We start from the raw sequence: 72,089 nt of genomic DNA, 5'->3' as shown, positions 1-72,089 counted from the left end.
TAACCATTGGAATATTATTCTGCAAAGTATAAAGTATTGGAAGGCAATATTGAACTATACAATGGATTAACTTAATTAATTTTATTACCTTTCAAATCAAATGAGTTATAATTATTTATGTTATTTCAATATAAGATCAAGTGGATCAGAAATTATAAATTCATGTTCATCAATTGTCACAAAAAAGTGCTTAGTTGGAGATCTAACAATAATTAATTTATTAACTAGAATTGGTCGAAATTTACTTAATGAGTGCAATGATACAGAGTCTAAGGATTGAGAAGGAATATCAACAAATCTATTATTTTAATTACTTGTCAATAAATTATAAATTGAATTCATATTTTTTACTCTTTTTACACCAAAATTACAATTTATGATTTTAGGTGTTGATTCTGAACATAACAAGAGATATTTATCAATCAACATTAGATCTGCATGTTAAGACTGAAAAAGAAGGTAATGAGTTCATATTTCACACTAACTTTTATCAAATATGAAGTATTGCAAATAATGAAATTTTTTGGAATATTACAAATGCAAATACTTTAGATGTTTCATGTAACATTGTTATTTTATTCAAAATAATAAGAAAATAATTTTGTAGTAAAAAAGGAATAATTAGTTTAAATCTATTTGCTAGTTGAGTATAAGAGGTAGAATTATAAAACATTTAATTTATTTTACTGAAACTTATAAAAATTTAGAGAACAAATCCATGGAAGTTAAACAAATTAAAAAAGAAACGTGAAATAACATTCATAGATATATTGTTGTAAGAAGTTACAATAGGTTGACCTTCATAAAATATACATCAAAATACATTAGGACCCTTATACAACATTTACAAAATACAAAATATAACAAGTTCTAATGAGCAGCCTATCCACCAAAAGACCGAAGAGATACTATCATCCCCATGTCATCTCTCTATTTCTACAATGACTTGCGTGCCAATAATCTGCTCAAAAATCCATCTGCATGGTCTTCCAAGATGGTCGTGGTCGTGATAGGTAAACAAATAGGTCACGGCTGCTGAAGTTCTCACGGTACCAGGGAATATTTATACACAGAGGGTATGATGTATTCTACTTATAAGGAAATCAAAAGGGACACCATAGTATAGTTCCATCTTTATCATAATGATATTCCTAGGCACATCATCAACATGCACAGTAATTCTAAAGTAGCATAATCGTTGATATTCATTAAATAAATAGTAAAGTCTATTATATACAGAACTATCTACGAGCCTAAGTCTCTCTATTTTGCTATGGTTCTTTATTTCATCATACATCAATCAATCAATCATTGCCGAAGGTTGGTCACCCTCGGGCTCAGTCCACAACATACATGCATATACATTCAAATCAAAAATCATATACATCAGTAAACATGCTTCAATCATAACAAAAACATGTTCTCATCCAATATATATACAAAATCATGCATTTCATCAAAGCATTTTCATGGACCCAAATATACTACTTTCTTAGTAACAATATAGAACTCTCTTTACCTTAAAAGACAAGTTTGGTGAAGAAAAAGTGAGAAAAGGATAGTTCACGGCCCAAGGTAGTTCTACACCTTACAGAAAGAGTACTCTTTGAGTAAAGAGGAAATAGAAAAGATAGAAGTGAAAACAAGGAGTTCAAGCTCTAAGATACTCACCAATGATTCTGTGGAGTCAAAGTTTGAGCTCAAATTTGGTGTAGTTTCTGAGTTTCTAAAGCTTTTCTCTGGAATAGGGAAGAAAGAGTTTAGAGAAAATGATAGAGGAACGTAAGTTTTGAAATGAAATAAAATTTTCATGCTGAAAATCTCTTAAATACCCCTCAGCTTCGCACGCTCTCGCTTGAGTGACAAAATGCTCGCTCACTACTAAAAAGTCTGTTTATACAGACGGATTTACAGACGGATTTTTAGAGCATTACAGACGGTTTTTCCTATTACAGACAGATTTACAGACGGATATAAACCGTCTGTAATATCCTCGTCGGTAAATAATTATAGACGGATTTTCAAATCCGTCTGTAAGTTACAGACGGTCGAATCCGTCTATAAGTTATAGACGGTAAAATCCGTCTGTAAATTACAGACGGGAAAATCCGTCTGTAATTCACAGACGGAAAAATTCGTCTATAAATTACAGACGGAAAAATCCGTCTGTAATTCACAGACGGAAAAATCCGTCTGTAATCCGTCGGTGATATATTTTACTATAATTGATATTTTTTTATTTGTATAGATAGTTATTTCCTGCTGTTCTTGATTATCACAATTTATAAACAAAATAGAAACTATAGATTCGGCATCTAAACATTCCAAAATGATTTATAAAATATAAAATTTAAATGTTGTTACAAAGGAAGAAAAAAAAGCATCTAAATAAATACATTTAAAAATAAAATACAAGTCTTCATCAGGAATAATCTATATGGTCAGAATCCGAAGGAGCATCATTATCAATAGAAGAGGAGTCAGTAGAGGAATGATGGATGGAGGTGAAAACCGGTAGTGCTGGAGCTGGTGGAGGAGGAGGAAGAGGTGTGGAGCTGCTTGCTCTTATGAGCTCAAAATAAGCATGCATCTGCTGCATTTGCATATGCTGCTGCGTCATCTGCTGCTGGACCTCCCTTTGCATTCTCGACCCCACCTTCTTCTCTATCTTCTTCTCTATTTTCTTTGCCCACTTCTTCTTCCATGCACTTTCTTTGCTCTTCCACATCTCCTCATTCTGCTTTTGGAGTTCTTCATTGAGGGCATGGACCTGAGTGCGGACCATGTCCTCCACATCCTCAGGTGCAAGAGAAGGGGCATTTCCAGTGACAGATGCAGGGGACATGGAGTCTGCAAAGCGGCCCCCCATGCCATAAATGCGACCTTTATAAAGGCCACCCACTGTCTGTGACCACATAGCATCCTCATCTACTGACTCTGGATTCTGAGAAGATGCTTCCTCAAGCCTTTGAATATAGTCATCCTACAGTTCAGTTCAGATAATTAGATATTAGTTTGGAGAACTATTTAATAAGTCGCTAATAATAACATATATTATCAATAACTATGACTTACATATGTGGCCTTAGATCGTGTATCAACCCACAGGTTTTTGTCCTGCTTGCGAGTGTGTGTCTCTTTAAACAACTCTCCAGTAGTAGGTGGCCTATTCAACGACTTCTCCTGTAATTAGAAATAAATCACAATCTCAAATATGAAATTATAGATAGATTAAACTGAATTTTAAAATCACATACCAAGTTTGCCTTACTGCCAGCCAAAGTTGTAGACCCACCAGTATGCAGTGACCCCCCTTTATTAGATGCCCTGTTTGTCTTGTTCTTTACAGAGAGATTTTTAAACTCATCTGTACCCCAATACTCCTGCAAGGCATGAAGAAAGTTGGGTGCTATCCAATCAGCAGTAGAAGGGTCCTGGCGAGCCTCAGTGTACATCTGTCTTAGTCGCTTTGCAGTACGACTCTTCCAGGCCTTGAAAATCATCTTTTTGTCCTGGGGGGGAATGGAGAAGTTGCTCTACAGAAACACAATTTCTTTGAGAATGGGTACAAACAGTCATATGTAATTACACTTAGTTAAAATTAATACACTATTATTACCTTCCAATCTTTGAACCATTCTATCTTTGTATCATTTGGCACCTTTGCAAAACTTCTGTAAGGCGCATCAAACATCTTCTTAATCGTATCTGTGACCTGATGGAGACCTTTCTGTGGTGGTATCCAACTGATAACACAATAAAATAAAACATAACTACTAACATTCATATAAAATACGCAATGTTAGGCATATTTGATTGAATTACTTACCAAGTGGACCCATCCCATCTCAAAGTTTTTAACGATCTCGATGATGCCTGGGTCTGTGATGACTGCTGCCCGCTTACAGATGGGACAGCAAAGGATCCATCTCCTGTGCCCTGTGTAGCAGGTGACTGTGTGGCCTGTGTAGTAGGGGGTGCAGAGTGTGAAACTCGCTGTACTGGAGGGGGAGGAGCAATATACCCAGGATTCGGCACCATGATAAATTGCTCCTGTCCCCTAACCTGGGAGGTCTGCACTGTTGCTGGTGTGGACGTCGAAGTCGGAGCGGTAGGTGAAGAAGTGTTGCCACGATCAGTTTGCTGAGTAATACCCTTCTTACCTTTACCTTTACCTGCCATATCTGAATCAAACCATATATATATTTAGAGACAAATACTATAATTTGTTTAAAATATGAATAATATTGGTGATAACTCAAATTAAATAATCATGGCAACCTATCATACATCCACTGACGATTTTTGAGAAACATCTTCCTCAAGAACTATATAAACCTAATACAAATATACAATGTGGTATCAACCTTCTAAAATACATAACAGAAAATTTTAATATAAATTTTGGCAGAATCTCCCCTAATACATGTTAATTTCCTTACATTTGTTTACTATTTTTTTACAAAAATGAAAATTTCACCTAAAATCAACTAATAAATTTTATAACAATAAATTATTCGATACATCAAACACAAACACATCACAATCCTAAACCGTTCTAGAGCACATCCCCTTGTAACTCCACAACATGCATATTCTACAAACTCCACAAACACAAATAATCCCACAGCACACAATAATCAGGTTCGGAGAAGGACCTCTACGCCTTTCCCCCCAGTCATACAATCTCCAATCCTACAACTCTATCTTAGAAATTTTAAGTCTCTAAAAAACATAAAAAATTAAAAAACTAAACCGATTAAAAGTTAGAATATCGTACCAGGAATACAATGATGCAAAAAAACTTTCAAATGGTTGCTCCAACAACTCGCAATGGCCAAAACACTGAGCTCTTAGAGAGAGAGAAGGGGGAGCGAGAGAGAGAGAGGGTTCTGATAATGGGGGAGGGGAAGAGGAGACGCGATTTTAATGGGTTTCAGTCATTACAGACGGGAAAATCTGTCTGTAATGGGTTTAATGAAACGGTGCGTTTCAGGAGGCACATTACAGACGGATTTTTTCGTCTGTAAATGCGTCAATCCCATTTACAGACGGAAAAATCCGTCTGTAATGTGCCACCTGAAAAGTCAGCTAAAACCGCCATATTTACAGACGGTAAAATCCGTCTGTAATTTCCCGCCATAATATTTCATCCTATTTTCAAATTACAGACGGAAAAATCCGTCTATAATTGCTGTCTATAACGTTTGGCGCCAAAAGGCGGGCTAAATACAGACGGATTTTACAGACGGGATAAAATCCGTCTGTATTACAGACAGATTTTTCAGAAAAAAAAAAAAAATTTAGTTCACAAATCCGTCTGTAAAGCCGTCTGTAATACAGACGGATTTTATCCCGTCTGTAAAATCTGTCTGTATTAAGTGTTTTTCTAGTAGTGGCTGGGCGAGATCCATCTTACCTAAGCGAGATAACATCTAGAGAGCAGGATGTTTTTCCTGTTAGTCCTCACTTGAGTAACTTATCTTGCCTAAGCGAGATTTTAGCTCGCCTAGGCAAGATCACTCTTGCTTGGGCGAGAGGACATTGAGCTGAATTTATCCAATCTCACTTGAGCAAGATAGCCCTGAAATAAGGTGTTTCTAGACGCTTAGCCTCGCTTGAGCGAGATTTGTCTCACCTGAGCGAGATCCCCTGCACCAAACTTCTTCTAAAAATCTTCATATTCACTCCTAAACACATCTTAATACTATTTAATTTAACGTCCTAATTCTCAGTAACTCTAGTTTGCTGAATTTTGACAGAACATTTGTCAAAATTTTAAAAAATATAAATTATTAGGAATTAGTTAATGTGACTTTAGAGTTTTATATTCATTAGATAATTTGTAATTTTCTAGAATTTTTCTAGAATTTTTAGGAAATACTCAAAATTGACCTATTAGTGAGAATCATAGCAAAAATAAATAAATTTTCAAACTAAATATGATAATATAGCAAACAAAGCTGTAAAATTTTAAAAAATTTACGAGAGCGTAATAATATTAGAAAGATCTTGGAAAGTAAATTTATACAATGAAATTTGATAAATTTTAAAATTCTATTTTTTAGTACGTCTAACAAGCAGACAAGAAACGAACCGATCCGAGAGCAATTTGAGTGAATTAATATTTTAGTGACCATTCCAGTATTATTCAAAATATTCTACTATTTTTTTTAAAAAATTTTCTCTACCTGTTAAACTGAAAAAAAAAATTACATTTGCAAAAGTGAAATTTTTAAGTAAAAAAAAAGATAAATTAATTAAATTTTGACTTTTAAAAGTGATTGAGAGAGAGAATGCATCTTTTTCTTCTACAAGCTTCTGTAAGATTTTTCTATATTTTCTCTCAAATACTCTCACTTTCAAGCTTGATTTTGAGGGCCAAACTTTGATTTTCTTGAGAAGTTTCAAGAGGTAAATTTGTTACCCTTATTCTTCTCTACACTTGTATGGTTTTATATTTTTAAAATGGTGTTATTTAATTTTCTCTTCTTACTTGGATGATCTTGAATATGAATGGGAAGGGTGTTATCTTGCTTTTATTGTTGTGGTTTTACATCTAGGATACTAGAATCATGCTTGAAATGGAGGATTAGAAGTGGTTGAGCTAAAAACCTAAGAACCCAAATTTACAGGTCACTGTTCACTAAATTATGGGACTTGTATGGACTGAATTGGGAGTTTATGTCTCATGAAAGTTGTATCCCTTTTAATACTTGAAATTTAGCCACTAGTTTCACCTCAAACAGATATTTGTAACTCAAGTTATGTCCATTTTACTAACAGGTGTTCTAGTTGTCATCTTAGGAGGTTGCCCTGTTACAATAGCCACAGATTTTGATTTACTAAGACTTATGAGTGTAAAATTAGGACTCGACTCTTTCATAAAAGTTGTAGAAAATTGTATGGCTAAAATTTAGAAATTGGTTTCATGTCAATATCTTATGTGTAGCATGAGATATGGCCAAATTACTAAGTTATGTTCAGAGTATTAGTGTAGTTGAGCCCTGTCAGAAACAACCACTGTAACCTGAAAACTGGCACTATTCTATAGGGTATTTGAACTTAATTCCTACCATTAAAGTTGTAGATAAATGAATCCTTGAAATTTAGAAGCTGGTCTCATGTTAAAATATTAAGTATATCTTGAGTTATGGCAAAAACACTGAACCTTGTGCAATCTGCTCAAAAATTTTCCTGTCATGACTTTGACCAACTTTATTGTACAATCTATCTCGAATTAGACTTTGACCTCTCTATCCATATTGTAGATAATTACGTTATTGAAATTTGAGCTTTGACCTCATGGCAAAACAGTCTATATAACTCTAGAAAATTCCAAAATACTCAACCTTGTTCATGTTCACCATTAGAATTCTTCCTACTCTAAGTGTGTACCAACTAGGATGATTTTTTTAAGTTAAGTGTAAGGTGAATGTAAGCTTAACATAATACCAAAAATGGATTAACAAAACAAAATGAGTTAAAATTCCTACGAGATAAAATCAAAGAACTATAAGGTTCTAACTAGCGTTTCATTATGTGTATAGATTTCGTTGAAAATTAACTTCAAGCGTTGGAGAGAACAAACGTGGACATAACAGGTAAGAGGTGGGATATATAGTAAGGATTACATCATAAACGTGTTTACCCTTATTTATTGAAATTATCTAAATTTTGTTATGATTGATGATTGTGATTTCCTTATATGCTTAATTTTGATAATGGTTTGCTTATGTGTTTGGTGGTGAAAATATATGTTTGATACTTCATTAAGACATAAATTGTGTTATATGATATGAATTATCTTTGAGTGAGCATTTATGTACATGGTGGTTTTTCACGGGAAAGTTTAATGAAAATAAATTGAAATGATTGAATGATGGATTGAGAACCCTTATAAATTGTATTGGAAAGTTTTCTGATTGTAACAGGTATTTGGAAAATTTTGGGAAGTCTATATTACAAGGAAAACTCTGTTAAAATTTTGAAAAATATTCAGACTTAGAAAATTTTTAATCATTCTTAAACAAATTTAAGAATTTAAGAATATAGGACTTTTCTAAGAAAAACCACTTAGGAACTCATACATTACTCATCCGAAAATAGTATTTTGTGCAAAATGGGGAATCAGATACTATGGACTCTCGAAATACGATAGGGAGGCCCTGAAGGAGGACTTGGGGATAGGAAGGGTAGTGTTTGGAAGCCCTAAAAGGCTCAGGCTCGCTACCTGTCGTCAAGGATCCCACTATACAAACTCTCTTGTACCTGATTGTGCTCTTGCCGTATATCATGGTCAGTGAGCTACTAGGTTCATATTTGAGCGTGAGTCTCAACAATTCTGTGGGTGGATTTCCATACTTAGTAGTGTCAACTCCTGGCTACCCCAGAACTGATTTAAGAAACGATTTGGGCTCGCATGCATGGACATTTTAGAAAAACAAACTAGGATCATGCACCATCATCATCATTCATTTGGAATGCAATGATCTGTGAATGTTTAGGATGTTTGATTTTAACGTGATGTATGAATTGTGGCTCACCTTATCGTTTTTCTATTTTCTTTATTTCTCTGTACCTGCGGTATTCATTAGACCTGATCGGTTACCACCTGTAGCAGAGAGAGATGGCCCAGATTCCACACCAGATGAATATGACGATCAGGCTCATTAGCCCGGAGCCACATCAATGGCAGCACGATTGGGATAGACACACCTATACTTTTGCGGGCATACTTACTATATTTTTTAGGAGAGAGGCAAAACCTGGAGGTGATGTCCCTATTACCATGAGGACTAGACTAACCCTTGACTTAGATAATAATAATCCTTTTTAGCCCATACCACCACCAATTCCCCCTCCAGCTGAGGAGGAGGAAATAGATATTGATATTCCAGAGGATTATGATCTTTTAAACACCGATAAGTCTGAAGATATGAATTCGGAGTAGGACTGATACTAGTTTGTTTTGTTTTTTGTATAGTGGCAAAAGTTAGTCATAGGTATTATTTTGTTGTACATAGGCCTTTATGGTACCGGGTAGAAATCACTCTTTTTGTTTAGTTACGCTGCTCTGTAGGAAGTCATCTCCAGTGTTGCCTTTATTATTTTGAAGAATTGTAACTAATGTTTTATCTGAATGTAATTATGTTGCTAGGTGAAATGGTACTTGAGTCTCCAGTAAACAGTGTTGTGTAATGCGGGAAACTTATTGACCATTTTTTCCTTTGTATTACTGTGAAAGGATATCTAAATACTTATGAAAGTTTATTTTAAGTATTTTATGCAACGACAAAATTCTGAAATGTTTTATTGAAAATTTGCTTGTTAAAGTTTATTTTTGTGATTAATGGTTTAATACATTGATATTATGTATGAGGGGAAGATTATTAATATATATATATATATATATATAATCACTAATTCTCTAATTGAAGGTTTATAAAGTAGGGTGTTACATTTAACATCAAATAAAACTCCATTTTCTGAATAATAAAAAAGAGGGTGTTACATTAGAGATGATACATACATATGTTCTTCATGTAAAGCATTGATCTAGTATAATGAACATTGTGACAAATAAAAAACTCCAGGGGACAGACCAAAGTGACCACTTTTAGAGTGATAGTGGACATTATAACAAGCTAGATCCAGAGGGCAGACCAAAGTGATCACTCTGATTCTATAGTAGACACTATAGAGACCCCAGTTTGAAGCAATGTTGTGCGTAGCTACTTTGAACTCATAGTTGATACTCCAGAGAAGGCTAAATTCACCCAAACATGCACGTAGCTACTATGAAACCATAGTAGCTACTATGGACGACGACCACTTCACTATAAATAGATTTTTACCATTTAGGGTAGAGGAACTTTTGCAGAACTTTTTTCTTTAGATATTTTAGGGTTTTTAGATACTTTTAGAGAGCCTAGGTTAGCTTTAGGTGACAGCCAAGAGTCCAACCTAGGGTTTGATTTCCATTTTCTTCTTACTTCTCTTTGATTTTTCACATTGATGTTGTTGATTTCTCTTTATTTTCATCTTGTAATGGTGAGACCCATCCTTATGGAGGGGTAATTTTCTTGTAATCTCTAGTGAGTTCATATGGATTCTTGAATTCCTAGGTTTTGAATGTTAATATAATTCCTTTTCTTTCATGAATTTCTTCTTGCTAATCTCTTGAATTGAATTAATGGTTGAATGAGGGGGACATTACTTAATTAACCCTAATTCGTTTTAATGAGATTCTAAACTTGAATTATTTAATTTTGGGTTTATTTCTAAGGTTGCGTAATCTTGTGTTGAGAGATTAGAGTCCATTGAATTGCTTAATTCGTATGGAAACATAAGGTTAATTTTTTCTTGTTAAATTAACTCAATTCTGGGAGGAGGGGAAGAGTATTAAATCTTGAGAGAAATAGGGATAGAGTCTACATGAATGAATTAGGAGTTACTACATTTTATTGATTGAACTATGCAATTTAATTTTTTGCTTAAGTAGATTGAACTTGAAATCACAAACCCCCCTTTTTACTTGCTTTCTAAATACATTGCACACTACATGTTTGATATTTGGTTACTCATCCAATGATTCATGGGAGACGACCTAGGTTAGCACCCTAGTATTACATTAATTTCTGTTTATATTTTGATGAGAATTCGCAACAAATCTTTCGTTCATCAATGATAGATTGACTGCTACTCAATTTGTTTTGCATGGTCAAAATTTTTAAAGAATCGGTAGCTTACTTCTATCTCATTTGTAATTTGATGTGAGGAAAATATCCAAGGAGCAAGAGTTATAAAGAGAATATAAAATATTATAATAGAATGTTTTCATTTACGTCTATTGGTGGAAAAGTTAAAACATCTATGAATGATAGATTGACTGCTCCTCAATTTGTTTTGCATGGTCAAAAATTTTAAAGAATTGGTAGCTTACTTCTATCTGGAGGAAAAATGTCAAAGTATGCTCAATTGTACATTTTTTTTATACACATGATGAAGTTGTAAACAAAATGACATGTTTTATGTCTAAATCAAGACTATTGCTCAAATAATAAGACTGTACAAAAAATCTTCACAAACAAAGTTATTCATATTAAATTTATTAATGTATATTTACAAGAAGAATAATTCAAATTTCAATTAGAAGATACTTTGGTCATAAACTTGACTAAAATGATTGATAATCATAATGTATTGGCTCAAAGCTTCAAAAGAGTTAGAGATATCATAGTAAAGAAAAATTTTGAAGATTTAATGAGAATATGTAAAACTCACATCTTTTATATCATTACAATATCCTTTATTATTTCTATACGGTGAAGATGGATATCAAGAAAAAAAATGTTGAAAATAGGAAAAGATTGAAAATTACTTTGAGAGAATTTATAGCATTTATAATTCAACAAAGAAATGTTGAATTTGGAACTATAGTGAATGGAGGAAAATTATATCAACAATTTTTAGTTAACACATATACTATGATAGAGTCTCAAAGATTGTCATTTATAAGAAATAATCAATCTTCTATTAGGTTTGATATCTTAAATGACATTGAAGATGTTGTACATATAGGTGAAACATATTCATCTTCTGCTGGAAAATGTGTTATTTTAATTGCTTCTTTCATTAAAAGTATGAGATATTTGTTCAATAACAACTAAGATACAATGACTATCTGTAAAATAATATTTAGATATCCTGATCTTTTCATTACATTCACTTGCAATTCAAGTTTGACAGAAATAACAAGTTTCGATGCTTCAAAAGGAATAAAAGCTAAAAACAGACCAAATATTTCATGTAGATTATTTAAAATGAAGTTAGATATGATAATTTTAGATTTTAAGAAAGGAAAAAAATTTGAAAAAGTTGATGATATATTTATGTTTTGAAACTCAATAGGTCATGAAATTATATAATTTTTAACAAAACTTAAATATAATGTATTCATACGTATGTATACTGTAGTATTTAAAGAAATTTTTAACAAGATATTTAAATATTACTTAATTTTATTTAGATTTTATTTACTAAATTTTTTATATATTTTATTGTTATAAAATGTAAAAATAACATTTATTTTAAGATATTTTTTACACAAGAATTAACGAGATTTCATTCATTAAGCAATCATATTTTGAAGTTATTCATGTCCTATCCAAATTATATTTATTAAAATAATAAGAAATAGTATGTATATTTACTTTATTAAATTATTTTTTTACATAAATAAGGAAAGAACAAAGCTTATCTTAATAATTTAAATAATTTTATAATAATTCTAAAATAATACGATCAAAATATATTTTATTTAAATAATAAAAAATATTTGATATATTTATATTATTAAATTACTTTTTTTAATTAGAAAAAAAATAACTACATTTATATTAATAATGATAAATATAAATTTATATCAAATAACCATCAATTTTGTATGATAAATCTGTTATATGTTTAAGTCACAAACTATTTGCTATATAAAATTATTACATCATATGTTAAATTTATTTGGTTTATAATATTAAAAAATTATAACTGATTTAAAAATAATTGTTATATTTATATTATTAGTATATTTTTTTATAATAAAATAAAATAAATTATAATAATATTATCTTTTAAATATTAATGATATTAATATAGTTTTCTTTAAATTTAATATACTCTAAAATAGTTTGTTAATTTAAAAATTGAATAGCTTAAATTTATTTTATATTTTTTTATAAATAATATTTTAAAATTTAATATTATAAATTATTCCGTGACTAAACACTAATATGATGTACATTTACAACAAGTAGAGTTTGCATCAATTACTAATTAAGAAATTAGAAATATAATAAAATTTCACTTAATTATTATGTTAACAAATTTAAAATAAATTTCTTTAATTTTATACTTAATTATAATTACTATATATTAAAATTAAAATTGATTTAATAGTTAAACAAATAAATATATTTTATTTTTATTTATTTAGTACTGAATTTTTAATATAAAACCTAATGAAAAATTATGCCAACAGTAATTAAAATATTATGTATTTAATGAAAAATTTTCTATTTATCACTAAATTTTAGTCACTAAAAATTATAATTTTTTTGTTGTATAAGTAGAAATGATTTATAAGCTAGTATCTTATGGTTTTGAATTGAACTTAATATTCAATATGCTTCTGTAATTTGTTATTACTTATTGATAGAAATCACTCGTTACGTTAACCTGTAATATTTTCTAATACTTTATAACAGTTGAGAGAAAACGTCTCGTTCAAAGCACTAAAAATAATATATATAATTTATTTGTTAATGATATGAATTAATACTCCTCATCTTTCTATAGAAAAGAAATAACTATTTATTAAAATTAATATAAATTAATTAAATGTCATAAAATTATAATTTCATTTTAAAAATATCAAGGTCAAAGTGATGAGTTATATATTAAATAAATAAATAAATATACTGAGGGTGTGTTGTTGACGCAAATATCACTTATAAGATATAATTAAGTTGAATTTTAATAAAAAAATAAAAATACTCTAAGCTCTCTAAATATGCAATAACAGATACAGATTAGTTCACTTATTCCAAACAATTAGGAGCCTATGGAAGTTGTCAAAGAATATAAGAATATATGTAAATTTTTAGCCGAATCGTATGTTTAAGAGGAATCTCACTGCCACGTTAAACTTTTGACTAATTTGGCATATCATCGGTTACCCTTAATTTGAATATGTCAATCATTTTTATTGGGTATCCTTGTTTCTTTTATGTTGCATAAAGGAAAGGAGATTCAATGTAATAGTATATAATGTATTTTTTAGTTTCTTATTTTGCGATTCAAAATTATGGATACATTCTTTTTATATTATTCTATCAAATATGTAGTGGGCTGCATAGGATAAAGAATTTTTTCTCCTTCCATTTTAACCCATTATTTTCATAATTTTAATTAAGGGTCTAAATATAATGAAGTAAATAATAAATTATTTAAGTTCATCCCGTTAGAAATTTTGTTTATTTAACCAATTAAACATGTTTAAACTTAAATTAGATAATTATTTTAATAAGTCAAGACCAATTTTTGTGAGATCAAATGATATTGTGTTTACTCAAATCGATACGATTAATAATTTTTATTAAACATAAATTTTATTAATTTAATAATTTAATTTAAATATATATACAAAATATATCAATTTAAAAAAATTACACATTTTTTTTAAAAATACTTTATCACTTTATTTTATTTTAATACATGATAAGTTATTTAATTTATAAGTAAATAATTATTTTTAAATTATATATTTATAAATATTTAAATTATATAAATTTTTACATTTACATGATTACAATGATAATATAACATGAATTGATAAAATTTATATATTTTTTTAAATTATTGGTTTCTTTTATCCATCTTTTAGATTTTATAATTTATTGACTTCTCAAAAATATTTTTCATTATAGATTGTCTTATAAAATAAAAAATTATAAATTGATTAAATTTATAATAAATTTACTTAAAAATTATAATTATTTAATAACTTTAAATAAAAACACACTTTAACTTAATTTATATTTTTAATAATATTTTAAATTAAATTTAATAAATTAATCTCAAAATAATATTAAAATAAAGTAAAATATAAGCTTAAAAATTATTTTTATCACTTAGCCTCAATTATAATTGATTAATCTTTTGAGTGCTTGCTGAATTTGTTTCTTCCTTTATTATGTTTATTTAAATTTTTTAATACTATTTATTTTAAACTACAATAACATGTTTTCTTTTTTGTTGGTATAATAATCACACATTTAGCATATTTAATGCTTATCGAAATACTCTCTATAGAACATACCAGAGTCTCAGATATTTCTGTTTACAATGTCCATTAAACTTATCTAAAGGATAAAATTCACGACAATAATTAAGTACATCTAAATTGTTACTTTTGCAAACAGCATCATTCTAATTCTATTATGGATTTTCCACAACAAGTAATTATTAAAATTCATTCTCAACCCAATCCAAATTCATTAGTATACTCCGTACTTTTTAAATTTCATAATGAAAATAATGTCTCCTTTCAAAGTTCACAAATTAAACAAAAATCTATTCATGCAACTTACGTGCTATGGATAGTTTAAGATATGAAGTGAAAGTGTGGATGTTTTACTCGCTTGTTTATGTGTACTTTTCCTTTATTATAATATACTTTTCTAATGAAGTTACTATATTTGTACTACTTACAAATTATAATTGGCTTCATAAGTACAAGAAACAAATCATGAAGTTAAAACTTGGATGAGAGCCGTCAAATGGCCATATACATGGTAGAACACAAGATAGGTTAAAAGGTGGTGATTCTTCTAAAAATTAAAACATTTAGAATATGTCAAATTGATGATGAAATTCAAACAATAACAACAGCACTTATTTTTCTTTTAAAGACCACTACATAAATAGGAGGATGTATTCCTTCAAATTTGGTGGGAATTGGTTGCTCTAAGTTATAAAATTTGGAACATTTTTTCTTTAATATATTTACACATGCATTGAAAGATTATTGATCATGGAGAACACTTAGGGATGTTGTGTATAGCTTTCAGTTAGTGAACGTCTTATTGGATTTTTTCTTTAATAATGAAGGGTGGAAGATACAAACCTTTCACAATATTGTCTCGTTATTTAATGGCATCTCCCAATCTAAATATAAGTATATTAGAGCACTAGTTGCTAGTTTGACATTAGAAATTTCATAAGTGTTTCAAGACTAGTTACAACCTCATCTGAAGGATTCATATGAAAAGAAAAAGCTACTTCATTCATCTCAAGAGAAATCATGTTTGCTTCGGGCGCAAAATGTAGTGGTTTATGGGGAGTTTTCTCTGTGTCCCCCATCTCCATTACTCTTATGTCTACATCCATCTATACCTCCACCTACAGACTAGAATAATCAACAAAATGATGATGAAATTCATGATGAGCTTGGGAAAACCTATCCATGCTTTTATTTTTCTTTTTTGTAGTTAACTTTGATTGTTAACTTTGAAACTTTGATATTTTGGTGGATATTCATAATTTAATATTTGGAAGACGTTAATGCATATTAAATCTTTGGAAGTTATTAGATTTGAATATTATAATCTTTGAATCTAATTGAAAATTTTCTTATTGTAGGATTTATTTTTTATTTTGATTTATAGATTTTAAAATTTGAGTGTTGAATTTGTATTGTGTTTTCAAAACAAAATTATATTTAAAAAATTGTATAATTAACCTGATGTTTAACATAGTGATATAAGATTAAATTGTATATTCAAACTCCATTATATACAAAATTTTCTCAGTTCAATAATATAACTACAAATTACGACTAAGGATTAGTTTTGAACGTTTAAAAATATCTTTTCTTACTTTGAATTTTAACAAAAATAAATTATAGATAAAATTACTGACTAGTTTAACATGTGTACGTAGAATATATCTCTAATTCATAGTTGAAAGATACAATTCATCTCTATGTACAATTGGAAAAACAAAATTCATTGCTAATTAGAGATAAAAACAAAATTCATTACTGATGAGTGATGGAGTTCACGACACGTTACCGTAAGTCATTTCATTATTAAGTGATAAATACTTGAATTTTAACAACAAAACAAAAAACTATATTCCTTTATAATTTTACATTACACTCAGTCAATCGTTAATGAATGCAATAATTTTTTTATTAAAAATAGAGGAAAATTTTTTAATAACAAAATTAAACCATGGGAGCATATAAATTATTCCGAAACCAAGCTTTTCCTTTGATAGATGTTTAAAAACACAGAATACGAAAGATGATTTTTTATATGATGTGATGGTGTTTGGGATAAGGAAAATTTTCTAAGTTAAAAATCATCTTGAAGGAAACTACATTTCAACAAGTTTTGAGGGTCAAGAAGGAGCCAAAAATAAACCTGAACATAAGAGAATATTGGAAGATCTTTGGTTTTAATTAAAAGGAACACATTTCGAGCTATTTTAAGAGATTTTTGTCACATTGTTGATTTTTCTCTAAACTGCTTGAAAGACAAGAAAATATTCTAAGACCACAAAACTAAAGGCTTTTTCGAGAAGTTTTGAGGAGTTTTTAAGTCACTGACACCAAAAACTACTCGAAAAATAGAACTGACAAGAAAATATTCCAAGTCCACAAAACTGATGGTTTTTCGAGGAGTTTTTAGGAGTTTTTAAGTCCCTAACACCCAAAGCTGCTCGAAAAACAGGACTAACAGGAAAATATTCTAAGTCCACAAAAAACTGATGGCTTTTCGAGGAATATTTGATGAGTTTCCAAGTACCTGACACCCAAAACTGCTCGAAAAGCAGGAAGTGGTAAGAAAATATTCTAAGTCCACAAACTTGGCTGAGTTCCAGATTTCCTCTAGAATTGCTCGAAAAACAAGAAGTGGTCAGAAAATATTCTAAGTCCACAAATCTGGTGGAGCTCAAGAGTCCCTCCAAAATTGCTCGAAAAACAGAAATGAGCAAAGAAAATGTTCTAAGTCCACAAGACCCAGACAGACTCTCAAAACTCCAGAATGGCTCGAAAAGAGAAGTCAAGAAGAAACTATTCCAAGGCCATAACATTAAAAGAGTTTTTTAGGTTTCTCTCAGAAATACTCGAAAGATAGGAGTATTGAAAAATCCAAAAGCGGTTACCAGTAGTTATCAACATTCACCACTACGCAAAGGAGATCATGGGCGATAGCGGTTACAACAAACAGCACGATCACAAGAAATCGTGGATAGTGAGCATCAACAGTTGAAGTCAGTTACTAAGAAGTGTCCGCAAAAGGAGGAAAACGGTGGTGATATTCATGTCTATAAATACTACAAAGCATTATTTCACAGAGGACGACTTTTTGCACCCAGACACCGCACCTAAACACTCTGAGACGCTGAAACCCTGCACCGCGCCAGACACCAGCTACAAGGAGACCTACGGTGGCCGCTGTTCGCCGTTGTGAGGAGTCGTACGTTTACATTCACGCACCTTTAAATCCCTGCATTTACCTTTCTGCATTTTAATTTCAGTTCTTGTTACTTATATCTTTGTACGTTGTTTAGTTCCTGCTTGCTACATTTCTGTAAAAGCATCTACGTCTGATTTAATTCTGCACATTTATTATTCACTATTCTTGCTTAATGCTCTTTTACGCCGTTAATTTGAGCATCACGTTAACAACACACTTAAAAGAACCCAAAAGAGGACCTAAATCCAGTCCACATAATGATCTTTGGATTATTTGTTTACAACTGTCATTTTTCATCGTAAACAGATGGGTTATATATAATTCTATATCTATTTTCATTCATTTTTTAATTTTATTTAATTAATATCTATTAAAAAGGAAATAAACTCAAAATTTACATGTATTCTTTTTATAAAATTTGAACCTAAAAAGATTCATTTTTAATTATCCTGGATTTTGAGGACGGACATTCTTTAATGTAAATTCACGAATTTATGTGTTAAAATTCCACCATCATTATTCACTACAAGCGTTTTGTACGCAAACTTACAAGTACAACATGAATCTTGTCCCAGGCACCATTAATCATTTCATTTTTCTCTTTCTCTGATTATTTATTAATGATAATTAGTTAACAAAGTTACTGTAACCCACAGGTCACAAATTACAATCGAGATCAGCGTCTTGTAGTGGAGAAATTCTTAAAGTGTGGTACGCGGAAAAGCTTAGCATTAATTAGCAAATGACCGCGTATCATGCAGCACCACTAGGCAAAGTAGTTATGTCTTAATTTACTTTTTAACTTTTTCTTTATATATCTTTAAAGCAAATTTGACGTAATCCTACCTTCCCTATGCTAGCTGGTGCTCATAATACAATATTAATTATATCTACCGTTTAGGATTTACCTCGATCGCTAGAGTTTATAGAAACAAGTTAAGGCTGAATCAAATATGGACACGAATCAATCATCAAATTTTTATATTTAAAACTTTCATGGACAAAGAAACTTGTTTAACTAACTAGGCTGCGTATATAATTTAAAACATAATTTATAAAATACTCCTAGTTAAATTTCAATTGAATTGCACCTTGAAATTAATTCTAATCAAATATTAAGTATCATGGGTTCTTCAAAAATATTTTTTAACTGAAATTTCAGAAATGGTATACGGATGAGGTAAGATTCATGATAGTGGATGAATGGTTACTATTATAATCAAACTTACGTTTTCTTTTGGTTTAGTGGATATGATCTCATGCAAATTATCCATGCGAACTCCTCGGGGATAACCTAATTCTAGTTGTTCAAGCTTATATATTACCACTATTAAATAAATGGCAACATTTATTGTTATTTTCTTAACATATAAAAAATAAAAAATTTGTTTAAGTTCAATTTTTAAGTTTGATATTAAGTTTATAAAATTACTAATTTTTTATTAAAAAGTATTTATTATACTTTTATCATTTTTTATACAATAAATATTTTTTAAAAATATATTAAAAAAATCATTGATAGCCCACGTACCATTAAGCTTCAGGATCACAATTTCAAACTTTTCATTCTTTGCAGCGATTATATAGTGATAAATCCACGATATAGAAGCAGTAGCTTAAAGGATTGTCCAGTAGAGACAGTTAAATTAATTCACATGAAATGCATATGAGAAATGAGCTTTGTTATCACAATTGAAGCTAAGGGAAATTATTGGTTAAGTTGAGCTCCACTGTAACGCTTTTTTGGTGATGAAAAAGAGGCAGAAAAAGAATGAAATAAAGGAGAAACCTATCTACTTTAAGTAAATCTTTTATCTTCTTTACAAAAAGCAATTTCGGATGTCGTTTGTGAAGCACAATATACCTTTTCCATGTGAGGTGGAAAGGGACAACAATGAGAGAATCTACGGGTTGATCAATTGTGATGGGTATATGATCAAGAAGACAATTAATATGACTTTTATTTTATTATAAAGGTTGAGGTGTAAGGTGCATGGGTATAACCATTGTTAAACAACTTAATTAGATACTTTCCTTTCATAACCTAACATGATAAGGTCCTCAATAATATATGATCATATAATTATGATTCACTGTCTAGATTATCTCTATAAAATCTTTTCTTTTTTTTTTGCTGATTAATTTCCTAGTGAGTTCCATTAAGTGGTCGTGGATATAATCAATTATAAATTTCATATTCTCGGGAAATAAATATTGTTTTTATAATTTTTATTTTAACAATTATTCCTTAATATTCAAAAAGAAGCGTACAAAACCATTATAGGGGGATGGGGACGTGACCAAGTCAGTTGGCCGCAAATTTGACTCCAATAGTTGGATGTATTCATACTTGTTTAAAATGAATTAAGTTTGCACAGTTAGGACTTAATGGCATTTAAGATCAAGGTAAAAATTATATTAGGCCCATTAATAATATATTTCGTATATTTTTAGAATCTTTTTTTACTTTTGTGATGCAAAATTAACTATTAAATTTGGATAGTCAAGTACAAATTTAAAAACTACATCTTTTTCAATTGATAATCTAAATATATTATTAATTTTATTTTAAAAAGGAGTAATTAGTAAAATAAGCTATATATACATTTAGACAAGAATTTATCTATTTTGATAAAATTTAATATTTCCAGTAGTTTAATTTATACATTTATAAAATTCTTATATTCTTTAACTTTAAAGTTAAAATTTGATATTAAGTGTTATATATATATATATACACACACACACTACAATTCGTTTTTGTTTTTTTTTTCACAAAAATAGAGTGCTAAGAATATATTTCAGTAGCCCGTGCCTTAAGCCCTTTTACAAAGTCAAGTACTTTATAATGTAGAAAATGGATCCTTACATTTTCACTATAGATATTTTTATCATGTTAAAGAAATCAAATCCAATAGCTGTAAGGTTTTGAGTGGGAAGGAAGGACCCAATGCTATATGCTTCCTAAATCATCTATGGTATAAAGCTTGGAAGTCTATGTAATATCTACACAATTCATGTTGGTCAAAGACTCAAAGATATCAACTGAATAAGAAAAGCTGTGAATTTTCTTCTCTCTTCTTTCCTTTTGCATTTTTAATGCACTGCTGAGTATTCCAAGTATTTCTCTTCCAGTGGAAACGTAGCAACTTAACAATAGCAAGTTGACGCATCAAAGCTATTCATTTTAATCAATAAATAAGTTTTGTTATATTTAGAAATTGATGTTTTGTGTTTATTTTAGAATCAAATTTTGAATTGTCTTCTTCAGTTAGTGCGTTGCTTTTCACAGCTTGTTGGCATGCAGGAAAAATAATAATAATAATAATAGTTAGTGAGTTCATGTGTGTATAAATTTTCTTAGATTCATTCATATGGGATCTTTGGTGGACTAATATTAGCATTGGTGGTTGCAGATTCTACCAAAGTAGCTAGCTATCTATTCATTGGCTTAATTTCTTTCCTCAGCTGTGTTTGTACTGGCCAGGTTAGTTCCCATTTCATCTTGCCTAACTTGAAAGTTGTCTTTTGTATTTACTTTATTCTGTGTAAAAATTTTAGCATTGAACTACTGATGCTATTCTAAGTCTTCTTATTTCTTTTTGGGGACTTGGTAAAGGGAAGACAGGGTAGGGTGAGTTAATGGTGTCATAGTAAATCAGATGCCTATTAACTGATTTCAGCTTCTGCCTTTTGGTAGAAGCAAGTTCATCATGCTAAATTTTGCACATAAGTGGCATCAAACATATGCATTTTTATTAGTATTATTTAGAAAATAGTAATTTCTTTGGACAATACTAGAGATAACAGGACATTAATCATGTGGGAACTTATCAATCTTGCCGTTTCCGATGTTGAGATTTCATTCAATTTCCAGCTTCCAAGTTTGCAGTCGATTGCTATATAAGGGACCAAGTCTTAATTTCTCATTTTATATTATCTACACAATCCATCAATGCTCCAATTTGAGGTATTAATCGTTTCTTGCAATGATTTCTAGTATATGAGCTCTTCATCAACTCAACTAGTCCTCACGAAAGGGATGGGTATATACGATCCGTTCCATCAAGTGAGCATGTGGGGGGACAGCTTTAAAGTTGATGGCAGCCTCAATTCCATTGCTTCCCCAATGTTAATGATGAAGCCTAGAATGGAGAACAAGGTAATCAATTTCTCTTTTATTTGTAAGTTAGCATTGTTTTATAGGAAAACTAGCTTAATTACATCAGTCTTTTGAATTTGATTTGTTCAGAATGAATGCACTCCTCATGAATCAATGGAAACTTCTGGAGATGATCAAGAGACTAATAGTAAGGTGATGAAATTTTGATCACTGTGTATCTCTTTTATGTATTTTCTCTTCATGTTTGCCATGCTTCATTTTAATTGGTGTAAATAACTTGGAAGGGTATACTGGTTTCTCTCACACATTTATATGTTGCTAAGAAACCAAAATTAATGGCCTGAAGAACAGATATCAAACATTTTTTTTTTTGTTTCAATCTTTGGTATTGTTGTTGATGAATATTTATGTGTAGGTGCTAAGACGTCTAGCTCAAAATCGAGAGGCTGCTCGAAAATGTCGGCTGCGGAAGAAGGTTGTAAAATCTGAATTTGTAGGAAGTTAGCCAGTGTTTATAATCTGATTCTTACTCGTGTAATTCAATTTTATAGGCTTACGTTCAACAATTAGAAACAAGCCGTGTGAAGCTCGTGCAATTGGAGCTGGAGATTGAGAAAGCAAGGAAACAGGTGATCTATTTTTGCCTTTTATTTTGATGTATTATGTTCCAGCATATACTCAAATGCATACTTTCAGGGTCTATGCATACGCAGTGCAACAGATTTCAGTTATATGGCACCATCTGCAACAATAAACTCAGGTTTGGGATTCAAGATTTCAGTTTTAGCATTCCTCAATGTTTCTTAGTTATTTATATTACTACTTTTTTCAGATGAAGTTGAATCATGGTATTTGTCCTTTCATGTATCGGAACTAGATTTAAATGCATCTCTCAATTGTTTCATGCAGTGATCATTCTAGCAGAGTTTATGTGATTATTCCTAGTATGTCTCTACATTTCATTTTGCTGTATCAAATACAGATTTACGTATGACAGGTCTCAGTGAATTCAATAGAAAGATACCAGTCACCCAATGAACATTTTTATCTATTTTACTGCAAGTCAACTTTGCTTAGCTAAATTTTCAACCTCCTATTGAAGATTTTTATTGCTATAAAACATATTTTCTTGCTTTTTCCAAAAAATTCTCTAAAGGGTATGAGATGTTCTGGCCCCACATTTGTTTTTGCCCTATACATTTCGTTGATCATGGCTCAGTCCTCTGGGGGACGATATATAGTCTTGAATGATCACATCTTATGGAAAATAAATTGTCAGCACACTTTCCCTAGAAGTAAATTTGGTGTCATGTCCACGAAGGTGAAGTTTGAGTATGTTGTCCAATGGACGTGTTAGCATCTTTATTCTCAAACTGTTGGCTGATGTTACATTTCTATTTAACAGACTGTTAGCATCTTTATTTCTCAAACTATATAAACTACACTGCTGGCATCCAAAATTAGCATATTGCAATAGTATTCTATTCCGCTCTATCAACTGTTCTTTTCAGTGATCCAAATATGAGAAAATCAAGTATTTCATATTGAACTGCAAGTTGCTTTCATGATATGAATAGAGTTCTAATGTTATAACTCTTTCTACAGGATTATAAAATTTCACTTATATTTGTGATTACTTAACTACTTTCTGTCTATGGGCATTAAGACTATAGCAAATGGCCTTATTTAAAATCGTCCTCCTGTTCTGTAAATCAGGCATAACTATGTTTGAAATCGAATATGGACAATGGGTTGAAGAGCAAGATAGACAGAATGAAGAACTAAGAAATGCATTGCAAACTCATGCATCTGATTCTGAGCAGCTTCATCTACTTGTTGAGAGTAGCTTGAACCACTACTCAAATCTTTTCAGGATAAAAGCAGATGCTGCAAAGGCTGATGTCTTTTATATGATTTCCGGTGCATGGAAATCATCGGTGGAACGCCTTTTTCTTTGGATTGGAGGATCTCGACCATCACAGCTTCTAAATGTACATCCTCACACCCTTATCTGATTCTTTGACTGTGCAAAATAGGAGTTCCTTCCATATCATCTTTCTTATTTTTCTCATCTTCCAACCATGTTTTAATTTTGCTATTTATTAAATTCTTGTTCTTCAGTGGTTGTTTCCTATAGCTTTTAAAATAATAGAAAAATGTCCACTCATAATTGTGTGAATGTGTGGTATATCTACCACGTGGTTGTGTGAGGATTGAATACAAGTCTCATTTTTAACTCGTGTCGATTTCAGTCATAACAAGTTGCTCTGTAAGGCAGAAAAAACTTTGTCAGATTCTATTTATAACTACCGTTATTAGGTACTTTGATATAAAGCAATCAAGTTGCCATTGAGATAAAAATATCTTTTCAATCTTATGTGCTGGACTTTGGTTCTACGATAAACATCTTTTCTTCTGGATATGTTGCTGTTTCTCATTTCATAATATGTTTGCTTATTGTTAAAAACACCATATAGTGGAAACCTCAATAACGTTGTACTAATTACATGACCTGTCCGAGCAGATCATTGTACCACAGCTTGAGCCTTTGACTGATCAACAACTTGTTAGCATTAACAATCTCCGGCTTTCATCTCAGCAAGCTGAAGATGCTCTCTCACTGGGATTGGAGAAACTTCAGCAGAGTCTGGTCCACAACATACCATCAGATCCATTTGTTGTAGGATACTACGAATTTGAGGTCGCTGCTGCCAAGGAAAAAGGGGAAGCACTAGAAGGTTTTGTAAACCAGGTAATGTAGGAATGTTTCGAATTTCTCCTTACTCTTATTATGCCAATTTTTTTACATTCTGTGTAGTCCATGGTCATGAAAGCCTTTTGCATATTGCAAGAGACTGGAAAGTGGATCTCTATTTAGTAACTAAGAAGCACAGATATGAAATTCCACACAAATACAATATGAGACCGATACACATATATAGAACAAACTTTCAAAGTCATATGAGAGAATGTTATTATGTTAAAATGGTTGAAACGAATAAGTTGAAACGAATAACTGAGATGTTATTCCTTATGGACAGGCTGATCACCTTAGGCAACAAACTCTGCTTCACATGTCTCGGATCCTGACAATTGGGCAAGCTGCTCAAGGCTTGCTGGCTATGGGAGAATACTTTCATCGCCTTCGCGCTCTCAGTTCTTTATGGACTGCTCGTTCATGTGATCCTGCTTACCCTACTCACCACTCCAATTGATACCTCTTTCTTTTAACTTCAACTTCTATGTGCTGTACACAAAAGTTTCTCTCTTTTGTTCAATGTGTTTTATGTATATGCTAGTTATTAATGCAGCCTACCACCATGAAGCAGACTTCACAACTAGTGAACATTGAACAACCTTGTACATAAACATTGTACCATGATATCATCTTCCACATGGAATCATGTAAAAGGAATTAATTTCCCCCTTTGTTGTCTTTTGAAAACTTAAAAAAAATATGTTGTGTCTCTTTTGTAATCTTATAATTTTAATTTTGATTTCTTTTTTTCTCATATTTTTATAAATTGAGGTGATACAATAGTTCTAGGTATGAAAAACAACGAAGAACTAAAACAATAGGGATTCTAAGAAGAAGAATAGAATCCGAAGAATTTTTAGTGAGTGAGAGATTCAGGAAGATATGTTGCTTACAAAAGAATGGAATGTATTGAATTCTGTTACATTGCTACTTATAGCAGAGCCTAGTAACTAACGACTAAAACCACAATAGACACTAATTTTTATTTAAGTCCTCACACTAATTGAATTATTACAACAAGCTCCCTTATGATCAATATCATGTATCAATGCCTCCCTCCAAAAACATTCTTGCCCTCAAGAATGGAACTGAGGAAACTTTTGCTTTAAGTCATAATAAAATTCCCAGGTAGCATCCTCAGGAAGTTGATGCTTCCATTTGACCAACACTTTTGTAGCAGCACGACTGCCCTTTTTTACTGTCATTCTATCAAGAATGGCTTCCGGTTCCCTTGTTCCTCCTTTCTCCCAAGTGGCAGTGGGCAAAGTGCTAGAAGTAGAGGTTTGTCCAACATGTTTTCTTAATTGAGAGACATGGAAGACATTATGAATTTGAGACTGAGCAGGCAAGTCCAACTTATAAGCAACCGGACCCACATGATCCAGGATGAGAAATGGACCATAAAACTTAAGAGAAAGCTTGGCATTTTCTCGAAAAGTCACAGAAACTTGTCTGTAAGGGTGAAGCTTGACAAAAACCCAATCACCAATCTGAAATCTGCGATCAGACCTGTGCCTATCAGTCAATTGCTTCATCCGGTCTTGTGCTCTCTTCATATGGAACTTGAGCAACTTGAGGACCTCCTCTCTCTTTTGTAGACTTCTATCCACAAGTTCAATGTTCGATTCCCCAGGCAAATAAGGCAAACAAATAGGTGGTGGCTGGCCATAGACAATTTCAAAGGGAGTAGCTTGAATGCTACTGTGAAAATTTGTGTTATACCACCACTCCACAAGCGGCAACCACCTGGACCATTGCTTGGGCTGATCAGAATACATACATCTGAGGTAGGTTTCGAGGCACCTATTTACAACCTCAGTTTGACCATCAGTTTGAGGGTGGTAGGCCGTTGATAACTGGAGCTGAACTCCCTGAAATGCCATGAGATCTTGCCAGAATTTGCTCATAAACACCGAGTCCCAGTCAGAAGTAATAGTGGCAGGAAAACCATGTAATTTAAAAACATGGTCCAAGAAGATTTGTGCCACATCAGCAGCAGTGTAGGGATGAGAGAGGGATATGAAATGTGCAGCTTTGCTGAGCCTATCCAACACTACAAAGATGACTTGCTTCCCAAAAGATAGTGGTAATCCTTCAATGAAATCCATGGTGATGTGTTGCCACACATGATCAGGAATTGGTAATGGTTGAAGGAGTCCAGGGGAAGCAGCATTATCAATTTTACAGGTTTGGCAGACACCACATTGTTGCACAAAGGATTTGACATCTTTGGTCATCCCTCTCCAATATACAATCGCTTTGATTTTCCTCAATGTCACATCCCTACCAGAATGTCCTCCGATGGCTGATTCATGAATCCACTTGAGAAGGTGCTTCCTCAATTCAGTATCCCTACCAACCATCAGTTTATGTTTCCTTCTAGTATTCCATGTAAAATGTCTATGAGAGGCAGGATTAGCTTGAAGTTCAGAAATCAACTTCTGAAGAGAAGGATCAGATTGCCAAGACAACACGATTCTTTGTAAAAGATCAGATTCAGGTTGAAGAAACTGCATCTATATTTTCCAACCTAGAGAGAGCATCCGCAGCAACATTTTCCTTGCCCTCTTTGTACTCAATGTCAAAGTCAAATTCAAGCAATTTAACAAGCCATTGCTGCTGAAAAGTTGTAGTTAGCCTTTGATCCAGAATGTATTTAAGACTCTTATGATCAATGCGAATGATGAATTTCTTAGGCAATAAGTAGTGTCTCCACTTTTGGACAGCAAAAATCACTGCCAGTAATTCCTTTTCATAAGTAGAAAGTGACTTTTGTTGCAAGTTAAGTGCTCTGCTAATGAAAGCCAAAGGGTGATGATCTTGCATTAGGACAGCTCCTATCCCATTCCCTGAGGCATCTACTTCCACGACAAAAACCTTACTGAAATCCGGCAAGGCCACGACTGGTGCTTGAATTAAGTGATCTTTTAAGGACTGAAATGCCAATTTAGCTTCAGGGGTCCAAGAAAAATTATCTTTCTTCAACATCTCAGTTAAAGGTTTAGCTAAGATGCCATAGCCTTTTACAAACTGCCTATAATACCCTGTGAGTCCTAAAAAAACCCTCTGTTGCTTAAGTGATTGAGGGAAGGGCCATTTGGTAACAGCAGAAATTTTCTCAGGATCAGTAGAAACCCCTTGAGTAGAAATAAAATGTCCTAAATATTCAACCCTGGAGACACCAAAGTAACATTTAGATTTCTTGGCATACAAGAATTGCTCTCTCATGGTTTGTAAAACCTGATGGAGATGTAGCAAATGTTCTTCCAAACTCTTGCTGTAGATGAGAATATCATCAAAAAAGACAAGAAGGAATTTCCTTAAGTAAGCCTGAAAAACGTCATTCATTAATCCCTGAAATGTAGCTGGGGCATTGGTCAACCCAAAGGGCATGACCAAGTACTCAAAATGCCCTACATGTGTCTTAAAAGCAGTTTTGTGTATATCAACAGCATTCATTCTTACTTGGTTATACCTCGACCTGAGATCTATTTTAGAAAAAATTACTGAACCATGCAACTCATCAAGTAAATCCTCTACTAAGGGAATTGGAAACTTATCCTTAACAGTATGCTTGTTGAGATCTCTATAATCTACACAAAGTCTCCAAGAGCCATCCTTCTTACCCACCAAAACCACAGGACTAGCATATGGACTATTGCTGTGCTGAATGATTCCAGACCTGAGTGACTCTTGAACCAACCTATCAATCTCATCCTTCTGCTGCTTACTGTACTGGTAAGGTCTCTTAGAAACAGGATTAGCTCCCTGAATCAATGGAATGTATTGAATTCTGTTACATTGCTACTTATAGCAGAGCCTAGTAACTAACTACTAAAACCACAACAGAAACTAATTTTTATTTAAGTCCTCACACTAATTGAATTATTACAACAAGCCCTTTTATGATCAATATCTTGTATCATGAGGGGAAAATTAGAAAAATTATATGTTAAGATACATATTATTAATTAAATATCAGAATTTAAAAAAAACAAAACTGAAGACGTTAAATCCATGAATTTTAATATATAGATCTTAATACTTTCTTGTTAATGTTTTTTTTTTCCTACTTATATATGCAGATAGTAAAATGGATTCATCCAATCAAATTAACCTGTTAAAGTTTGCTAAATTATAGAACTTAATTAATTAATATTTAAATTTTAGGCTTAAATTAACTTCGAATTAATTTTTGATTGCATCTAAGATTTTCATTGATGGAATTTGGGATCTAGAGTATCTAAATAAAAAATACAATTTGGCGCCGGGTTTGAGTTTCTATATCAACACTTTCGGATAAATGTATCTTGATATATGATGTCTGCCTTGTTGTTCACACTCTACTACTAAAACGTATAATGATGGAGAGAGAAAATGCATGAGTTGAAGCATAAGATCTCCGAGGTAAATACAGATGAAACAAGGCCTTTCTAGATCGTTTCATGATTTCTTATGTTAAAATTATTTGATAAGTTTTTGTGAATTAAAATTAATTGTTATTTTAATTTTAATAAAAAAGAACTAATTTATAACAATGTAGGTGTATAAGTAAGTTTAATAATTAATTTAAGTAATTCTTTTAGTTAAAAGATTTTTAATTTATTAATGTGAATTAAAATATAAGCTTTAACCCAATAATTCATGATGAAAAGAAACTATAGTCAGTACTTTGTGTTTAGATAAAGTCCCTTCTATAATAACTTAGAATTGCTTAGTCAGTGAGTTATTCCACTACTTGTTCTATAAAAAGATGTGATTTAGAAAAGTAAATTATAGAGGAAATTATGACATATTAATTCTTACGTAAATCAAAGTTCAAACGCAACAACTTTTATGATAGAGTATATCTTCAATAAATAAATATACAACTTTATTATAATTATTTTTGGTATTCTAATTTCATATAATATTATGTGAATAATTTTACTTATATTTTAGTCATTATCGAAAACTTAAAGCAAAAAAAATTATCAAATAAGCAAAATTTAGATGCATTATATTATTGGTGTTATTCTTTTATCAGAATTAGAGTCTCACTTTGATAATTTACATAATAGAAGTTAACATTATATATCAACACACTGGCATTAAAGGTTATCACCGAACCAAAACTCTAACTCTAGTGAGAGCATAACACCAACAATAGCTATGATACTGCACAGACCCTTAAATTTTGTTCTTATAAGATATCTTTGGTATAGAACTGTTGGAAATAATAATAGAATACAAAACTACAATTATATCAAAAATAAAATTAGCACAAAATAAGCTTTTCAATTTTAATTAACACATGCAAAGCATTGGAGTTAGAAGTATGTTGCCATTACAAGTAAATTACTGATACATATAGCTAGTCTTATAACTAATACTCTCTAAAATACAATAATTACTTAAAAAAAAGCTTATATACTTATTATGAAAAATAGCTCATGATTCTTATAAACTATTTTTATCTTATTTTAATAAAAAATTATATAACTTATAAATTAAAAAAATTAAAGAAATACTTAAATAAACATTTACTAAACGCATCCCAAGTAGATAAACATGCTCAAACATACACACTTTGAGAGAGAAAAGTGAAAAACTTTTGAGTTGGAAGTTATACACAACAGTGGAAAATTGGATGCTTTTAAATATAATACACTGGCAATTTACAATAGTTAAAGAAATGCAAAGAGAATACATTTTGGATAAAGAGGCTATAAAGTTGTAAATGAATAACTTTTAAATAATAATAATAAAGACATCTTTGACACTAGTTAAAATTATTATACATGATAAAAAGTTAAAAATAAATTTTTTTATTAAAAATTATAATGTTTAATAACATTGATGCATTAAATTATATTAATTTTTAAATTATAATATAAATTATTGTACATAACTTTTCTATCATATTATATTACTATATTAGTTGTCAGACTTATGATGATAGCAAATAAGCCATTTTGGATTTTTGCCCTTTAATTTGAACATTCGAATAAGATATCGTCCACATGTTATATCGTGTTATTATTCTTTTTGTTATATTTATAGAAAATAAAAATTTATTTTTAATATATTAATGATTATTTTTTATATTCTTATTCATTATAAGTTTTGTATTATTATTGTAAAGAAAAATGTTTTCTGAACACTCATTAATTATTTATATAAATAAATATATTTATTTAATATATTTGTTACTCAATTATTTATTATTATAAATATTTTTAAAATATATTATAAATTTATAATAAATAATTATTTTTATTGATTTTAATAAATTAATTATTTTTTATAAAAGAGATAAAAGAAGTATTTTAAATAAAAAATGTTAATAACACGTTTTATTATTTATATTTTTAATATATTTTTCCTATTGACTAAAATTTATTTAAAATTACAAAAATAAAGAAAAAAGCGTTAAATTAAAAATAAAAAATATATATTTTAAATAAATTTTAACTATTAATTAAACATATGATAAAAGGTGCGTGGCAACATTCATTCATCTTCAAGCAACTGAGAGTATAATAATAAGGTAATTATTGCTGGAAGCATAGTTATCTAATAGCTGCTTAGGTACGAGACGGATAATTAGTAGGTGGTACTTTGCTAGATTAAATATACGGAACATAGAGGTATACTTGGTATGCTGTTGGGGTTTGCAATCTATTTCAAAACATTATTTGGTATTTTTTATTATAATTTTACAAAAATATTATAAATTTTTTAACTCATAATATTAAAAATATTTTTTCCTTTAATGCGTAACCCAATAAATATATTTTCAGACCTTCTTACAGTTCTTGTGTTAGGAGTCTTCATTTACTTATGTAGCAATTAACGAAAAGCCTGAATAAGTGGGACACGTTTGTGTCTAATGAAATACATGAACCATCTCTTACATGCATTGAACGCTTTTGACAATTTTTACATTAAACAATAATTTTTTTTATCTTTAATAATACTATTATTTTATTATTAAAAAAACTTTGTCCTTTTTTCAACTTATTCATTTATCTCCAAGAAAATTCGAGCTGTTTGCTAGTTGAAACTGAACGATGATGGTAGCATTTTTTCCCCTTCTTTTCTGCACGTCTTTCGAGATACTGTTATGAGCGATTTTCATCGTCATTATTAATACATAAAAAAAAAATGCATTTTAAGATGCACGAACCAGTTTATAGATCACTCATCACCGAGTTGGAGCGCAAATTTGATAACTATGATTTGAACACCTAAAAGTAAATACCTAAAGGTGAACTTGTGTTTATAGTTTGTTTTTGAGATGCAAGTCTATAAAAAGGATACAAAAGATAGGGATCAAAATAATTATATATAGCAATATGTTGGGTGTTAATTTGTAGTGAAACTGAAAGTGCTTACCTGTCTTCCTCAATTAAGCGCTGACATCCTATGTTTTTAATTTACGTTAAAAAACGTAGATTTAAATTTTTAATATAAAAATTATAACTAATAGTGTTAAAATAAAAATGCATCCATGACTAGGAAATATGAAATCAAACATACATTTTACATACAAAATTAAGCTCAAACTTTACCTAATTAATTTAAATACATCAACTTGACATCTAGGAAGATTACTGTATATTCTCTATTTTTTTAAGAATGTTTAATAATACATGTTAAGAGATTTAAAATAAAAAATGTTATTAAAAATATTTATCTTAAAATCATAAAAAGAATAATATATATTTTTATAATAATTTAAAATATTTAACAGGATGAGTTCAATATTTCTCATCATGCGGCCAAAAAATTTTCAAAACAATTGGGGCTCACAGCTTACTACCAGCGGCTTTTGAGTCTACCTCAATTGAAACAAGTTTCTTTCAAGCTGTGATATCTATTGAAACAAGTTTCATTGCAAAAACAGAACATAGAGCAGGGTCCATGCAGATTTTTTATCTATAAATCACGAATCCACGATATTTGAATCTTCTTAATTCCAAGTTTTGCTTCTTTCCACACTACAAAAAGGGAAAGTTAGCCACAAAGTTGAGTGCACTAGAATAAAAATTAAAAAACTGCTTAAGACAAAACTTAAAATTTACAAATATAAAAAACTACTTGTTCATTGGTGTCATTAAGGTAAGGACAGAGCATAAAAAAAATGAGAGTCTTTTCTTTTGGTCCCTTTCCTCCAAATTTCCTTCGAAAGAAAACATAATCATCCCCACATAAAAAGGGTCACTTTTCTTTCTGAGAATGCAAACCTTCACCACTTGAGAAAGAGCATGATCATCCAAATTCGGAGATGGCAGCTAATGCAGCCAAATATGTGGAGAATTGTGCGCTTTGCTTCAGCTGTAGTTGGAATGTTTTGTTACTCTCAGAGCTTGTCTTTCAACCAATTACTGGGGAAGTGGACTTGGTGGAAGATATTAATTTATACTGTTTTAAGTTTCTTCATTTGCCTTGGCGTCTTGCTCACAAAGGCATGCTGCCAACTCTCAACTACTTCCATGCAGAAAGCTCATTGGGCATTTTTTGTTTTGATCATCACTTGTGTGTACTCTTTTGTCTTTGATAATCTGTTGAATGCCAAAGCAGATGCATACAGCGTGCTTTCATGGGGTGCTTTTGCAATTATGTCACTCGGTTTGGCAAGACAGACTCATTGTGGATTCGAGGTTGATCTCCTTTATTTTTTCTGTGGAGGTCTAATGGTACAACTCATGACAATAAAATTATGGTTAGTTATTGTTGGAGGAAGTTTCAGTTATTCATTGATCATTCTTAGTTCATCTTTGGATGCCCCACTTGGAAGTGTCATTCAAATGGATTCACCCCAAGCCAATTTTGGTATTGATGGTGATTTGGAAGACCCACTTGAAAACGTAGAATTCCATGACGCACCTATTAATAGTAATGCTTCGCAACTCTATTGCTATGATCATTCTTTTATGCTACTTGAATCAGCACGGCTTACTTGTTATGTACTACTTTCTCTTGTTTATGTAGATGCAATGCAGAAAGTGAATTATGGTATCATCCAATGATCTGGAATTTTAATACAGATTTGCATTAGCACATGATAGGGCTCTGTGACTATAACAGAAAGACAACAGTTAGTCATATGAACATATCTGTTTTACTACAAGTTAAGGTTGCTTAACTCAAGTTTTCAACCTCCGATGGAACATGATCACTACTGCTTTTTGTTATTAATTTACTATTATTCTTATTATTATAGAATAATTAGATGCAACTTATTTTGTATTTACTTGCTACTTTTAGTGCATGATACTTATAGGTTGTATTCCTTAAAATTGATCTACTGTTCTATAAAGCAGGTATAACTATGTTTGAAATTGAATATGAAGATTGGGTTGAAGAGCAAGATAGACAGCATGGAGAACTGAAAAATGCGTTGCAAACTAATGCATCTGATATGCAGCTTGGTCTACTTGTTCAGAGTAGCTTGAACCACTACTCAAATCTTTATAGGATGAAAGTAGATGCTGCAAAGGTTGATGTCATTTATATAATCTCTGGTGTATGGAAACCATTAACAGAACGCTTTTTTCTTTGGATTGGAGGATCTCGCCCAAGTGAGCTTATAAAAGTACAGTTGTACATTCATATATTATTATCTAAGTGTTTATATTTTCTATTCATTGATTGCAAAACAGGAGCTCCATATCATCTTTCTTCTCGAGTTCTCATGTTGCTGTCTATTTAAATTTTGTTGTGTTAAAATATTGAAAATTATTCAGTGGTGGTTTTTGTGAAACTTTTAAAATAATAATAATAATAAAAGTATCCATTCATAATTGTGTGGTTTTGAACTCATGCGAAAGGCTTCAGTCCTACTAGGTTCAAGAAAACATTGTCAGATTCCATGCCTTTGGTACTTCAATTTGATGCAATCTAGTTGCTACTGAGAACAAAATATCTTTTCTATCTAATGTTCTGGACTATGATACTTAATATTTCTCAATTTTCATGATACATTATGCAAATTGTTATAATTCCATATTGTGGAAACCTCAAAAGCTTGTAAAATTTACTCAACTTGTGTTCTTACAGATCATTGTACCACAGCTTGAGCGTTTGACTGAACAACAAATTATGAGCATTCAGAGTCTTTTCCATTCATCTCAGCAAACTGAAGAAGCTCTTACACAAGGGTTTGAGCGGCTCTATCATTCTCTGGTAGACGAAATAGCAACAGATCCGCTGGTTGTAGGAACCAACGAAGTTTTCAAACTCGAAACACTAGAATGTTTTGTAAATCAGGTAATGTAACATCAGATTTTTGGCCTGTCTAGATTTTGTTCTTAGTCATATTATATCATCAATGCCATTTGATAAGGATGTTTTGTGAAAGTGTTAAGATGGATTTTAAACCAATTAGAAAGGACAGAAGTGTATGAATGGAGAAAGAATAAGTATATGTTTGACTTAACTTATTTTAAAAATAAAAAATAATTATGATTTTTAAGGAAAAAACTACCTCAACTCATAATAAATGACTTAAACAGAAACAACATTGTTGGAAGAGTTGTTTAATTTTGGTGTCTTCTCACAAAAGTGTATCTTACATGTAAGGAAATTAATTTATTATTCAATTTATGTAATAATTTATAAAATAACAAAGGAAGATAAAGTGAATTTATTTATGCTTATAGTGTGAAAATTTATAAAAAATTTAAATTTCTACTTTTATCATTCATTTTATGAAAATGCAAAGGTATTCAAAACAAGATGAGATAAATATTTATCATTACATTGTAACTTGCTAAATAAATTTACACTTGAACAACAAAAAGTATACATTGCTAAATGAAATCACACATGAGCATTAAGGAAACATGTGCATTAGATATCATTTCAATATAGAAATTTAATACGTACAAGTTATTATCCAAAATACATTAGGACTTAAAGTACATATTTATAATATCAAAATACACCTAGTCCTACTGAGTAGTTTATATACACACTAAAATATTGAGAATACGATCCTAGTCGTCATCCTCAAACTAGCCTTCTATCTCTTTGAGCTCTTCCAATGTCTAGTCTTCCTCATAAAAATTTTCAGTGTCTACGACAACCTCTATGCTAGTCACCTGTTCTTGGGTAAAATGGATTGGTCTTCTAAGGTGATTGTCATCGTGAAAAGTATAAACATAATTTATAGCTTATGACTTCCAGATTGTCCCTCTATATATGTACAAGCTGATGTTATAGTTGATTCTACCACTAATAAGGTATGAAAAAGGAATATTGTACCCTACAATGATTTATACTGTAATTACATTATTAATTTCGTGTTCATTATCTATTACAAGTTTACAGTAGTAACAAATTCTCTGTCATTCTCTAAATACATATACATAATTTAACCTACTTTCTGTAGTACACTTAATTAGTCTAATAGGTCTTTCGGGTAGTCATCCTTGTTTTCTAAAATTATTAATAATGATGAGTTTTCTTCTCACTACTAAAACATAATCAATTAAATAATTTCATAACACACATGCTTAACATAACACACCAATCAACTCATAATAACAATTGTATCAACATTATTTTCATATGCACATAACATTTTTCGTATATTGTGATTGCATTCTTTTAACACTGTTAGTATTCTTGGGCCCTTATCTCAACCATTCACTGCCCCTAGGATTCTTTAAGATCTTTCACATTATAGATAGTTGTTGGTTAACCATAACAACACAAATACAATGTGTGCCAATGCGGCCCCCTTTTAACAAAAGTATCATCAGAAGTTTAAGTCAAAAAATAAGTGTGAGACCCACTACGCCAGAAATGAGCTTTTGAAGCGCTAACTTAGATAACGATTAATAAAAATCGCTTTGTAATTATATATTTAGAGAGCGGTTCTCTATTAACCACTCTCAAATCTATACTTCTGAGAGCGGTTCTTTAATTCTGAGAGCGATTAATTGTTAACCGCTACTTTAGAGAGCGGTTAATAAAGAACCGCTCTCTAATCTCATTCTTGGAGAGCAGTTAATAAAGAAATCAATTCCAAATTTTGCGGTTTAAATTTATACTTTGAAGAGCAGTTCCACGCAGAACCGCTCTCAAATGTTACACCTATACTTTGGAGAGCAGTTCCGCCTGAAACCGTTCTCTAATCTTAACATCTAACAGTAGTTCTTTAACCGTTCTCTTAAATATAATACATCAGATAGCGCAAGATTTTAGAGTAGTTTTAAACATTCTCTAATTCAAAACGAAACCGCTCTCAGATCTCTATTTTGGTGTAGTGACCTATGATGTTTTTGTGCTTATTAATTATGCACAACTAACGAAAAGCATTCACTACCCTACATTTCCTTCAAATTTTCAAAATCACCTCTATCTTCTACACTCTCAATATATATTTGTAACTATCTATATGTATTTTTATAACATGTCATAATAACGCATCTTTCACCCTTTTTCCTTTCTCATCATAATAAAATTTTACCCCTTTTTATTTCTCATCATAAAATTATTCAATCATGCCAAAGGTTTGAACACCTTTGAACTCAATTCAAATCATATATTTTCAATACAATATATATTTCATATCAATCAAGAACAACAAAACATACTTCATCCACTTCATCAACTTAGATAATTTATTAATAATCTCATTCAAACATATATTTCTAAACAAAAGAGCATATAATCACACATATGAACCTAAAAAGTTTTCAATAATCCATAAGGAAGCATACTATTACACTTTCATGAGCACTATATATATATATAATTGAGAAAGAATAACTTGATGAATTTGTTATTGCTCTTTAATATCTCTTATCTCTTTCTTGAGATTGTTAATCTCAATCTGGAAATCTTGAATAGTAGTTGGTTTGATATTGGAATTCTTTTCTAATCTTTTGAAAATATTCATTATATCAAATTTATTTGTAGTAAAATATTCTCTGGGTTTAGGTTTTAATTCTAAAACCTCTTTCAATTTGTTTAAAAATTCTTTTATTTTTTGAAGATCAGAAATTGAACTTATTGCTTCAAAAAGAAGATCTTGTTCTTTTATCAAAACATTGATTTCTGGAGTATCATCACTATCAGAAGAAGAGATTTGATCATCATTTTGAATTTGGTTGACATTTTCATCGGATTCTTTGACAGAATCTTCTTCAGAAGATTCAATAAGGAGGTTATTGGTGTGATCTTCCACAAAGGGATCAAGGTTAAGGTTGCTAATTTTCTTTTTCAGCCTATAGTATTTACTAATATGGCCGGGTTTTCCACAGTTGTAACAAGTTACACCTGTTCTAGGTTTCTTAGGAATATTATTGGGATGAGATTTTTCCCTTCTTTCTTGGAAGGAAGTTTCCTATTATACTTTCTTTTGTAAGGCATTTTATAGGTTTCAACAACCTCTTTTTTGGGAGCTTGTTTTTTCTTTTTGGTGGAGCAAGATAGAAGACCAAATTGCTCACAGAAAGATCCTAATTCTTTCTTGTTCAGGGCTCTTTCTTTGGCAAGTTGTTTCTGGAGTTTATCTTTTTGACAAACTTTGATGTTATTATAGATAATAATGGCAGTAAGTTGACCATAATCATAACTATCATAATTAATTTCTCTATTAGGAGAATGACTTCAGAGTTTGCTTCTAATAAGGTCTCCGAAAGATTTTGGGAGGCCATCAAGATATTTTTCTTTCTAGTAGGCTTGGTTACAATCTTCTCTGGTTAAAACCCTAGACATAAAGGTGTCTTTGTACCATTTAAAGTCTTCTAAGGTTCTACAACGAAGATTGGATAAAAGTTCATCAGATCTTTCTCTCTAGAGAAAAGAATCTCCAAGAAAGTGTTGAGATATAGTGTATAATAAGGTATACATTGCATCAGGAAGCTGTTCACTATCACTGACAATGGCTTTACTTTTGTCATCAATTTTTACTGCAGAGAGGATATTTTATCTATCAGTTTTTGTGAGATAATTATCCTACCAACCTTTGAGTTGACTAGTAAAACCTGCAACTAGAATGTAAACAATAGTGTCTTCAGGCGTATTTTGATTAGTAAAATAGCTCATAGCGACAACAGACATATTTTGGAGTTTAGAGATAATATTATATTCAGATAGTCCATCAATATTCCAAATATAAATATCATTAGAATTAAAACTTTGGATAAAATCTTGTTTATCTTCTAATATAAGATCAAGAGCAGTGGCTTTATTATAATAGAGTTTGGAGGAATTTTTTCAGTTATTTACTGGATTGATAGCTAAAATAGAATCTGTTTCAGAATTTTGTTATGAATCAGTTTTAGAGAAGACATTAACAGTTTTGGCAAGGGATCTAGTCCTAGGTTTGGCGCTAGATTCTTCTGAGGCTTGAGGAGTATCTAGGACAGTAGTGAGCAAACTAGTGATTTTATTAAGGAGCTCATTCTGGTTGTCATCTATGGCTTTGGCCTTTTCTTTCTATCTAAGCTCAAAGATTTTTTGTTTGGCTTTGGCGCTAATCTTAAAAAGTTTGAATAGAGGTTTTTCTAATTGAGATTGAGAAGAAGAGGAAGCTATTTCTTCAACTTTGGGTTTAACAGGATTAAAAGAGATTTTTTCTCCTAAAACTTGAAGATATTTATTGGTGTAATTAGCCTGTTCCATGAGGCCTTGAATATCACTAGGAATGATATGTTCGTCAGGATTTTTGGTCTTGAAAGGAGTAGTAGTAACATAATTACTGCTTTTATCTTTTAGATTTGGTAACTGATATTGAGTTGTGGGTGGCAGTTCACTTTGAACAATTTGTCCATCTTTGATCTGCCAAGATATAACATTAGCAGAGGAAATACTAATAACGTCCTCTTGTCAAGGATAATCAATATTATGATGAATGGTATAAGCATGATACCAATCAAAGAATAAGATGTTTTGCTTGACCTTTTCGAGAAATTGATAGAATTCCTCTTGGATATCGGACCTGTTTTTTCCCTTATAATTTTGAAAGAACCACTGTCTTTGAGGTTTCCATTCCTCAGAGTAGAAATCTTTCCTAAGTGTTTCTTTATCTATAATGAATTTATGAGATAACATCATAAGACTCATTAAGGGAAGAGTAAGTTGGAGATTGGATACTCTGGTTTTCTTCTTCTTTTTTAGAGGTTTGATAGACATTTCTAGGGATTATAGAAGAGGTATCTAAACCTTATAGGTTTATGGATGGATCATGGTTAATAGATCTAGGGATTTCAGATCTAGAAGCTTGAGATCTGTAAGAGAATGACCTCCTAACAGAAGCAAAACTAGAACAACTACTATAAGCATCGACTCTGGAAGAGAAGGAGTTTCTCCTATCAAAAGTTATTTCAACTTTCCTAGAGTTGTCCTGAGAGATATTTTCAATTTGAGGAGCAGGCCTAGGGACACAAGGTGAAGCTTTGTCTAAAACCCACTTTTCAGGAAGGGAAACTTCATCTCACTTGATAATTTTCGGGAGAGAGACATTAGCCTTTGTCATATCAGTGATAAACAAAGTAGTCTCACCTCTTTGAGGTTTGAGAAGGACTCTGGAAGCACAAGAGTTCATAGCTTTATACTGAATCCTATAGATTAATGCAGCGGGAATAGATTCTTCTTTCATGTTTAAACCATGAAAGCATATATTAAGGAACAGACAGTTAAGGATATATTCATCTAAAAGACTCACTGTTTTGTTTAGAAAATAATTGAAATAAATTGGACCTTGGCCAAGACTAGTTTCAACTGTACCTATAAAAGAGTCATTGAAATCATTATGGCGAGCATCTCTAAGACACATAAGGATAGCAGCATCTATACCTATGTCTATGAGAGGTTTAATGGCAACTTAGACACATCCTATGTGGAGGTACTTGTATTTACGATTGTGTTCATTAATGGAAGATTTGGACAGGAGATGAAATTCTTCTCCTAAATCTTTTCCTAAAGGGATATTGTTTTCAACAGTTTTAATTATATAATCAAAACTGTTTTTCTTGGAGTGTTTTTCAAAAACATATAATGTATCCTGAGGGATTTCTGGAATAGTCCAGTCATCCATACTTTGGTTGATCTCTTCAAAGCGAACTTCTTCGTCGAAGAGGTTATGTTTTGGTGTGATTTCAGGAGACTGTTTCTCTTGATCATTAAAGAGTGTGTTTTTGGTTGGAAAGGAGGAAGAGGAGCTGGAACCTGAGCGAAAAGAGATGCGAGAAAAGGAACGGAGAAGACACGACATCATAAAATAATGATCTGGCACATCACCCTCATTTGGTTCCATAAAAACATGTCTGTTAATTATCTATAACTCTTTCAACTAGATCTGGTTATTTGTGGACTATTTTTTTTTTTTCTACAAAACCAGAAATTCTTTTACTATAGCCACCAGCTTCTTATGTTCTTTGTTTCTTTTGAATACAGCATCATCGAATTAGTCTTACTGCCCTTCAACCATTCGGGACTTACTACTACAGCCCTATTCAAAAGAACTAAGAACTGTTGTACTTCCAGTAAAAGCTTTTCATAAAACAAAGAACTGTACAAAAGCAATTAGAAATTTAAAGTCCAGATCCAGAAGAACATAGTTATAAATAATCAACAGTTATGTTCCTACTTCCCCATCAGGCTCTGATACCAGATAACCCAAAGTGGATCAAGGAAAAATAAAGACTGAAAAGAAAGTAGGCAGTAGCAGGACTACTAAATGATATGCAAAATGTAAATATGCAGAATATAAAAACGTAAATTTAAAATATAGAAACTAGAACAGCGGTAGAACCAGCACAAATCTAGTAGAGGGAGAAGAGAAGAAAGTCAGACAATGGTAGTCTGAACAGAACCGGCTAAGAGGGAGAAGAGAGAAAATAAAGTTGAAACAACAAAATTTTATTAAAAGATCTCAAAGAGAAAGGCTTACAAGGAAAAGTATCACTCGGAGCTTCTCTCTCTAAAAACTTTCTTATGTTGCTAAATGAAAGGGTGCCTCACAACATGGTCGAGGACTCCTTATATAGAAATTTTTTAAATACTGTTTCTACAGTTCTGGTTACTAACAGGAACTATTACTACAGTACAAGTTAGATTTCTTGAATATCTATTCCAAAACAATCATCTTCATTTTGGTATAACTCATCTTCATTTCTTGTCGTGAAATCTTGCTTTGTCGAAGATTCAGCATCATCTTGATTTAAAAAAAGAAGTACTTCTTTTAAATTTTTCTTCATTTTTTCTTTGGAGTCGCATCCTGACAAGAAGGCAGCAATTTTTTATTTTTTATTTAAAAATTGAAATGTTGCCAGATCAGCAAGCTTGAGGAGCTTTGGATCATTTCCAAAAAATTCATTAACCCCTTAAGGACCTGCATGATCTGCATTGAATTGATTCCACCATTTCACAAATGCATGTCTGTGAATCATTGGAAGAATATCATCATCATCTGTTTTGTTGTATCTATATTGCCAAGAGAATACCCACGCTAGAGCAAAGGTAGAAAAATATTTGAGATCTGCACTAACTCGGTTAGAAGCATATCTTGATTTGAACATTTCATAGCCTTCTTGGATAGGAGAAGGAAGAATTGTTTCTATAAGACCAAAAAAGTCCCACCATTGAAGAAAACAATTAGGGAAATTGTAATCTTGATTTTTCTTGAAATAAATCAATCAAGAGTGTCGATTGAGCTTATTTTGGAACCAAAAAGTTCTGGTCTAGGCATCAATATAATCCCAGTAATTGTATCCTACTGGGTCGAAAGGTTAGGAAAATTTCTTAAATGAATTTGGATCCTTTCCGAAATTTTTTGGTGTTAGTACTTTTAGTATTTGGATTGTGGAATGAGTAATTATTGAAGGATCTTTCTAGTCTTTGTAATGCTTAATAGAAACAGAATCTGAGTCCACTAAGATGAATTCATAGAATTGTCTGGTTTTATTCAAAGTATATGGTCTAAAATGAAAACTAGAGGGGAATACTTTAGAGATTGCTTTGTATGGATTCTTATCCCAGAATTCATATTCCATCTGTATCACCGAGGAAAATTTTCCTTTGGCTAGGTAATGGGATGTATTTTGAGTTTCTTTGTGTTTATCCTTTTGAAGGATAACAATTTTATTGGCGGTATTTTCTTGGGTAACTGACTTGTTTAAAGATTAGACGATGGTGTTTAGACTGGATAGTTCAATTTCCATTTCATCCTCAGAGGCAATATTTGCCCAAGATTTTTTTGGTAAAGTACTCAGACTTCCTTGTTGGAGAGCTAAAAGAGTACTAATAGGTAAAACATAGTCTGTTTTGGTTTGTTTGGTTATTTTGGTCTGAGAAGAATCAGCCTTTTTGGAGGATTCTTTAGGAATTCCAGATTGCTGAGTGGATGACTCAACAATTTGGATAGCTTTTTGAGTCGATGACTCAATGGGGGTCAATGACCCAGAAGATGAAGACCTTGAGTCTACCGAGGCAGACTTTGATTTTGATTTATTTAGAGTCAAGGCAAGCCTGACTCTTCCTTCTCTATATGTCCCACCCTTGGAGGGGGCTGTTGCCTTTCTAGGCATGCTATCTATCCTGTAAATATTCACGGGTAAGATAATCAGGAAGGGAATTAGATGTGCCTTTGAGATATTCTATATCAAAATCAAAAACACTTAAAATTGTTTGTCATCTAGCAAAGATTTGTTTTGAGGCAAGATTTTTAACATCTTTTTGTAAGATTTCTTTAGCAGAATTGCAGTTTACTCTAATGAGAAATTTTTGATTTAGTAAATCAAATTGAAATTTTGATACGCATAAAACAACTGCTAAAACTTCTTTTTTAATAGTTGAGTAATTCTGCTGAGCGAAATTCCAATGCTTTGAAATATATACAATAATATGCTCATGCGACTCTATTCTTTGTTTGAGAATGCCACCATAACCTATGTCAGAGGCATCAGTTTCAACAATTTTGAATGCTTGGGGAATAGGGAGATAAAGACAATATCTTCCTAACTCTACTTTTGATTTCTTTGACGACATTAGTATGAACATCAGTCCAAGAAGGAGGATTCTTTTTAAGCCTGTCATGTAAAGGCTTAATAATATTATTGAAGTGTGGGATAAAATCACCTACATAATTAAAACATCCTAAAAACCTTTGTAGCTAGGTTTTATCTAGGATTCTATCAGAAAATTTGTCGGCAAATTCAATAGATTTGTTGATAGGAATGATGGTTCCTTGATGAATATTGTGACCAAAGAATCTAATATTGGTTTAAAAAAGATTGATTTTAGACTTGAAAACAGCAAGTCCATTATGTTTGATAACATTGATAAAAACATTTGTGTTTGAAATGTTGATCAATAGAATGAGAGAAAATTAAGACATCATCAATATAGACAATGACAAATTTTGAATAAGGATTGAAAATTTCGTTCATAATTTTTTAAAATTCTGAAGGGGCATTTTTTAAGCCAAAGGGCATAACATTCCATTCGTAATGCCCAAAGGGGACAGTGAAGGCGGTCTTATACCTGTCACTTTCACAGATTTGGATTTGCCAGAATTCAGATTTCATAACGAATTTTGAAAAGATCTTAGCAGAATTTAATCTGTTAAGAAGATCATTTTTGTTGGGAATGGGATGCCTAATCCATTGGAGAGCTTGGTTGAGGGGTTTGTAGTTGATAACTAGCCTAGGAGTACCTCTCTTTATTTCTGCGGGTTTATTGACATAAAAAGTAGAACATGACCAAGGGCTCTTACGTTTTTTTATGAGGTTTTTATCTAAGAGAACTTTGATCTCTTTCTGACAATATTGAAGGAGTTCTTCATTCATTTGGATAGGCCTAGCCTTAGTGGAGATTTGGTTATCCTTAAATTCTGACTCATAAGGAAAACTAACAATGTGCTTCTTCCTAGTCCAGAATGCGCTGGGCAAGTCAGAACAAATAAAAGATTGAATATTTTCTAAAAGAAATTGGATTTTCTTCTGAAGTGAAGGATTTTTTTAATTATTTTTCAATGTTGGCAAAAGAAACTTCTTCTTTCAGAAAATTAATTTGATTGATTTTATTTTGAATGGAATTGATATTTTTAGTAAAGGGCTTACTGGAAAACTTGAAAGTTATTTGCTTACCTAAATTATAAGTAGAAATTTCTTCTTTCGAAATCTGTAATGGGAAGAGGACTTTAATAAAAAGGTGTTTCCAAAATAACTTCATTTTTCAGGTTTTTTACCAGAAGAAAGTTTGTTTCTATCTTAAATCCTTGATTTTCTATCACAGCTTTTGATAATTTATAGTTGATTTTTAGCTTCGAACCACTAGCAGTGCTAAGTTTTTCAGAAGTTTTTTCAAAATATTTTGTAGGGACTAATCTTTGTAAAATACAATTTGAATCATCACCTGTATCAAAGAGGGCTAAAGTATCAAGAACAAAATCATCAATAATGATTCTAATATTAATGTAAATTTTTTGTATTTTGACCTTATTGATCAAACACATAAAGGTTTCTTCCAAATTACCAGAATCTACCTTTTCAGAATCATTAATGATGAAATAGAGTTCTTCTTACCTTGATGAGAAGATTTGTATAAAGGCTTGTGGAAGATATTGTCCAAAAGATCAAGCTCTTCTTATATATTACAAAGTGAAGCACTTTTGAGAAAGGAGATATAAAAATGAGATTAGAGATTAAGTTTCAAGAAACTTACTTAAGAGTGAGTGGAACAAACGTCCAAGTTTATATTTGAAAGTAATTTAGGGTTTAAGGGAGTTTTCTCTGGAAAGAAAAGAGAGAACAAAAAAATAGTAAGGAGAGGTTGCTTGACTTATAATCTAAGCTTTTAGGATGGAAGTTTCTTAAATACTCCTCTGAACTCACACATTCTCGCTTGAGTAAGGCTTACTCTCACCTGGACAAGACCTCGCTTGAGCAAAAACATTAGACAATAGTTTATCTCCAATATTCGGCTGAGCGAGACTTGGTCTAGAGAACTCTCCATTTTTCTTGTGACTTCTTGCTTGAGTAAGGCATATCTCGCTTGGACAAAAGAATAGTTAAAGTGATATTATCACTTTTCGCTTGAACGAGATTAATCTCGTTTGAACAAGAATGCTTTATAATACATGATCTAAAAATCTCAATCTCACTTGAGTGAGACTCTCTGTAACTACTAAAATTTAAATTCTTCTAATTTAAAACCAAATGCAATAGTAAAGAAAAATAAATAACAAAAGAAAAAAGATGTTACGTTGCATGTTTTTTTGCTTGAAACTCTAAACCTTAAACTACAAGTACCCTCCTTACAAGAGACAATTTCATCATAGTTTTTTTTTTCTTATCTCTTTTTATTGTTAAATGCATTATAGGTTACTTCTTTCGCAAAATTTGGTTCGTTATAACAATTCAATTTTAATATGAAGGGTCTTAGAATGCTGAAATTTTGAAGTACAAGATGGAACTATATATACTAGGTCATCAATTACTTCTTTATGATCCATGCATTGTTGTTATTGCTAATGAATGAAACAGTGTTATTGTCATGTCTTAAAACCGTAACATAAATGTATTCCCTTTTCCACAGGCAGATCTCCTTAGGCAAGAAACTCTGCTGCAAATGTCTCGCATCCTTACAATTGGTCAAGCTGCTCAAGGCTTGCTGGCTATGGGGGAATACTTTCATGGACTTCGCACACTTAGCTCATCATGGAGTACTCGTTCAAGAGATCCTGGCCACCCTACTCAACTATCAAATTAAGACTTCATCTTTGATCCCCATGCCACTTTGCATTTTGCACAACACTTGCTCAAGTCTTTTTCATTTTTGTTCAATGTCCTAAGTACGACCAATTTGAATAAACTTCGGTAGAAGTCCTTATACATGAAAAATAATAAAACTTCTTTCATAAGTTTGATTCAAACTTATCTCTTCATATTTTAAAGAAACTAAATGAAAAAGCTTTTCAGAATATCTTAAAAAATAAGAAGCCTAAGCTTATATGATTTGTTGCTCTTGAGAACAAGTGAACAACAATGTACACAAACAAATAATGTATTGTTCCACATGCAGCTATGAATCACTTTTCATGACTTCCTTGCATCCTGAACTCTGATTTTATGTATTTCACATAAAATCAAATAAATTTGAGGTGCAGCATTAGCCTACCACGGTTAATATTTGAAATTAGCCTACCACATGCAGATTGTGGTTGTAAATTTAGTCTAGCGCATGTAAATTGTGGTAGCTGACATGCATAACATGTGAAATTAATATACGGTAGAACTTTACAAAATTGAATACATAAACAAATTCTGACGAATATTATTCCAACCACCATAAGCTTTAGGACTTCTAAAATTCGAAAACGAAAATTTCAAGCGGACTTGGGAATTGAACCCGACGTGAATCGAACACGCAACCTTCTGATCTGGAGTCAGACGCGCTACCATTGCGCCACGGATCCGCTTATGCTCTTTTTGCTTTCTAAACTTAAATGTCTCTATATCTCAAGTTAATTAGATAATTACTGTAGTAGGCTTATTAGTAAATTTAATATATTTTTAATAAAATAAATTATTTTCCAAATAATAATGCAAAATAAAAGAAGAAGAAAGAAATGTGTTGGCTTTCCCCACTTACTCTACTGCACATTTGTCTTTTTCAACCCATTTTTTAGAACCATGAATGATAGCTATGGCAGATTACCTTTATTCCTTCTAGCCCCTTCGAATTTCAGGTCCTCTTTTTAAGTCCCTAGTTTCTACATATGCGGCTGTGCCCTGTGAATATACACACGCCGCCACCTTTAAAATTAAAGGTCATTCAGCCACAGTGTTGTAAATGAGTGCCCGAAAGACTTTTAACACTCCATAACGTGGGCCTATGGCCTACCCATATTTGTATTGGGTTCAAAGCTTCTGCGCATAAATAAAGTGCAAAAGCCTAGCTATTTGAGATCCATTAAGTAAATGGAGTAAGTTTGTGCATTCTTTGCTTAGTGCCAATCAAAAAATTTTCTAAATTGTTGACAAAAATTGTAGATTAACCCCACTTTTTTTTAATATTTTTTCTAAAATAAAATACTAGTGCAGGCTCCACTTTTAGCTCGGATTACGGCTGAAAAATAATATTGGAGTCTCTTTCATTAGTCCGTAGTACTACTACTGTCGGCTAAGATAATACACACTCGAGACTGGAGTCACTGGACCAGTGTACCTCCAGTGAAACCATTAATACCCTTCCTCAAACACTTGAACTGTGCATTTATATGTGTGGTAGATACATGCACCATGCACTATTTGATGGTAACAATGCTTACCCAACTTTTCTGAACACCTCCAAGTCAACTTTTAAGTTAAATTCATCAAACTCATAGCTAATTACATATTTGATGGATATCAGTCATGCTTGTTATAGATTATTTTGGAGAAAATAATTCCTTATTTTTAATCTGTCGTGCATTATTATCTTAAAATAAACTGAACCAAATATATACTTAGCATCAAACACCCACTTAATTTTAGAAAATAGTATTTATTTATTTAAAAAATAAAAAATTGAAGAAAATAAGTAATTATTTTTAAAATGAAATAGTGTAAAATTTAGGGTATCATGACGAGTCCAAGTACAATAATCTCATGGCATTTGTCCTTACTCTAACCTTTAAAAGGATGGTGTTTCACGCATGTAAAAGCAACATCTTATATAAAAGAAAGGTGGGTTGTCCGATAGTTGTTGGGGCCCGTCCTTATCAAGATCAGGTGGAGTGTCATTTATCATAGTTTACACTGCAAAGTGCACCGCAGCATCTCTACAAGGCACAAACCCCTTGTACTAGCATCATTCAGCGGCAACCATTAGTTTTGAAGATATGTGACATCATCTCATCAATTAGTCCCATAATGAGGTAAATGCTTTCAATATGTATTGTAAGAAAAAGATAATTAAATAAACTAGACATATAATTCAGCCCAATTATAATAAATTTCATTTTTAATATCTTTGTGATTTCTATGTGGCGAAAAGTTTGTACATGTATCATTACTTGTTATTTTAAGTTGAAGGCAATTTCACATATCAAAATCATAATCATGAAAAAGGGGAAGTTATGGAAGACCCTCCACAAAAAAAGCTTCCCTAAGATGCCCCATTTATAAAGCCTAGGAGCACTAGCATTCCATGCATTACCATAAATGCTGAGTTCATGGTTTTAAGCTTTCTTGCAAATCTATACATATAATTATAGAAGCCTCCCTCTTTAGGGGACGAGAAAAGGACTAAAAGGTAGCAATCGTGGGAGGGAATCCTGAAGTGGGCGAGGATTTTTTGCTGCATAGTTGAACCAAAAAGAAAAGCCTTCTAAAGAATTTGAGAAAACAAAAAAAAGAAAAGCCTTTGTTTGATACCCTCTCACCATCAATGCTATACTGCTAGTCAAACAGTTCGAGTAAGCAATTGATTACCATAAGATTCTAGTTCAAGTCTTATGTATGAAACAAAAATATCTACTTTGTCTAATTAAGTGGATGTTAATTACCTCAATTTAAATTAGTCAAATTTTAAAACAATTCTTGGCTATCAAAATTAACTTCTCAGTATAGAAGATCTTACCCAATAAAAATAAGGCAATTGATTATAGAAAATGAAAATATTAAATATGTTTTTGATACATTTAAATACATATAAAGATTATCTCATTTGGCCCCTTATTTTCAAAAATTTCTGCTTAATTTTTTGTAATTCTTTTTCTATATAGTCCCGTCATCAGCTTTTTATTTGTTTTGTTAGTTAAATACCATTTTCTTTACATATTTGATTTTTTTAAAATATTACAAATTTTCATTTACTTTTCTAAATATTATAATTTTCTCTATTGATCGATCTTTCCTTTTTAAGAAACAAGTAAACATTTAATGGACAAAACAAACCAAACACTAAGGATATATATCATGAAAAAGAAAAAGTTATGAAGACTAAATTATAACTTCTTAAAATAATAGAGACAAAATTAGAAGATTGTAATATTTAAAATGGTAAATAAAACAATTTAATAAAAATTATATTTTAATACACACTACTTTTCTCAAAACTCTTCAAATACTTGAATTTTTGAACTCATAAAATTAAGTTTATTATTGAATGACTTGCATAAATGTATTATTTTAAAAAAAAAAAAACTTACAAGGTCTATGCATATGCAATTATCCTTATTCATTGGTTATGTGTAATGACCGAAAGCTGAGGCATATGGATACAATTCTGATCATGCGGTCCCGTTTTTAATAATCATAATAATAATAGTTTAAAACATGTTTACTTGTTAATGTTGTTATTAACGAGGGTTATAGTGGTTAAGCCTTAAAGATGGAGAGTCCACGCCCTCTTGCTTCTCTTGGTGTCTCTGATCACGCGTTCTCAAGCACAGGGCCAAAATTAGTCCCACAAACACAAAGGGCCCTTATATTTATCAACTACATGCTACTTGAGAGGTATGGAAATGATGTAAATTTAAGCATTATTAAGAAGCGGTGCGAATTATATAGATGAGAGGGGACAGGCACATTGAGTTATATATCTTGCTCTTTCTTCAAATATTTTACCCTCAGTATCCTTCACAAGTACTATTCAAGTAGTTGTACAGAAAGACCTAAGAAGAAGAATATCAGTCGAAAGAAGTATTATTATTGTTATTATTATTTAGCATCTTTTACTCTGTACTATTCTTCTAATAAGAAATCAAACTAATAGTAAACATCAAGTTGATTTTATTTAAAAAATTTATCATTGAATTAATTTATAGAACATTTAAAATATTATTATATTGATCTTTCAAAGCTTTTGTTTTTATCAAATTAATCCCTTAAACCCTTTTTCTGTATTACTACTTTGTCTTTCAAAAAGACAAATATGTCGTGATATATTAAAACTTTAGAGAATTAATTTAATGATAATTTAAAATATATATTATATGATTTTTAAGCCTTTGAATGACTTCTTTAAAAGTCAAAATTTTTAAAAGCTTAATAATATGGCATGTATAACAACTTTATAACACCAAGAGTTGGCTCTAAAATTATGGAAATCGAAAAAATAATATGAGAAAGATTGTACTATTCAATTTCTTTAATTATATAAATAATTAATATGACAGTTAAGAATTTAGGCATAGGAGGAATAGAGCCTTCCGAATAATTGCACTTCATGATTGGCTGCAGAATATTTATATTTTTGTTTCATTAGTTTAAACAGTTTCCCAAATGAATGAGCAGAATTGCTTGATAACTAATGTCATTAGGGTGGCCCAGATGAAAGGAAATATTTAGAAATATTTACTTTAGAAGGTTGAGGATACAATGATCATCAAGTTGTTTAGTTTTGTGGGTGCCACTTGCCCCCATTGTGTTAGCAATATATAACACTTTTACCTTAGCTTTAGAATACGCCCTTTTCCCAAACGGGACATAATAAGTTGCTAATGTTAAACACAAGTCAGTAGTGGAAGTCTCTAGCTTTCGGAGAACAAAATCCTTTTTAGATGTCCCTTTTTAATGAATTGATTATAAAAGATAAATTAATATATTCTGTTTAATTCTTAATTTTATAATCATATTGGAATGACCCTTGTGTTGAGTGAAATATTCACAAGTGGAGAATCTTTCGTATTTTATTTTGTTATAAATTTTTATTATTTTTAGCATAAAGATATCTTTATGCGTAGAACACCTGAATGGTAAATTAATTAAGTAATAAATAAGATCGATTGAGTTTAGCAGTTAATTAAGAACTTTAACTTGTACCCTTTAATCAGAGGCACAAACATAACAATGTTAGATCATAATACAAACAGCATGACGCATGCTTATGGTTGAAAGTCCTGATGACTAAAAATTCTCGTATGAAAGGATTCTCATGAGAAATGCTTCACTCAGGACTCAAATTGAAGGGCTTTTTCTTAGGGGAACAAGACGAGTGAAAAACCTCTTGAGGATGAGGATTATATATGGAGGTTAATTTTCATCCCCGTTAAACTATATGTTGTTAATCATTTCACTGCTTGTTAATTTTTAGATATTAACTTTTTTTTTAATATTTTATCCTGTGTGGTGACATCACTTTTAACTAAGGATAACACCGCTCTACTGGCAGATCTTTGTGAGAACTATTAATTTTACCAATCCATATCACATACAAAGAAACAAATTAAAATGCTGTTAATCATTTAGAAAGAATTCAAGTTTGAAAAAGACGAGTTTATACATGTTATTGAATTGCAGTGAGCTGTTAATCGAATCATCATATGCCACAATGCTAGTATAAATATACGTATTTTATTTTGTCCTCTAAATAATCTTTCTTAGTCACTTTAGTAGCTCTACCCAGAGTAAACAACCACGTACAAGGACAGTATATAATAAATATAAGTGCAAGGTTGATGATAACATGTATATAGGGTGTTTATCTGAATTTCTTCAAGCAAATGATTCGTGGAAAGGAAAAGGGGAGAATCTCATTATTGATGATGATTTCATGGTGTTACAATGAGCGATGTCAAGCTCTTGTCAGTTGCCAGATGAGTCTTTTTCCGTACTAGTTTTGGTTTCTAATTTTCTCTTTAGACCTTGACCAGAAGGAAAATTAAAAGGAAGCAGAAGAAATCATTAACAATCATTCAAACAACTGCTTCGCTTGACTTTCTTAGCAAGTGCATGAAACAAGCTACTACAATTTTTTTTCTTTTTTCAGGTGCTTTTACCAAATCCTATTTCCAAGAGTTAGGCACCATCAGCATCTCTAATTCATTGGTCAAAATTCGAATAATTTCACCTTAATCATTATCCCCTAAAACACAAATACTCACAAAACTTTAAAAAAAAATTAAAATGAAATTATTGATATATACTAGACATGATTTTAAACAAAGTATTTAATTTTTAAATTTCTTAACTAGTATTCTTAATATAATAGTTAGCAGAATTCTTTTAATATACGTTGTAAATAATAATGAAATTACGTGAAAGTGAAATCAGATCAAAAATACAAACCTGCAATTATTGTAAATCTGTTTGCAATTTTAGTTTTTTAAATCCTCATTCACTTAAAGTACGATAGTGTATTCTTTTATAAATAAGAAGCGGATTTAGTTTCCTAAAATAAATGAGAATATGAAATACTTTTAAAGTTTTATCCAGCGTAGAATCTAAACCGTAGAGTTGCTAATAACGTTCCAAAAAATAATCTTTGTATAAAACTAAATGTGGATAATAAAGATGACATGGATCACATTGTGCCCCTAAAAATAGAAACTGAAACTAAAATGGATTGCTAATGTATGTAAATTATAATTTATAATTATTAAAACAAATAGACACATTCCCAGAAAATTTGCATGAAATTGTGTTCAAAATAACCACACGAGACTCTATCGTCCTTTATTGAAGAAAGAAAAACAAGAACAGGCAGGAAAACAACTGATCACAAACGTATGGTTTACATTAATGAACAGTCACATTATGCGAGGTCACATTGGTCTAGCATAAAATGAAGTGAAAACATTGTGCAAGCGTTTTAGGTTTGGTTTGCATAACACTTTATAATTTTCCTAACTCCTAAACAAAAGTGTTCTTTTAAAACCCCTTATCTGAATTTAAGGCCAAGAATGCAAGTGGTGTCGGTGGTCCCATACAAACCTAATTAAACAGGGAATTAATTAATATGTGGTAAGCAACTTGTCATATTAGACTTTCCAAGCTAACTTCCTCCTCACACCCCCAACCTTCCCTCAAACCCCTCACTTCTGAATTGGTTGGTAATGGTATAGTTTTCTCTCTCTCCAATTCCCACTATAATTGTTTTTGTTGTAATGATTAAATTAAAAAATGCTAACTATAAGTACTACGTTTTATGAATTTTTTTATTAGAATGAAATTTTATGTTAACTTTATTAAAAAAAATCAAATTATTCAATGAAATGAAAATGAAATTTCATTAAATAAAAAAATTCTTAAAAAATCTAAGAATGTGTCCTCAATATGTTTCTTAACAATCATTCTTTTGTGTCATCTTCATTCCTTGGATGCTGTGGACCATCCAGATGTGTGCATCTAATTAGGAAGGGAATTAAGAAGAAAATGAAATATTCATCTGCAGAGACTTTCTAGAAAAAAATTCATGAGGAGGATGACAGAGATTTGGTCAGGCAAATCCTTCCCTCTAATGTGTTTACTTTGAGTCAATGATATGGACCCACATAAATGCTGCCATCGTACTGAGAAAATATTTCATTGTTCCTTTTAGTTATTTTCATTGAAACCCACATGAATCATCAAACTTTATTGCTATCCACTTGAGGAAACGGCATCTCCAGTTACTGTGGATGAACAAACATGTTCTTGTTGTCCATCCCCAAATACTACATTCACAGATACCCTTTCCGACTAAGCAGCGTTTGGATTTTCGTACGATGAGGGTGAGGGTGTAGGTGAAGTAGTTTTGTACCAAAGGTAGACTTTAAAAAATGATTAATTTGATTAATAGCTAGCTAGTTGAATTATTTATAAAATAATTTTTTGTACATTAAATCTTCATAATTAGATTTCTAAATTTATGTTTCCTTTTTGTAATTAGTCCTTAAAATAATATTCTATGAAGTACAGTGTTCTTACTATATATTATAATTATTGCATATGTATTTAATGAAGATTTTTATAAATATTAACAATATATATATATATATATATATATATATATATATGTGTGTGTGTGTGTGTGAATGTTTAAATTTTACTAAAATTTGATATATACGATAACTATATTTATTGAATTTGTATCTTATAAAAAGGTATTGAATAAAATAAATGTTTGAAATTTACACTTAAAATAATTAAATTTCTTCTTATATATTTACAAATTTAACTAATGACTCACTGACTTAATAAAATTTATTTTAATTTTTTAATATTTAATATTAATTTTATTGTTTATTGGAAATAAAATTGGTTAATCCGTTTACATTTTTAAAATTTTAAATATATTCCTTTTATTTAAGATTATTATTGTAATTTGAGTATAAATAAATAATAAAAAAATACTAGTCAATATTCTCAAGACACTTGTTAAAGAATTAAAAAATATATATTATATTAGAAAACATAAAATTGTACTTACTCTCATGTTTATTTATCATAAATTTTAATAAAATTATTTATTAATTTCTTAATTAATGTTCTTAAAGTACTTATTACCAACATAAAAAATATATCATAGGTGCTTAAAAACACTTAAAAAAAAACCGATCGTAAGGTAAGATAGAGTAATACTCATTAAACAATATAGTATTTTGACTGAATCGATCACTAATAACATTGTATACATCAAATTTCTTGGAAAAGGTTCTGCCTTCTCCCATATTTTGTACAGCCCCATAAACTTGTCTCGTGGCATTCCACTAAATCATGAAATATCTCTCTTTCCGAGTCATTCACAAGAATAATCATCAATGATGCACATTTTATCTAAAGTAGACTTTGATGTGCAAACAAGCATGGGCATATTTTCTTTCCTTAAAAAATGTTTATATCTGTTTATATTTTAGATATCTGGCGTTAACACTTTTTTTTTTTTTTTACTTTTAGGTGAAATTTGACGTCATTAATTACATTAATGACTTCACTGAAAGAAAGAAATTGTTATTTTTCATCTCATTATTTTAAAATTATCCCGATACAAAAGTGCCTGAGAATTGAGCTCTTTCGTTGATGGATGTTATAACGGATAGGTTTAAAAAATAATTAATATCTTCTTTTTTAAAATTATCACTTAGAAATTATATCATTTAGTAAAAAAAATCTAAATTTTTAGTATAAATATTATGAATTTATGGTAACATTACGATGTCATACTGATGAATATGTTAGGGATATCTTATTCGAAAGAGGGAAAGAAACGAAGGGGCAAGGAGAAACAGTTGCCTCCAAATGTTTGAACAGTGTCCACTCCAATCAGGACATATGAAGGAGAAAGGAAGAAGCAAAAGTCATTACCGTTACTTTATTTTAGCAAGCAACAATGATGAAGTTAAAAGCACCATAACATACTGTATGCTTACAAGTCAATATAAGTTGAGAAGTTAAAAGTTTAAGAAAATATTTGATTTTTATTTTAAAAAAAATTAATATATTATATTTATCAAAACTGAAAAAAAAAACGTTAGATGTTATAATTTTATGAAGCTGAAACTTTTTAAATTAGTATAAGTGTAAAAAGTTTTTTATTTGATTTAAATTTTTTATTTAATATATATTTAATGATTTATAATTTATTTTTTAATTTACTGTTAGATGTAAGTTAAATAGGTAGTTCAAATTGAGTATAAAAATTTTTAAATTTATATAAATGTAAAAAAAAATTATATTTTATATTATATTTTAAAAATATCTATAATATTAAATGACTAAATTAAAAGTGTATTACACTTTCTAGGTTTAAAAAAGTTATAAATTTTAAAAGAGAAACAATATTAAGTAAGACTAAATTTAATGTACATAGATAAAAAGTGTGCGATTATAATTTTCAGTAAATTACATTTACACCGAATAAAAGTTATAATCGAATTATGATAAAGGACAAATTGACGTAAGCTGAGTTGGGTTATGTGAGACAATACAAGAGGTGGCCATGATAATGTTTTGGGGCAATCGTATCGATCTAACCCCAACTTCTTATTCACTTTCCAATGAAATCTGAGAAGACCAACATGCTTCTATGCTGTCCCATTCTCCGAAAACCCACGAGCAGTCGGAGCCAAATTGTACAAGTTGATGCATAACCCAATGCATAATTAATTTACGTTGTTTGGTTGGTAATGGTCCCCTATTCCTCACTCTTCCTCATGAGGGAAGAGAGAAAAAAGAGGTCCATAAGAAGATGAATCGCATACACTGTACTGTGTGACAAGAGAAATAAAGGGAAGGAAGAAAAATACTAACGGTATCTTTAAACTAAGGTTTCAATTCGTGGCTATCAATTAGTTAGTTAGCGACTAAAAGTGATCATTCACTTAAAACGCGTTTGTTATGAGACACGTATTTTGGGACCCAGTTTCAATACTGCACAATCACGAAACAAGCAGAAACAGTACAAAATCGTTTTTCTACCGATATCTGTGTATCGCTTTGATGTGGTAGTAAGGCCTACTCAATCAATAGCATAGATATGTTTATTTGTTTATATTTGTCATGTGGATAATATATGTGCAATTACCATGATACTTCTGCTTTGGATTACACTAACTTTGAAAAAAGATTTTTGAATTAAATATATTTCAAATGCTTGAAATGAGGTGGGTAAGGGGCGTGAGGAAAGCATCATTCTTTGTTGGTCCCAAAATCAAAGATAATGGAATAATTAATTTAACTTGTCTGGCTTCTAAAGATTTGTTTGTGGAAGAAGATTACTAGATTACGAAAGATACAGGTATAAGCAACGTCATCATTTCAGATTTTTCTTATTTCTAGAAGGGGGATTTTAAAAACTCTACAAAATGCTTTAGTTAAGTAAGGCCTAATTTAAATAAATTTTTTCATAAGTATTTATAAAAACTGAATAAATTAATTTATGTGTAAAAAAATTAAACCATTTCATTTCTTTATTTGTTTTTTTTTTCACAACATAAATATACATATCTATTTTGAAAATTCTGGAAAACAATATGCAACAAGGAGAGAAAAAAAAAAACAGAGCCGCTAGTAGTTTCAATAGACTAGATAATGAAAGAAGAGTGGTGAGTTCAGTGGCCAGAGGAAGGAATTGAGGAACGAACCAAGATCACTCAAAGTCAAAAAAAAAAAAAACCTGAGATATGGTTAAGTGATACATGCATATATTTTTCATTATGTTAATTTTTTTGTTCGAATCTTTGTCACTAGAATTTTTTTTATTAAAAGAATCAATTCTATTATATTATAGATGTTTCATGTTTAAACAAAATTACTTTTCATAAAAGATATATACAATTTAAGCAAAGAATGTTTTTTAAAAAAAGTGACCTGTTCGAGAATGAAAATATTGGATGCGGTGAAAACAAAAACCCGTCGAACCTTGCATGAGGCAAGAAACCTGAATCTCACTCACTACATACTCTTCCACAAGTTATATTTTTGCCTTTTAATTGTATAAAATAGTCAAAAGATTAAATATTTTGACCCATTTGGCTCAACAATTTAATTAAATATTATTGCTTATTTTTATATTTAATAGAAAGCTCTAAATGGGTTTAATATATATATATATAATGATTGACCTCGGTAATCTTTCTTTACCACCCCTTATTCTCTCTCAAGCACTGATAATTATCTTCAGTACAATTTATAAAATTTTGAAAATTGCAGTCTCTTTCAATTTTGATTTTACCTCTCTTGGTCTGTGGCCATTTAAAACAATGAAAATGGCATATTACCAATCATCCTTTCCCCTCTGTAGGAAACACCCATCATTGCCCCCAGCAATCCTTTTCAACCTTAGAAACCTGAGCTTCCAAGATATTCCCTCTCTTCCATTCTCCCACTTTTCCCTTTTTCTTAATTTTTTACTTAATTCCATTGATTCTCTCTCTCAATTTAAATATCTACACCCCTTCCTTTCCCACCACCGTTTACAACACAACACATCAATCTCATCAAATCAAACACATAATGGACCCTTGTCCTTCATCCTTGAACACGAACACAAACGCAAACACAAACACAGTGAATGGGTTCTATACGTTCCTAAGCAGAGGAATGGAGGAACTAGAAAGAGCCTTCATAGCGAACAACTTCATGTCAATACAGTTCCTGCAAAGGGTTCTATTACTCCTTCGATCCTTCCACACACAACTAACAGTTCTGGTTCACAAGCTCCACCTGCCGGTGGGTGACAAGTGGCTCGACGAGTATATGGACGAAACCTCCAAGCTTTGGGAAACCTGCCACGTCATCAAGTCCGGCATTTCTAACTTCGAACCTTACTACTCTGCTGGCATCAACCTCGCTTCCTCCCTCGATTCTCACTCCCACCTCACTCCACAACTCTCGCGACAGGTCACAGAACTCTTCTATCTTCTTCTTTCTTTCTTATTCATCCTCAAGCTATAAATTATAAGGATTCAAACTTGTCTCTTTTCAGTTATGATCGTTAATTCAATAATTAAGTTTCTTAAAAACAGTATTAATTCATTCTCACCGTCATTTTTAAGCAAAATTATTACCTTATGTTTTAGTTTTACCTTTTGATTGTTCTTATCATTCTTTTTAATTTTAATTTGGCTTTATTTGCTAGTTGTGACAATTTTTTACTGTTATAATAGATAAATTAAAAAGAGGAAAGAAAATAAAAGCAAACAAAATTAAAGAAAAAAATAAAATTTTATTTAACTTTTAATGTAATATTTGTTTGTTTATTAGGGAGAGTTTGTTTAAGTTATTTAATGGAATGAATAATTTTATATTTGATAAATTAATGAGATTTTTATTTATAAAAATTATTATATTTTTAATATAATATTTTAATTTTATTAGTTTACGAATTATATATATTTTAATTTGTTAACTAATGCCACGGGGAAAGAGCAACATCCATTGATACACTCATACTATGAATATGGATCATATCAGTCCTTAAAAGATGATCATGCTTTAGACAAAGGTTAAATTTTGAAGTGTGTTGAAAGTTGGTGGTTTGTCGTAGGTGGTGAGGGCAATATCGGGGTGTAGAAGGGAAGCGTTGGGGTTGGAGGAGCAGAACCGTGTGTTGATGGAAACGAGGATCCATCCACTCTCTCTGCGACTTGAGGAGAGGGTATCGGTGGAATCAAAGCTAAATGGTTTCAACGGCTTCAGAGGAGTGCTGTACGCAATGAGGAACGTTAGTTCGATATTGTTAATGATATTGCTACAAGGGTTAGTGTACTGTTGGCCAGAAACCTCGGAGTTGGTGGTGACAGGGTACGAGGGGGGACGCTTGGGAGTGATGATGTCGGCGGCGAGGTTGCGGCAAAGGGTGGCGGCGGAGATGGGTGGTTTGGGGGAAGGGATACTGTTGTATGAGTTTAGGAGAGCGAGGGTGGCAATGGAGGAGCTGAGAGGGGAATTGGAGAGACAGGTTCAGTGGGAAACTGAGAGAGTGGAGAGTCTTAGGTTGTGTTTTGGAGTTCTTAGATCTGGTGCTGACAACATTATTTGCCAGCTTGATGATTTCTTTGATGAGATTGTTGAAGGGAGAAAGAAGCTCTTGGACTTCTGTAGTCATAGATAGGTAAAATTATGAAGAAAATTAAATGCTATTTTTAATCTTGTCTCGTTACCCAATTCTAAAGGGAGACGCGGTTAAAAAGTAATGTTTTTGTTTCGTGTTGATTTTCTTTTATTCACTTGGTACTTTTTAATTGGAAGACAAGAAATGAAACGGCAAACGGGTGATTTGATTCCCAGTTGCAGTTGCTAATTAAGGATTGATGCTTGAAACAAACGACAATTGCAGTCAGTGACTTACTTTCATGATCATTTCTTTCTGCACATACATTTCAATTTAAAATTTAGGCATACTACAAATATGATTTTATCAAATTGTGTTCAATTAATTCAACTTCAATAAAATAAATATATCATGAATGAAACGGGTTAAAAAGAAACAAACAGGTAATCCGGAAAAGAAAATAGGAAAAGAGTTACTGAAAATCAGTAACCATTCTCAATTGCTGTAAATTGTTGTACCTATAATATTTTATGTAACTTTTCTTGAATAAATTATATTGTTAATTCTTGAGATTATATGAGTAAGACGTTTTTAATTCTTTGAAAAATATTATGTTACGCTCAAAACTAAATTAAATGACATTTTATAAAATAAGAGCTTACCAAAAAAAATAAAAATAAATTAAATCTTGGATGAAAGATGGCTTAGTTTCTCTCTCTTGTGGTCTTTCTATTGTTTACGGAGTTATTTACCGTAGTTGTACTCGAAAAAAAGTTGCCGTTGTTGAAACATTAGTGATGGTGCTGAATGCAGTGAAGAAGATTCTTCTATTAAATGGGGTTTTGGGTCTTTGAAATAATGACAATAGATTTATTGTTTTGTACGTAAGTCAAATTTTGTGCTTCCTCCTCTATTACAGCCAGGGGATAAGACAAACACAAGGCATTAGCCACACTAAAACAAATGTGGAAAGAGCCCAATAGAAAAGGAAAGGCAAACTCAAATGACCAAAGAAAGTAAAGATGTCAGATCAATTTTAAATCACTTTTCTTTAGCGGTGACTGATTTTTCTCCACAGCATTGAATTTGAAAGAATGCTCTCGTGAGTTGTTATAGTAATGATTAATCATTCTACCCTGAAATAATAGAAAGAAAAGCTTAAGACTGTAGGGAGCACTCTTGAGATTCCTGAACTGCTTTAACGCCAAAAGCATACTTCTTTTGCTCCTAGGAAGCCTTTGTCTGATTCGATTCACCTGGAAAGCAATGGAGATGATGATGAAAAATTATCACCAGAGCATGACACGTCTTTCCTCTCAGAATTGTGTTTCAAAATTCTTCAACTTCCCTTTTTCGGGGTGTTGGGATGTTTAATATATCACAAAATTTCAGCAGTCACTTTCTCATTTCTAACAGTATGCCGTACTTTTTGCTTCTCCCGGAAATTCATAACTTGCCCCCTTACAAGGGTTCATACGAGTGCTGCTTAAAATGAAACAACAAAATAACACTGAAAGAGCACACAATGCAGATAAAAAAGGGGTAAAAGTCCAATATGCTTGATGCCTAACCGGCACAAATGGTGTTCCCTCTAATTAAGCAACGGCTGCAATAAGGTGAACAATTCCCCCGCATGAAAACTAGAAGTATCATCATCGTTAATGTACAATTAGTGACAGCTTATTGCGTAGAATCAAATAGTGCTGCTCTCAAAATTTAATTCATCCATACCACAAGCAAAGACCCCAGTTCAGCAATAAGCAGAGAACAGTATATCAGTACATAGCTATAAACTAATCTCATATACTTTATCAAAAATTAAAATAAATAAATAAAAAATAATCTCATGCACACTTGAAATGACGTATAAAGATGAGCACTGAAAGGCGAGCCCTCCATGTACTACTAGCAGTTTTTGCAGTGTCATGTGTACATACTGAAGTTTCTTCAGAGACAAAGCCACAAAAATTCGATGGGGAGAGGGAAACCTTGGTACAATATCAAACTCAACATTAAGCAGACTGTACTCTGATGTATCGCCATGGCAATATGATCTCAAAATTCTATTTGCATGTATAATTTACAAGAGAAACCTTTGTGCAGATATGATCAAGGAACATCTAAATAGATTGATACAGAATGTCGTAAACACAGAAGTATCGTGTTTACAAAAGGGATGTACGGAGGCATCTGACTTTACAAGTTCAAATCAAATATTGAATTCTGGCATTGCAAACTAGCATGTCTCAACTTGATTTCTTAGACATTAGTATCTTCATTATTCTGAAGACCCCAGAGAAAATCAGCGCAGGCCATCCAAGCAGCCCTAAAATGAAAATCAGCAGTTGTCTTGAAATCATCTTCTAAACAGCCTCTTGATGTCATTGCAAGAATACCTGAATATTGACAAATAAAGGGGCCTGATTATATTTTATTTGTTTAAACTTTAAACTCAAACTACAATGCAAGAGATAATCTAGGAAGCATGGATGTAACATGGGACACGGATACAATATGACATAAAGATAGGAATACATCAAATTTTAAACATCATAAGGCACAACATTATTTTTGTACAACATATAAAGGTTAAAATATGAATTTGGTCCCAATTTATGTCACACAATATCAATTTGGTCTTGTAGGTAATTTTTATTAATTTTTACTTTAATGCCTATACATGCAAAAATTTTCAAAATAGTCCTTCACATTTAGATTCATCATCATGTTGTCTTTCCCTTGCTGATGTAGCAAACGAATGCAACAAATTTTAAACATCATAAGGTACAACATGATTGTTGTACAACATATAAAGGTTAAAATATGAATTTGGTTCCTATTTATGTCACACAATATCAATTTGGTCCCTGTAGGTATTTTTTTTTTTATACTTTAATGCCTATACATGCAAAAATTTTCAAAATAATCCTTGGTATTTAGATTCATCATAATGTCGTCTTTCCCTTGCTGATGTAGCAAATGAATGCAAACATGGCTGTTACATGCTTTTGGTTAAAATATATATTGGTCCCTATATGCGTCATGCAATTTCAATTTGGTCCTTATATGTATTTCTTTTAATTTATTTCCTAATTATGAAAATGTTTTTAGAATAGTCCTTGGTCCTTAAGAGATTTCAGCTTCGACTTCTCAAAGAACCAGATGATTCTCAGTCCCATCAATCATTAATCTGCATTTAGTTTTCAACAAAGCAGATGCTAAACATTTGGTAAGACTCAGCAATAACATGATTAGTGAACGGATTCTGGTAACAATGGATATAAAGCAAACCTTATCTTTTCCTCAAAATCATAACTATTATCTTCTCCATGGCTTGGAATCATGCATTGGGTTGCACCCCTCTTCTGTAAAATATGCTTCCACCCCTTGGGCCTTGTAGAGTTCTGTGGAATCAAATGAACTAGCATCTTCCTGTAAAGAAGCGTTGTCAATGTACTTAGAAGCACATCCACATATGGAGCAGGAAACAAAAATTGAAACCCTAGAGACAATCAACCCAACAAAAAGGACAGCAGAGTAGGCACACAAGCATATCATAACTGAAAACACTCTACAATTGTCCAAAATCCAAACACTTGTCAATTTTTATTTTTTTTTTGTGCTTGTTGTGGTACCCGTGAACTTGAAAGGTATTCTATACCCTCTTTACATTGATTTCTCTAATGTCTTAAAAAATGAGAAAGTATTAACGTCTTTTTCAACTAAACCATTAATTCCATTATCTATCAATATAAAATTAACGATAAAGAATGTTTCAGGTGTAACAGAGGATACCAAACCCTTTCAATTACAAGGGGTACAATAGATTATATCCTTTTTCTTTTTTTCAATAACAATATTATAAGACTACACCAATATCAGGAACACAAGCATAAGTAAAGCAAACGGCTGCATTCAAATTAACAATTTGACTTCCGGAGAACGTTTAAACAGTAAACCACACCACCCTTTTGGTTTGCTTCATTAAGGTGACATGAGTAACAGAATTGGAAGACAATTCGCAAATTTGATATATAATTTCATTAACAAAAGTAATTCCTTCAAAATTTTAAGCACGAACATACTCGGGGGAACTAATGTTTGCTTCATGCTTTAAGAAGAACTAAACAACAATAGAATCCTAATCTTGTCTAGTATCTGCCCTGGTTAAGTAAAAGCAAGGAAGGAACTATAAACTACTACTTACAATTTCTACCTCCCAATCTTCCAACTTAAGTTTCAGAAACGATTGATTAAGGAAAACACTAATTTTTTAAATAATAATAATAATCACGCGTCTCAAATGCTTAAAAATGGTGTATTTCTAAACCCAACATTGTCAAACACCTTAATAGGACAATTCTAATCTGATACGGAATAGAACAATTGGAAAAGGCATAAAATTAATCAAAACAATAGAAGATGAAAATAATCACATTTAAAACCCTAACTTTGAAAATAAAATCCTAGCCCTGGCGTCGAATCCACACAATTGTATAAACAGTGATTGACGAATTCAATAGGTAGGAAACAAAAGCAACATAAAAGGAAAGAAGAGTTAGAGGTGAAGAACCTTGAACTGTCTCTGTTTTACGCTCGCGATGATATTGATGACGTGGCTGGTTTGAGGAAGAAGCAAAAAAGAAACGCTTGGAGTGCAGCGATGGAAGAAAAGAAAAGGGGGAAGAAGAAGGTGTGGTGAGAACGATGAATAACCCAAACCGTAACCGTTAATGGATTTTAAGGGAAGGAGTAGAAACAGCAAAAACAGCGACAGCAGCGTCGGAAACAGGAGCAGCGGAAAGAGCGGAAGGAGGAGCGTGGCATGTTGGGTGCAGAATTACTTGTTTCCATAGGGATTGATGGACAGTTCAAGTGAATGAAACCAAAACCAAGTTGAGGAACAAACAGAAGACTCGGTGACAGGGACGAAGGTAGATTAAAAAATGAACGTGGAATAGAAGAGAGTGAAGTGGTTGGGTTGGGCTTCTTTTATTTTATTTAAACCTATGGTATTTAATAGGGTAGTATTTATAAGGTTAGTTAAGTGATTGACATTTGAGTCTATCTCAGCTAGAGAGTCTATAGACTAATAATAGTTTATGAAAAAAATAAAATTATATTTAAAAAAAATTTAAGTTTAAATTATATAATTTTTATATGACAAAACACTTAATTAACTATATATGTATATGTTATATTTCGAATTATTAATTATATTTTTTAATAAAATTTCATCATTTTTTATCATGAAAAAAGTAGAAAAATGAAATTAAAATAAAAAAGAATAACGATAATATTTATGAGAAATATAATAATTTTGGATTGTGAAAATAATCTATATATATGTGTGTGTGACTTTCATATTTTGATATAATGGATATTTTTTATTTATAGCTTTTTTAACTTTTATTTCGTTAGCATTATTTAAATGATGTTAATAAAATCATTCTTTAACCCTTTTTTTTTTGTCATAAATCAATTTTTAATTTGCATAAAATTTCGAAAAGCCTTTTTCATTTTGGTCCAGTTACTTTTTGTTTTTGTCATTTTCTCAAAGCCTTTTTCATTTTGATCCAAAAATTTCTTTTTTGTTCAAATTTTGGTCCAAAATTTTGAGAAAACCACTTATGTTGTTGTTACCTGTGTAATCAAAAGAAGCCTTTTTTGTTTCATATTTTTTATATGAAAAATAGTCGAAATTACTTTGTCACCTGTGTAATCTGGGCCTAATGGATGAAACTAAGACCCAAACGAAACAGCGGTAAGCCTACACAGAAGAAACGGTGGTTAATCGAAAACTATAAATATGTCGACCAAAAAAAAAAGGGGGGACAAAGTGATTAAGGTTGATGCAGTAGAGGTGATGCAGATGCTGTTGGATATGGAGATGGAATCGTCTTTGAGGTTATCTTTTGGGGAATACATAGTAATCATGCTTCTGCGCCCCCTCCTCGCCATCGGGTTCGTTCTCTCCTTAATATCTCTTGGTAATTTTTCTCTTTCTCTTTTCAATTTCGTGTTTGTTTAGTTTGAAGTTGAATAAAATTGATTTTGAACCGTTGAATACTTTTTTAGATATATGCAATCTTAAAGTATTAGAAAGTGTGAGAATTGATTTTCTAACTATAAAATATAAGTCTTTCTCTTTTGAAAATAGGGTTCATCAAGTTGATTGTTGACTTGGAAAGAACTCATGTAAAGGATTTGTGTGTGTGGTAGGTTGGTTATTGGCATGGAAACTGGTGCTGGTTCACGTGCCTTTGGTGCAAGAGGTTTTTGGCCTTAAAAAGAAACCTGTTCGAACCAAGCCACAAACTGGTCGCCTCTCCAAAATTTATAGCTCCATTCATGCCCAAAATTCATCTTCCACTTGGTAATTTCTCGTTCCCTCCCTGTTTTTTTTTTTTTTTTTCATAAGAATTTTTTTTCTTTTTTCTTTCCCTGCCTGATATGATGTGATGGGATGGGATGCTTTTATCTTTGAAACTGTCCATTTGTTAGGAAACCAGCTGAAGCATGTTTTGATCTTGCGTTATAAAAAACCCCAATTAAACATAGCTTCGTGTAAGATTTAGGATGCGTTAAATAAATAAGGCCACGTGAGGGCTTATGACATAAATTTGATTATGGACTTTATTAGAATAAGCTAATTTGTTTTGATATACTGAAAAACTTATTGAAACAAGTTAGAAAGAGCCTACGAGAATTATTAGCTATTTTTACAACATTCTCGAAAGCTTGGGAATTAAAACAATGAATACTCCCCCATGGTTTAGAAGTTGTGATGAGAATATTGGATATAGACTAACAGATTGAGCTTGAGAGTATTCATCACTAACTGTTAACTCATTGGTATCATTTGTTTCCCACAATGTGGGGCAAGAAGGGGTATCTCAAAAACACGATATGCTTGCTATTAAATTCCAGTGGTTGGTCAAACGTTTCTGTTCAGGTTTTGGGGATGGGGAGTTCTTTGTCTTGGAATCTGATTTTATGAGGGCAAATTTGCCTTTACTTGGCATGAAGGATTAAGAATGGAGAAACTTTAATCCTAATACACTTTGTTTTGCTGTTTGGTTTCCAAGAACCAGAATGTTGACTTGATTGTTTCTCTAGTATCTAACATCTTGTGTTTGGTAGTTTGATTCTGTTAATTTTCAATTCAGTCAAAATTTTGGAACATGATGATGTTTTTTTATCACTCTTTAAAATTTGAATTCTGTTATTTGAACATCAAATTTGACATCATATACGTTTATCTTTATCTCTCCCATAATGTCTCTTTTTCATGTATCTCAAAAATCCTTGACATAAATCAAGGGACAAGAAGTTTTCCCAAAATTGGTGTACAAAAATCATTTCTCTTAAGACATAGTTATGATCATGGATACTAGTGGTTCTTTCTTTTCATTGCAGATAAGATCATTAAATGAAGAGACTTGTTGGAGATGGTAAACACGGGTCTTGGACAGTAGAACAGACAATGAATCACTGATTGCAATAAATGAAGAAACTCCAAGTAGCACGCAACCAACTTCAAAAACTTTGGACATCGGATATATGTATTCACCTTGTACATAATGTTGGTTAATATCAGAAAACTAAGCCATGAATGGTTTTACTCCATATAGTGTTCTGGCCTCTGGATCAAATTTGTCAAATTATAGTGATCGAATTATGATTTATTTCTATGACAGCTTTTGGCCACATATATAGAAGGACAAAAGATTTGCAAGAACCTAGGGAACATGTGTTACAATTACCTCTAAAAAAACATCAGACTTGGGTTGGAATTAATCTAGTTACCAGCTAGTTGCCTTTTATATTTATATGTTTGTTAAAGATAAGTGATATGAAATCATATAGGACCAATATATGGTAATATGATGATAGGCATGTAGACCTTATGGTCCTTATCGGAAATATTAGTCTTGAGTTTTAGACCTTTGAGTGGACGTGTTGCTACGGGTAACAGTTGGAATTGATTATGCCAGGTCATTAAAGAATGAAGATTCTTGGTCCTGCTTAGCTATCATAGTTCAACGCCTGCTGCCAATAGTGCAACCTGTTTGATGAAAGCATGCTTTTGAAATCAAATATGTTATTCATTGATCAAGTCAACGTTAATACCCAGGGTTACAATCTTGGTCGTGCAGAAAATTTAGTAAGACTTTTGTGGAAGGGAAAGTCCTCGAGTAAGTCTTCTATGAAATTGTAGGATTTCTTGGCAAAATACAAGTTGTTGAGATGTTTGTTAAGGATCGGATATAATCAGTTTCGTAATCCTTATTTACCCTTATACTCCTTCCAGTGATTAATTATTAATATTAAGATTAATAAAAAGCATCCTAAATATATGAGTTACTAGAAGTGGAGAGCTTCAAGTAAGCCCAGTTGCCACATATAGAGCATCCAAAAGGCACTTCCTTTGGGGGGGCTTCCCCTCCTTTTGTCGAGGCTCCCCTCCCCATTATGGGGTTTTCTTCTCCTTCTTGTTGATGCTATTCTTTTGTGGGTTTCCTCTCCTGTGGATGTTTTTTTTTTTATGGATATATTGATAGGTTTTCATCTCTTCAAAACGAGAAGTTTTCTTTACCTCATTCTCCTCTTAGCATCCTCTTCTCCATCACATTGTTCTCAACAACAAAAACAGCGAGAGTTGTTCAACCACATTATATTCATTTGTTGAAAAATGATGATTCAGTCCATGCTTTCGATTTCTGTTGGTTTGACTCAATGCTAGGCTTTATACTAATGAGAAAGGAGATAAAAGAAAATAGAAGCCTTTTTCTAGTAGGTCAACTCTTTGTTAAAGGAATATGTGATTTTACGATTGCATCTTATTTTTGTTATATTTCAGATTTTAATATTGCTAAATTTGTTCAGCTTGAGTTTGTGGGCTCAATTTTTTGCTGTTTATTTTAGCACTGCGATCATGCCTTTTTTTAGCATTCTTTACTGGTAAGTGTCCTTAGACATCTTTCATCTGGTACCTTGAAAAAAAAAAGTCATAAATTTATAAAATATTCCGAAAAAAACTCATAGTAATAAATGGATAAATTGATTGACCATATATTAAATGAATAAAGATATCCACTTACATGAATAATATGTTAGCATTCAGCAAATAAGTTTATAAAAAAAATTAGGAACTAACATAATTGAAAATGAGTATTTGTTTCTTATAATTTAGAATATATATATATATATATATATATATATATATATATATATATATATATATATCCACTTATATGAATAATATGTTAACATTCAGCAAATAAGTTTATAAAAAAAATTAGGAACTAACATAATTGAAAATGAGTATTTGTTTCTTATAATTTAGAATATATATATATATATATATATATATATATGGGGTAAGATCTTTTTATACTGGTATAAATATAAAAACTCTTACATTTAATTTGAGTCTTTTATTTAACTTATATTTAATAGGTTATAATTTACTACTTTATTGGCCGTTAGATTTAAATTAAATAAAATATTTAGATTATGTGTAAGAGTTTTTAAACTTACAATATATATATATATATATATATATATATAAAAAGGGAGTACAATGTTTAATACATTGAAACTATATTTTCACAAATGTTTATTCAATTACGGTCAACTGAAATATAATTAAATACTGACATTTAATAATATTACTAAAATAAAAAGAAGGGTCTAGTGATTAAAGAATAGAGAAATTCTTCCTTCCAATATATTTCACCAATTGAACTAAGAGAGTTGTGTATTTGTGTTCCATGGCACATACAATTCAAAGCTATTTTAGATGGTGGGTGGATAACACCTATATGCACATTACATCTCATTAAAGTAACATTATTTGAATGCGAGTGTGTTGGTTTAATATAATTTTGCCAAATTTTTTTGAAGAAATGAAAACTAAGCAATTATTTTTAAATGAAAAAATTACAACACATCATAAATGTGTAAAAAATTATATCAACAATGATGTTTAGTGTAAATATATTTCTAAAATTGAGTTGTACTCCTATACATGGCATTTTCACATAAATAATAGAATTAAAAAAATTTATTACCTAAATGTCTTCTTTTAAAAAAATTTACAATTATGTCTTGAAAATATAAAATTAAAGCCCGACTTTAATCGACTTTTGTTAAAATTTCAAGTGGTGCTCGATGAAAATTCAATTTAAATTGATTTTTAATTATTTAATATTTGTAAAGAAGTCGATTACAATCGACTTGTGTGGAATTAATTTTACTATTTTACAGAAGTTTATTTAAATCGACTTTCACTCAATTGTTACATTTCTGTTTAAAAGAGAAGTTGATTCAAGTATATTTCAATTCAATACAAAAGTCGATTCAAGTATATTTAAGTTTAATATAGAAGTTGATTCAAGTAGATTTCAATACTCATCTCTTTTTTTATTCCCTATAAATAAACATACAGCTTTCAGACTTTGCATTAATTTGTTTGAAAATTTGACAAATTGAGTGTGAAAATTTTAGTAAAATGACTAAGAATGATTTTCATGTGTTTATATATTATAATGGTGAGATTATAAACACAGTGGAGGGAGAGACATTTTGTAGCGACAATCAGACTTGGTTGGTTGTCTATCCACCAATTAATTTGCCACAGTTAGATAGCTGAATACTAGAAGAGTATGAGGGAAACAATATACAAGTATAAAAAATATTCTTCAGGATGTCAGTTGATATTAGACCAAATGGTATTCGATATAAAAGGTGGCGAATACAGAAAGATGAGCATATTAATCACATATTTAGTTATTTTAACTCATTTGCTAAAGCTTGTACAATAGAGCTTTTTGTCGAACTACAATGCCAGTTGATATTGGGTTAAATGGTATTTGATATAAAAGGTGACAAATACAGAAAGATAAGCACATTAATCACATGTTTAGTTATTTTAACTCATTTGCTAAAGCTCATACAATAGAGCTTTTTGTCGAACTACAAGGTGATCATTTTAACTCTAGAGGTTTAGCCCCAAATTCATCACCTTCTCCATCAAATCCAGGTCCCATTAGTTGAGATGTTCCATCATAACGTGCACAATTCTCATGATGAGGTAGGTTCTCCAAGTTTTGAGCACTTTGTTAGACACATTGAAAAGTTATTATCACTTAATCCACTGGAAATGAGACAAGGTAGCTTAGTTGGAGATTTTGATTTTATTGTAGCACAACAAGATGATGAAAATGATGGAGTGGAGAAGCTTGATGATGAAGAAGATGAACATTTGTATGATGTGCAGAATTTGGATGAATATTTAATGTCGCGATCTCAATTCCAATCCCAATCTCAATCTTGATAGTGTCCTAGTCATTACTCAACAATTGATTTAGATGCAATGTACTATAATGTGATTGGGTCTAGTTCAAGTTCGAGCATAGGGGGAGAGAATGATTTGTCACTTGGTCAAGTATTTCACACCAAAGATAAAGCGATGTTTACTATTAAATATTACAACATCTGAAGAAGTGTTTAATATAAAGCTTATGAATCTAACCACATAAAATTTTATTGCAAGTGTGTGAAGTTTGGCATTGATTGTAATTGGAGTATACATGTCACTTCCGCCAAAAATTGCAGTTATAGGAAGTGAGAAAATTGACATAACCACACACATGTGTCTTTCTAGAGTCTATGAATCAACATGCTCATATGGATTATAATATTATGTATGCCCACATATACCCCATAATACAAGCAGATTCAATGACAAAAATCAAATCTCTACAAGCATCAGTAGAGTTAGAGTTGAGGTTCAAGACAACATATAGAAAAGTGTAGCTCGCAAAATAGAAAGCTATTGCTATAATATATGGAGATTAAGAAGAATTTTATAATGAACTTTCAAGATAGTTGAGTGGCTTGTAGTCTTATATATTAGGTACTATTATCCAAATGCAAATTGGACCATACTATGTTGGTGATGTTGTAGATTATAGTT

At 31.2% G+C, this 72,089-nt stretch overlaps 4 protein-coding genes, 1 long non-coding RNA gene and 1 other non-coding gene across 7 annotated transcripts; 4 read left to right on the top strand and 2 right to left on the bottom strand.

Moving 5' to 3' along the window:
• Positions 1–22,047: 22,047 nt before the first annotated feature.
• Positions 22,048–25,644, top strand: LOC113874900 (transcription factor TGA7-like). The gene is made up of 8 exons (XM_027513158.1): positions 22,048–22,206; positions 22,297–22,359; positions 22,583–22,642; positions 22,719–22,796; positions 22,864–22,927; positions 23,884–24,158; positions 24,692–24,919; positions 25,209–25,644. Exons 1-8 carry the CDS (start codon positions 22,048–22,050, stop codon positions 25,380–25,382), a joined length of 1,101 nt encoding a protein of 366 aa, XP_027368959.1. The 3' UTR covers positions 25,383–25,644.
• Positions 25,645–33,194: 7,550 nt separating this feature from the next.
• On the top strand, positions 33,195–46,636 carry LOC113874342 (transcription factor TGA7-like). Its single transcript, XM_027512568.1, has 5 exons — positions 33,195–33,375; positions 33,491–33,925; positions 34,234–34,505; positions 34,970–35,179; positions 46,463–46,636. Exons 1-5 carry the CDS (start codon positions 33,195–33,197, stop codon positions 46,634–46,636), a joined length of 1,272 nt encoding a protein of 423 aa, XP_027368369.1.
• Positions 46,637–47,270: 634 nt separating this feature from the next.
• TRNAW-CCA lies at positions 47,271–47,342 on the bottom strand. Its single transcript has one exon. It is a non-coding gene; the product is annotated as a tRNA-Trp (tRNA).
• An 11,043-nt stretch (positions 47,343–58,385) lies between these two features.
• On the top strand, positions 58,386–60,352 carry LOC113847677. The gene is made up of 2 exons (XM_027476916.1): positions 58,386–58,953; positions 59,600–60,352. Exons 1-2 carry the CDS (start codon positions 58,567–58,569, stop codon positions 60,164–60,166), a joined length of 954 nt encoding a protein of 317 aa, XP_027332717.1. The 5' UTR covers positions 58,386–58,566; the 3' UTR covers positions 60,167–60,352.
• Positions 60,353–60,959: 607 nt separating this feature from the next.
• Positions 60,960–65,109, bottom strand: LOC113847868. The gene is made up of 3 exons (XR_003501792.1): positions 64,680–65,109; positions 63,398–63,538; positions 60,960–62,502 (listed from the first exon to the last, which is right to left on the bottom strand). It is a non-coding gene; the product is annotated as an uncharacterized LOC113847868 (long non-coding RNA).
• An 832-nt stretch (positions 65,110–65,941) lies between these two features.
• LOC113847929 lies at positions 65,942–67,799 on the top strand. Of its 2 annotated transcripts, none has more exons than XM_027477262.1 (3): positions 65,942–66,096; positions 66,329–66,482; positions 67,526–67,799. In XM_027477262.1, coding segments are annotated over exons 1-3 (279 nt in total). In that variant the 5' UTR covers positions 65,942–65,972; the 3' UTR covers positions 67,527–67,799. The 2 variants fall into 2 exon arrangements, with proteins under 2 accessions (XP_027333063.1, XP_027333064.1); XM_027477263.1 differs by having other exon boundaries at positions 67,531–67,759.
• The last annotated feature ends 4,290 nt before the right edge of the window (positions 67,800–72,089 follow it).

This window comes from Abrus precatorius, unplaced genomic scaffold (genome assembly GCF_003935025.1).
Source record: "Abrus precatorius isolate BTA unplaced genomic scaffold, Abrus_2018 Scaffold8, whole genome shotgun sequence".
Lineage (NCBI taxonomy): Eukaryota > Viridiplantae > Streptophyta > Magnoliopsida > Fabales > Fabaceae > Abrus > Abrus precatorius.
The sequence above is the reverse complement of the archived record's forward strand: the minus strand, read 5'-3'. Positions and strand labels throughout refer to the sequence as shown.

Coding starts and splice junctions, on each gene's coding strand:
- LOC113847677 (XM_027476916.1), top strand. CDS start 58,567: ATGGACCCTTGTCCTTCATCCTTGAACACGAACACAAACGCAAACACA. Junction 58,954..59,599: donor CTCCACAACTCTCGCGACAG/GTCACAGAACTC, acceptor GGTTTGTCGTAG/GTGGTGAGGGCAATATCGGG.
- LOC113847929 (XM_027477262.1), top strand. CDS start 65,973: ATGCAGATGCTGTTGGATATGGAGATGGAATCGTCTTTGAGGTTATCT. Junction 66,097..66,328: donor TCTCTCCTTAATATCTCTTG/GTAATTTTTCTC, acceptor TGTGTGTGGTAG/GTTGGTTATTGGCATGGAAA.
- LOC113874900 (XM_027513158.1), top strand. CDS start 22,048: ATGAGCTCTTCATCAACTCAACTAGTCCTCACGAAAGGGATGGGTATA. Junction 22,643..22,718: donor AATGTCGGCTGCGGAAGAAG/GTTGTAAAATCT, acceptor TCAATTTTATAG/GCTTACGTTCAACAATTAGA. Junction 22,928..23,883: donor ATCTGCAACAATAAACTCAG/GTTTGGGATTCA, acceptor TCTGTAAATCAG/GCATAACTATGTTTGAAATC.
- LOC113874342 (XM_027512568.1), top strand. CDS start 33,195: ATGGCAGCTAATGCAGCCAAATATGTGGAGAATTGTGCGCTTTGCTTC. Junction 33,376..33,490: donor TTGGCGTCTTGCTCACAAAG/GCATGCTGCCAA, acceptor ATGCCAAAGCAG/ATGCATACAGCGTGCTTTCA. Junction 33,926..34,233: donor AATGCAGAAAGTGAATTATG/GTATCATCCAAT, acceptor TCTATAAAGCAG/GTATAACTATGTTTGAAATT.